This window comes from Astyanax mexicanus, chromosome 12 (assembly GCF_023375975.1).
Source record: "Astyanax mexicanus isolate ESR-SI-001 chromosome 12, AstMex3_surface, whole genome shotgun sequence".
NCBI classification, from domain to species: Eukaryota; Metazoa; Chordata; class Actinopteri; order Characiformes; family Acestrorhamphidae; genus Astyanax; species Astyanax mexicanus.
The window spans coordinates 7,178,693-7,237,938 of NC_064419.1; the positions used below are offsets into that span (position 1 = coordinate 7,178,693).

At 36.5% G+C, this 59,246-nt stretch overlaps 2 protein-coding genes and 2 long non-coding RNA genes across 5 annotated transcripts; 2 read left to right on the forward strand and 2 right to left on the reverse strand.

The window, feature by feature from the left end:
• The first annotated feature begins 4,751 nt into the window (after window positions 1–4,751).
• On the forward strand, window positions 4,752–30,354 carry alkal1 (ALK and LTK ligand 1). Of its 2 annotated transcripts, none has more exons than XM_022670250.2 (5): window positions 4,752–5,013; window positions 18,717–18,770; window positions 20,979–21,062; window positions 25,033–25,106; window positions 30,048–30,354. In XM_022670250.2, exons 1-4 carry the CDS (start codon window positions 4,752–4,754, stop codon window positions 25,095–25,097), a joined length of 465 nt encoding a protein of 154 aa, XP_022525971.1. In that variant the 3' UTR covers window positions 25,098–25,106; window positions 30,048–30,354. The 2 variants fall into 2 exon arrangements, with proteins under 2 accessions (XP_022525971.1, XP_022525972.1); XM_022670251.2 differs by having other exon boundaries at window positions 20,982–21,062.
• On the reverse strand, window positions 5,007–28,688 carry LOC111192619 (uncharacterized). The gene is made up of 3 exons (XR_002650034.2): window positions 28,497–28,688; window positions 24,709–24,853; window positions 5,007–5,282 (listed from the first exon to the last, which is right to left on the reverse strand). It is a non-coding gene; the product is annotated as an uncharacterized LOC111192619 (long non-coding RNA).
• Window positions 10,937–11,380, forward strand: LOC125806209 (uncharacterized). Its single transcript, XR_007441500.1, has 3 exons — window positions 10,937–10,976; window positions 11,018–11,263; window positions 11,305–11,380. It is a non-coding gene; the product is annotated as an uncharacterized LOC125806209 (long non-coding RNA).
• Window positions 30,355–42,258: 11,904 nt separating the features above from the next.
• On the reverse strand, window positions 42,259–57,752 carry mindy4 (MINDY lysine 48 deubiquitinase 4). Its single transcript, XM_007234795.4, has 18 exons — window positions 57,350–57,752; window positions 56,502–56,621; window positions 54,911–55,128; window positions 54,004–54,268; window positions 53,348–53,586; window positions 52,444–52,502; window positions 51,584–51,693; window positions 51,088–51,204; window positions 50,192–50,280; window positions 49,837–49,938; window positions 49,681–49,744; window positions 46,883–46,948; window positions 46,563–46,630; window positions 46,401–46,464; window positions 44,473–44,634; window positions 44,174–44,354; window positions 44,013–44,091; window positions 42,259–42,616 (listed from the first exon to the last, which is right to left on the reverse strand). The coding sequence occupies exons 1-18, from the start codon at window positions 57,407–57,409 to the stop codon at window positions 42,568–42,570; spliced, it is 2,112 nt and encodes a 703-aa protein (XP_007234857.3). The 5' UTR covers window positions 57,410–57,752; the 3' UTR covers window positions 42,259–42,567.
• Window positions 57,753–59,246: the final 1,494 nt, after the last annotated feature.

Consider the following 59,246-nt stretch of genomic DNA (forward strand, 5'->3'; position numbering starts at 1 on the left):
GGACTGTAGTGAAGGTATGGAATAAATGCAATAAATAAAAAGCTGTGCTACCCTGTACTATAGTTATAGTTTAGGGACTGTAGTGAAGGTATGGAATAAATGTAATAAATAAAAAGCTGTGCTACACTTTACTATAGTTAGAGTTTAGGGACTATAGTGATAGAATGTAATAAATGAAAAGCTTTGATACTCTGTACTATAATTATAGTTTAGGGACTGTAGCGAAGGTATACATTATAAATGTAATAAATGAAAAGCTGTACTATAGTTGAGGGACTATAGTGAAGGCAATGTGAGGGGAGTAAGTGTGCCTCGTGGCACAGTGCAGCAGATTAGGGGAGGTGGGAAGGCTGCTTAGGGCAGTCACAAGACCCGAGCATCCCTCAGCACAAGCCTCCTCAGCAGACTCGCGGGCGGTCGGGCGTTCAGCCGGGTTCTCGCGCTGCTGGATCTCAGAGCTTGGCGCTGCGCGGGCAGCATGGCGCAGTGGGCGCCTCCGCGCGCTTTTACGCACCAGACGGGACGCTTCCTCGCTGGATAAACCGGGCCGAGCAGTGCTGAGCTGAAGTTTTCCGGAGGTCCGAACTTCTGTGATGGTTCTGAGGAAAAAGGAGGGGCGAGTGTCAACAGGACCGAGCACGAGCTGAGAGAAAAAAAAAACTCGTAGGAGAAAGATGTGCACTCTGCTTGCCACCCACCTGAAATCGATTGTATTACAGTCAAGACTCTTGGCGGATTGACGTATAAAACAGGACGCATGATCTCAAGACAGACTGGAGACCCTCAGCCCCTCTCTCACTGCTGCAGGATTTTATTCTGATTATCCTCAAACCCTCCAAAAGCCTGAAACACCACCGGCTTCTCAGAGTACTGTGAGTACTGCCTTTAACTGCTCCGACTATTATTGAAACGTTTAATGAACGTTAAAACGTTAAAAAGGTTTAATGCATGCAGTCTAACACTGGACAGGTTTTATTTATTCAACACCCAAGGAAATACTTTAAAAATCACCAAATAATAATTTAATAATTTAAAACTTAAAAACATTGAGTAAATGTTGAATTCAAATTAATAATAAAATGTTCATGTATAGTTTTGTGTTGGGCTGCTGAAAGTATAAGTGAGTAGTTGCTTCTAACTCCTGAAAGAAATAGCCTAATGAAATGTTTACTGAACGTTAAATTTAAAACGTTAAATACATGCATTACCAGCAGACTAATTTAGTATCTAGAGCAAAATATGGCTTTAAAACTTAAAAAAAAAACGTTGATTCAATGTTGAATTAAAATGAATAATAAAACGTCAGGTGAGTGAGAAGCTGCTTCGAGGTGCTTAAGGTAATAATGAAACGTTTACTAAACCTTAAGAGGTTTAATTCATGCATTAAAAGCAGTCTAACACTAGACTAGAATAATGCTATAAAAAGATCACCAAATAACAATGTAATAATTTCTAGTGCTAAATGTGGCTTTAAAACTAAAAAAAAAAAAAAAAAAAAAACATAAATTCAATGTTAATTTAAAATAAAGAATGGTATGTAGTGAAAACGTTTATGTAGTGATGGGTCCAGCTTCTGAAAGTGTGAGTGAGAAGCTGCTTTTAACTGATGAAAGGAAGAATAAAATGTTTACTGAACGTTAATTATGTTAATTAATGCATTAACAGCGGTCTTACACTGAATAGGTTTATTTAACAACAAATGATAAGGCTATAAAAGTATCACGATATAATAATTAAGTCTCTAGTGCTGAATGTGACTTTAAAACATTGATTCAATGTTAAACTGAAATGAATAATAAAACGTTTATTTAATGCTGAGTGAGTAGCTGCTTTTAACTGCTGAAAGTCATAATGAAATGTTTACTGAACATTAAATTCATAACGTTAAATACATGCATTCCCAGCAGCCTAATTTAGTCTCTGTCTAAATATGACTTTAAAACATTGTGTCAATGTTGAAATAAATGAATAATAAAACGTTTATATAGTTCTGTGTTGGGCTTCTGAAAGTGTGAGTGAGAAGCTGCTTTTAACTGCTGAAAGTGGTAATAAAATAAATGTTTACTAAACGTTAAGAGGTTTAATTCATCCATTAACAGCAGTCTAACACTGGATAGGCTTATTTAGCATCAAAGGATAATAAGTTTCACCAAATATTAATTAAGTCTCTAGTGCTGAATGTGACATTAAAACATTGAGTCGATGTTGAATTAAAATTTATGATAAAACGTTTATATAGTGCTGGGTCCAGCCTAAACTGTAATTAATAAAAAAAGTAGTTTCATGTAGTAATATGAAACATTTAGTGAACATTGTGTGAAATTGATTATAAAACATTTGGTGTCTTTTTTTTCTTTGTAATGCGACAATAAAACATTTAGTAAACTATGTGTTAAAGTGATAATACAACATTTAGTGAACATGGAGTTAAAGTGATAATACAACATTTAGTGAACATTGTGTTAAAATGGTAATACAACATTTAGTGAACATTGTTTTAAAGTGATAATACAACATTTAGTGAACATTGTGTTAAAATGATAATACAACATTTAGTAAACATTGTGTTAAAATGATAATACAACATTTAGTGAACATTGTGTTAAAGTGATAATACAACATTTAGTAAACATTGTGTTAAAGTGATAATACAACATTTAGTGAACATGGAGTTAAAGTGATAATACAACATTTAGTGAACATGGAGTTAAAGTGATAATACAACATTTAGTAAACATTGTGTTAAAGTGATAATACAACATTTTGTAAAGATTGTGATAAACATGACTGTCTCACTTTATATCAACTCTAAATATGTTATGGAAATGTATGTGATGTTCTATGTCTAAGTAACATTTTCATCTTTATTTTTCATCGCCAAAGGAAGAATGAAGCATGAAACACTGAAACATTTATGTAACGTTTTCAGTTAGTCAACACAGTTTGCATGTAATTATGGTTGGCCACTTTGCTTGCCAGAGTTGAGCAGAAAGAAGTGTGTAGGCTTAGAATTCTTTGATGGATTTGGGTCATAGCATGTCTGCTACAGTTCCTGTGTCACACTTGCCAGAGTTCGTAAACGTGCTCTGTCAGATCACTACAGACTCAGGTACTAAGTGTAAAATATTTAGTGAACATTGTGCTTTAGTGACAGTGCAGCATTAAGTTAACATTATGTTAAAGTCACAATAAAACATTAATTGAAAGTAGAGTTAAAGTGACAAATCAACATTTAGTGAACATTGTGCTAAAATGACAATACAATATTTAGAGAATATAATGCTATAGCAACAATATAAAATTTGGTGAACATTGTGTTAATATGACAGTACAGTATTTGGGGAACACAATGCTAAAGTGACTACAATATTTAGTGAACATTGTGTCAAATTGATAATACAACATTTAGTGAACATTGTGTTAAAGTGATAATACAACATTTTGTATAAAATGTGATAAACATGACTGTCCCACTTTATCCACTCTAAATATGTAATGAAAATGTATGTGATGTTCTATGTTGAAAGTAACAATTTTCATATTTAATTTTCATTTTCGAAAAGATGAATGACAGTATAATACAGTACAATATTTATTGAACATTGTGTTAATATGCCAGTACAACATTTAGTGAACATAATGCTAGTGACAATACAACATTTAGGGAACGTATTGCTAGAAACACAATAGAACATTAACTGAAAGTAGAGTTAAAATGTCAGTTGATGATAATGTTTATCTAAAGTAACAATAAAGCATTTGTTGAACATTATGCTGAAGCAACAGTATAACATTTAGATAATGTTGTTCTAAAGTAACAATAAAGCATTTAGTGAACATTATGCTGAAGCAACAGTACAACATTCAGATAACATTGTGCTAAAGTAGCAATAAAGCATTTAGTGAACATTATGCTGAAGTGAAAGTACAACATTTAGATAATGTTGTTCTAAAGTAACAATAAAGCATTTAGTGAACATTTTGCTAAAGCGACAGTACAACATTTAGATAATGTTCTAAAGTAACAATAAAGCATTTATTGGACATTATGCTGAAGCGTCAGTACAACATTTAGATAATGTTGTTTTAAAGTAACAATAAAGCATTTAGTGAACATTATGCTGAAGCGACAGTATAACATTTAGATAATGTTGTTCTAAAGTAACAATATAGCATTTAGTGAACATTTTGCTGAAGCGACAGTACAACATTTAGATAATGTTCTAAAGTAACAATAAAGCATTTATTGGACGTTATGCTGAAGCGTCAGTACAACATTTAGATAATGTTGTTTTAAAGTAACAATAAAGCATTTAGTGAACATTATGCTGAAGCGACAGTACAACATTTAGATAATGTTGTTCTAAACTAACAATAAAGCATTTAGTGAACATTATGCTGAAGCGTCAGTATAACATTTAGATAATGTTGTCCTAAAGTAACAATAAAGCATTTATTGGACATTATGCTGAAGAGTCAGTATAACATTTAGATAATGTTGTTTTAAAGTAACAATAAAGCATTTAGTGAACATTATGCTGAAGCGACAGTATAACATTTAGATAATGTTGTTCTAAAGTAACAATAAAGCATTTAGTGAACATTATGCTGAAGCAAAAGTATAACATTTAGATTATGTTGTTCTAAAGCAACAATAAAGCATTAAGTGAACGTTGTGTTGATGTTTCTGGGTGTAAAGTGAATGTTGATGGGATGTTTGTGTTTGTTTGTTTATCAGGCTGAATAAAGCCATGCCGGCTGAGAAGAGATGGCACATATTGTTGAGTATGATGGTTTTGCTCGTCACCTCCAGCCAGTGTATGGACAGCAGTGAAGCCAAGCAGAAGGACAGGAGGACGCTGCTGGACCTCCTGGTGCAGGTGCTGGGGGACGAGCAGCGGGACAGACCGGTGGCCCGCCGGGTCTCGCTCTACTCCTCGGGACAACACGTGAAGCTTTCCTCTCGTGAAAGGGCCACACGCCTGCCCAAACTGGACAACAGCAGGCCAATAGGTAAGCTGCTTTGAGATCAGCTGATGATGCAAACATAATCCTGGGTTGTTCCTCCAGCAGGACCTCTTTTATTTCATCTCTGATTGAGGGTGCAGCTGCAGGGGTACAGAGGAACCGTGATGCCGGTGTTTAAATTGGACTGACAAGATAATAGTATAGATAATCCACTTTATTTCCAGCCTTTTTAGCCACTTGTAAGCCCATATGGAATATAGCATATCTGCACGGAGCCACTGCAATGCTCTGTCTGCTCGGATTTCTGCGGTGTCCTATTTACAAAAAATACACATTTACACCACAATTAGCCACTTATATATGGTGACAACAACAGTTGTGATTAGTTACTTATGTAAAATTAGATGTTTGTTAGGTTATATTAGTTCATTTTAAGCTGCACACACAAACTCCTGGTTTTAGACCACAATAATTTATTGTCCTGACGGACAGTTCTGGTGGAAGCAGGAGAGTTGAGGTGCACATTGAATTCTGCCGTGATTTGATCAGCCGTGGTTTTATGTTCTTTGGATACAATCCGGGTTAGCACCCGAACATCCCTTTCAGACAGCTTCCTCTTACAGCATCCACAGTTAATCCTGTTGGATGTGGTTGGTCCTTCTTGGTGGTGACATGCTGACATTACCCTGGATTCCGTGGCTCTTGATGCATCACAAAGACTTGCTGTCTTGGTCACAGATGCGCCAGGAAGACGTGCACCAACAATTTGCCCTCTTTTGAACTCTGGTATGTCACCCATAATGTTGTGTGCATTGCAATATTTTGAGCAGAACTGTGCTCTTACCCTGCTAATTGAACCTTCACACTCTGCTCTTACTGGTGCAATGTGCAATTAATGAAGATTGGCCACCAGGCTGCTCCAATTTAGCCATGAAGCCTCCCACACTAAAATGACAGGTGTTTCATTGTTTCATTGTCCAACCCCTGTACATTAAATTAAGTGAAGTGTTAACCATCTCTTTACATACTTTGAGTCAGTTTTTCAGTTTTCTAGCTCTTCATAAACTGGCTGTTTTCCAGCTGAAAGACAAAAGCTGTACAGGGCTAGGATAGCCTTAGCAGGAAAAATAATATCAAAACTAATTTAGCCTTGTGTGAAAAAGGATTTTCCCTTTAAATCTAATAACTTGGTTGTGTCCCTCTTGGCAGCAACAAATGCAATCAAGCTTTACTGATAACTATTAATGAGTTTTTACATCTCTACCTTAGTACCTTAGAAATGACTTTGTATCTTTTTCCATGCTAACAGGTGATCAATGACTTGTTTTCTGATATGTTTTTGAATTTGTTCAAATTGGAGCATAATGTGTTGCTGTTTGAGATTGTTTATTTGGAAACAAACTGGATTCCCAGGCAGTCTACTGTACAGACTGTAAAAGTTTGGTCTTATTTGGCATTTGAGGGCATTTTGTCCTGTTTCCAAGATTCAAAGTTTAATAACGGCAGGGTGGACTGCTTAAGCTTTACCGCTTTAAACTTAGTATGGAAGCAATATGATAAAAATTAGGCAAAAGTGATATTAGTAATTGTGCAACAGCACATGTCCTCATTTCCTTGACTATAAAACACTGTGAAGGTTGTGATGTTACTGATGCCAAAAAAAAGGTACAGGGTTGTCTTAGAAAGACAGAGTGTACAGAAAAGTTTAAACATCTTTATGTTTTAAAGAGAATAGCTTAATAAATAACTGAAATGTCTGAAGTATTAAAAACATTGTAAAAAATGGTGTTATTAAAAAAAAAAAAAACTGTATAAATTGTACAAAAAGTTGTTTAAAGTAAAAAAGTTTCCATTACTCTATATTTGTAGTAATAATAATAATTATTATGCAATAATGATGCACAAATGTCCATAAAAGGAACATACCAAATAAATAATAATACTTTTTATATCCCCAAAAATAGTTTAATTAAATAATTTGAATGCCAAGCTGTAGTGGAAGAAATGAATGGAAAATAAAACTGTTGCTACTGACGCATTTACTCACGGTAAACGATCCAAAACCAATATGTCCGACTATGTGTTTTCCCTGAGTGTCACTGGATCCTCTGATTTATGAGGTTGTTAGGAATTCTGAATGAGTATAAATGTTGAACTGACTCTGCATCAACAAAAAGTCCCAAACAAACCAGTGAGCTTTAAAAAGCTTAAGTGTGGAAAAATATATAATGGGATACCTGCTCATTCACTTTTTCATGAAAAACCAAGGGTACTTAAAAAAGAGTTTATCCTGCTTTTGTTGGATCTTTACAAAATGTATTTGAAATTTTGGAATATTGCTGTGAGGATTTGATTGCATTCAGCATTAAGATAACTGAGAGTGAGGTCAGGAAGTTGGAAGATTATCACTCCACCTCATCACCAACTTTTCAACTCATCTACCATATTTTTTGGACTATAGGCACACTTAAAAAAACTTTAATTTTACCCAAAAATCATAAGTGCACCTTATAATCCGGTGCGTCCTATGAATGAATTCTACCAGTCAGGTATTAAGGAGCAGTAAAGCCACTCTGCTTAAGTACAGCGTTAAGTACAGCATTAGCATTAGCCGCTAACCACAGTGCTAGCTCTTTTTGCCGATCAGAGGGGAGTATATGGGACTGCAGTCTGCATGTTTGTCATATTAAAACAAGCTACATGGGACAAATCACTAGCTGATAGTGCCTTGGGTTATTAGAACACTCAAGGTTCCTCAGTTTCTGGTGGCATTCAAGTCTCGCTAGCATTGCAGTTAGCGGCTAATGCTAATACTGCCGCCCCCAGCCTTTGTGCTGGAGAAACCTAACTGAAAACTCATCCTTAGACAAAATATTGGACATCTGAGCTTACTGTAAATAAATGGAAGCGCTTTGCTCACCCAAATAAGCATTTTTTAGGAGATACATCTGTGTAGATTAACATCCAGCACTCGTTTGACTTTGAAAGAATTTTCTTTTTTAAAGAATTACAGTTTTGTTTACTGAGGCACTTCCCTCAGCTTCCCCATTAGAAGGGAAGCATGTCAACACCTTGCTCACTTCGATGTAGGCATCCTTACTAGTGTCACTTATTGCAAAATAGACCAGAAAATAGACTAATATATAATAATAATAATAATAATAGTGCACCTTACAGTATAAAAGATATATTTATTCAAAATTATTGAGGAAGTATCATCATTCCAGAGCATGCCAGGCGTAAAGCATGGTGCCACAATTTTTATAATTATTTATCTGCTCCAGAGAATCCTAATCTATTGACAGTGCTTCTCTACAATGACTGGAAAAGCTGTGTGTGGGAATGTGTGCATTTGCACACACAGTGTTAGCAATGGGTGCTACTTAAAGGAGAACTCCGGTGTAAAATGGACGTTTGTTGTAGTAAAACATGATAAAAAGTTCTTACCTTTGATGAATAGCACACCTCCGCTGTCCCACAGCGTTCCAAGATCCAGAAATTTTAACACCCTTCAGACTGGGTGACATGGGGCATAATTTGCCCTGATACATTGCTTTTTCCACCGCTATCCAGCTCAAAGTAGCTTCACACCTCCTTGCTAGAATCCGGAGAGCCCTGACATTTAAAACGAGGCATTAATAACTTAAAAAGTGCACAAGAAGCTTATAAAAAAAACACTGTTTACATCCTATAATGCTAGCTTCAGCTCCGAGCGCCGCCATTACTGAACTCTTGTTCGAAACTGAAGCTAGCATAATTATAGGATGTAAACATTTCCTTTTTTAATGAAAGGAAAAAACGATTTATCAGGGCAAATTTTGCCCTGTTTCGCCCAGTCTGAAGGGTGTTTGGACAAACTGTTAAAATTTCTGAATCTCAGAACGCTGTGGGAGAACAGAGGTGTGCTATTCATCAAAGGTAAGTGCTTTTTATCATGTTTTACTACACCAAAATCCATTTTACACCAGAGTTCTCCTTTAAAGAAGCTGAATAATGCATTCTTTAGACATTTTATAAGAGGAACTGCCAATAAAATAGGACTCACTAAAGCAGATAAATAACCGTGAACCCAATTGGCATGGATTTACAAGTCCACCGCCCTCCACTAAATGCTCAGGTCATATTGTGTTCATGTGGTTTTGGGGCTTTGGCTTTGGCTTTAGAATCATAAATCAGAAGATCCAAAGATGTTCTGGGTGGATGTGAATAATGTATGCAGGACAAAATGTACAGTATTGGGGTTGAAACACTAATGCACCTCTGCTCAGACCCGCATGGTTAGGATGATACGGGCCTGCTGCCGAACAACAGATTGACTATATGACTTCAGAGCTCTATGAACACCAGATGACAGTGATTTACAAAATCAAGCTTTGCTTTTGGCCTTTTCACTTGCTGTGATTTCACAATAAACAGGAAAAATGAAAAATGAAAGATCAGTTACATCTCGAAACTGACAGCTTTTACCAACTCCCTCGAATAACAGCTCTAAAACTGACAGTCTGACAGTCAGGGCAACTGGACAGGACTATTTGTGTTGTTTTTGCTTCAGTGACAATGGATTGGAGATGAAAGTTTGACTAGAGGTTCAGATCAAGCATAACATTATAACCACCTCCCTGTTTCTACACCCATTACTGATTATAACAGCTCCATTGACCATGTTCTCCAATGGTCAGAACCCCACAGGAGAGAAAACCACCACAGAGCAGCTATTATTATAATTTGGGCGGTGGGTCATTATTCTCAGCACTGCATTGATCAGCACTGATTAGCATGGTGGTGTTGGTGGTGTATGAGGTGTTAGTGTGTGTTGTGCTGGTACAGTGAGTGGATCAGATACAGCAGTGCTGCTGGAGTTTTTAAACACTGTGTTTAATCACTCACTGTCCTCCACTTTCCATTAGACACTCCTACCTACTGTAGCTGCTCCACCTTGTAGATAAAATAAAGTCTTTCTGTTGCGCTCAGCGTGACTTTACTTTCCGCCTGTTTTTATTTTCTGCATGTTCTTGGGCTTCGTATCTCCTTAGAACAGTGTTTTTTTTCTGTCCGCGTCCAAATTCACTGGCTGGGGCAGCGGTAGTGTATTGGACCAGGGCCCTAACGACCAGGGTTCGATCCTGTGTGAGGAGATGCGTGTTTATTTTTTTTCCTTTCTTTTCGGTTTACCCACTTTGAGACGATTTTTTCTGCAATTGGGTTCAACAACCCGCTGGGCTGGGGAGCTACTATTTCGTAGCATGTGCTTAATAATTGCTCTTTATTGTTCTTATAAACTGGCTGACTCATCAATATTGATGAGTGATGTGAATGAGGTGAACTGGATCAGTGGTATTTGTTGATGATGTTCTTTATTGTTCAAGCTAGTAATATCTTGGACAGTGCTGTCAAAAGCTTAATTTAAAACATGCTGACTAGGACTTCAGAAGATTTGTTCTTGGGAGTATCCTAAGACCCCCCTCTCACTCTCTGAACCCCTTTGTCACTATAGCCTGTAAAGATGCATAAACTGCTATACAGTAATATGGCATAACCAGGAATAATTTCTTCATTTGTATTTGTAGATTTGGACATATTGCAAGTGTGAGAGTAGCATTAGCATTCATAATGCATGCATGAGCAGAGTCTATAGTAAACTTGTGGAGTACCAATGTGTGGGTTTTGTGAGGATTTTTCTTCAGTATATTTCTGCATAAATATGATCTAAACGTAGATTAAAACAAAACACAGGTAAACAAATGAGACTTATTATACTCATATTAATACTAATGAATATTATACTCAGTCATTCATGTATTGAGGAATGGGATGACAATTATGTGTGGGTGGGCGCCCTGTTTTAGATCATATTTATTCAGAAATAACTTTCAAGCACCACAATATATATCTGGTACAGTTTAAGTAGTGTGCTTAAAAAATGCAGAGAAACAATATTTTATATATTACATTATATTATATGATATTTTATATAGTTTTTAAAGGTGTGGGTTTTGTGAGTGTGAGGGGTGGAGATGTTTAAAAGGTGAGGGTTTTGTGAGTGTGAGAGGTGGAGATGTTTAAAAGGTGTGGGTTTTGTGAGTGTGAGGGGTGGAGATGTTTAAAAGGTGAGGGTTTTGTGAGTGTGAGGGGTGGAGATGTTTAAAAGGTGTGGGTTTTGTGAGTGTGAGGGGTGGAGATGTTTAAAAGGTGTGGGTTTTGTGAGTGTGAGGGGTGGAGATGTTTAAAAGGTGTGGGTTTTGTGAGTGTGAGGGGTGGAGATGTTTAAAAGGTGAGGGTTTTGTGAGTGTGAGGGGTGGAGATGTTTAAAAGGTGTGGGTTTTGTGAGTGTGAGAGGTGGAGATGTTTAAAAGGTGAGGGTTTTGTGAGTGTGAGGGGTGGAGATGTTTAAAAGGTGTGGGTTTTGTGAGTGAAAAGAACAAGTAATAAGCAGAGCTTTTCAGTTGGAGTTGAACAGATTACTTCTAAGTATAAATGGGCAGTAACCACAACCATTAATTAGAACACACTTGGAAACTGCTTAATGTGATATTTATGCTTCCGCATTAAGAGACACAGAAATGTGAAAAAGGTTTATTGTGGAGCTGATGTTTTGAAATATTTTAGAGTAAACCAGTAGGAGGTGCTCATCTCTGGAGGAAGTATTTTAGTGTTCAGACTTGTTTTCTTTAACTTTCGTTTTTTATTTTCACAAAATGAAAAACAGTATATTTATATAACCCTGACTCTTTTTAAACAAGCAGTGTCCGATGCCCATGCAAAGGGACTGTATACAATATCTATAAAAGGGAATATATAAAATATCATATAATATAATATAATATATAAAATATTGTGTTTCTTTGTATTTTTAAGCACACTACTTTAAATACCAGATATATACTGTGGTGCTTGAAAGTTATTTCTGAATAAATATGATCTAAAACAGGGTGCCCACCCACACATAATTGTCATCCCATTCCTCAATACATGAATGACTGAGTATAATATTCATTAGTATTAATATGAGTATAATAAGTCTCATTTGTTTACCTGTGTTTTTTTTAATCTACTTTTAGATCATATTTATGCAAAGAAAAATCCAGGAGGTTCACAAATGTTTAAGCACCACTGTATGGTGAATTAAAAAGCTACACTTTAGTGCCCTGCTGCTCATAAAGAGAGGCCCAGAAAAGTAGATTTTAACTAGAACATTCAGGCTTATGTCATTACGTCGAAAATCGGATTCAGCTTGTGATGTCATGGATCTTTGAAGTCTTTGCTATTGAGACCTGGCACACCTTTAAAATGGCACTAACCCCCTGATTTTGGCTGACTCCACCCTCAAAATAAAAAAAAAATGCTAAAACAAAAATTGGAATAGGTAGCTTGGGGGGGCATTGGGTGATGTATGGGTTTAGAGGCGGGGCAGGAGGGAGAGCTGATTGGCTGAGCTGCAGCAGCAACAGCAGTGTGCCTCTGATAGCGGTGAGATTCAGATGGTTGGATGTCAGCAGGGGGGTGGAATTATTGATTGAGTGATCTGCATATTGGAAAGTGTGTGCATAACAAAGTACACAAACACATCATCCTCGCCTATAGCACAGTTGAACCTCAGAGGACACTGTAGAGGAAATGTTAGGAAATGTAAAATGTAATGTAAAAAATATGGTTTAGGGTTTAGTGGCTCTTTAACTGGTTATATAATGGTGTACATGCCTGGGGGAATTCAGCTGTGTGGGTAATACTGTAATACTAATTGGTGTAATGGCCCGAAGAGATTTAGCACCTCGTTCTTTAAATGTGATTGGCCTGTGACTGACCACTCCTGAGGCCTGTAAATCCCTGCGTTTACAGGGACTGGTTGTATCAGTAATGTTTGTAGTTCTACAGAAAAGAGCAGTCAATGGCATTATTTACCAACATGCCATTTGTCATTGGAGTGGAACTAGTATTATGTCGTATGGCACATCCTGTGAAATAAGCATGTGAGGCCTTTTGCATCGAATGGTGCAAAAGGTGGTAACTTGGGTGGTAATGCCTACATTATAATGTGCACTTAAATTTCTTATTATAAGTGTGCCTTATAATCCGGTGCATCTTATATATGATTTTTACCAGTCAGGTTGTTAAAAGCAGTAAAGCCACTCAACGGAAGTACAGCTTTATACAGAGGTTCAATTTAGTTCTCCAGCACTGAGGCTGCAGCAGTATTAGCATTAGCTGCTAATCCTGCTAACTGCTAGCTCTTTTGCCGAGCTTTAGTGGAAATCTGGAAATCTAAGGTTACTGTAAATTAACAGAAGTGCTTTAATCATCCAAATATAGGAGAACAGTTTTAAGAGAAAAATCTGTGTAGATTGACGTCCAGCGCTCGTTTAACTTGAAAAGAAGGTATTTTTTTATGATTATAGTTTTGTTTACTTAGCTTAGCTTTATTTAACATAGTTACATAGTTAGCTTTACTTACATACTTAAATACTCTACAGTACTACTGTGGTTGCGTGTGTGTATATTTGCAAATATGTGTCAATGGCAAATAGTGTAGGTCTGCCACAATTGTTTTGACAATTTATTGTCCTACATATTATTGCAATACATAATATAACTGTCTATTTATGCCACTGAGAAAATGATAAAACAATTAGTTAATTGAATTAGTGCATTAACTGCCTTTTACTCCTTCTGTTATTGGAATTGGAATATATAAAATAAAAGTTAACATAAAATACTGTTTTTATCCAAGTTAATTCACGTTAAAGGAGAACTCCGGTGGACAATGGACTTGGGGTGTAATGAAACATGATGACGAGTACAAACATTTGTCGAATAGCCTATCTCCATTCACCCCTGCCTTCCCAAATACAGCCTCACAATGATAGTGATAGGGGCATATAGTTGCCTATGCAAAGAAATCTCTGTTTTTACATCATTAACAAACTTAAAGTAGATCCACAGTTGATTTGTAGAATTCAGAGGGCCCTGGTGTTTAAAACAAGGCACTGAGAGCTTTGAATTGTGTTCAGGTAGTTTATTAAAAGCAATGTTTATACACACAGAACCTTCAGGTATTTCTCAGAGCACTGCCATCTTGAAATTAAGTCATTATAGGTCGACTAATGAAAGGGGAACAAATTGCAAAATTGATTCTGTGGAAATGCAGTAATTCCAGATGTTGCTAAAAATATCTGGTGACTGTCTACACGTGAATGAAGAGCACCATACAACAAATGGACTTAATAGATAAAAACTTTTACTACTTAAATTTTAAGATGTTGGCGCTCAGAGTATTTTAGGGTACTGTGTGTTTAATAAACACTAATAAACACATTTTTTATTACATATCTGTGCACTTTCAAAGCTCTCAGTGCATTGTTTTAAATGTCAGGGCCCTCAGAATTCTACCAATGAAGTGTGGAGCTACTTTGAGTTTGTTAATGGTGTAAAAATAGTGATTTCTTTGCATGGGTAACACTATGCCCCTATAACTAGCATTGTAAGCCTGTTGGCAGCATTAGCTAAAAGCGCTGTATTTTCGAATGCTGGGGTTTGGGATGGAGATGACCTTTTCAACAAAGGTTTGTTCTCAATATCATGTTTTACTACACCACAAGTCAATTTCACACCAAAGTTCTCCTTTAACGTTAATTGGATAACAACTTTGTTATTACTCTTTTTCATGTTAAATTACACCAAAAATCCATTTCACACCGCAGTTCTTCTTCCTTGCTAAGTAAATATAAGAGATAATATTAAGGTCATCAAACATGATTGAGGTCATGTTCATATGTCATATGATAAGTCGATAACATCATTTTCATCACAGGCCTAAATAGGTGTAATTAAAGCCGCTGAATGGGTTTATTAGAAGGCGTGTCCACAGGCATTTTGACATGTAGTGTCTTCAGAAAGCTCTCAGCCTGATCTGATTGCAAAATGAAAACAAATGCTCTGATGGTATGTGTGTGTGATTCCTGAGGGTTACTGTTAGCCAAACACACTCAGCTTCGGTCAATTTTCAGCTGTAAAAATAAATTAAAAGAGGAAAAAAACATTTATCCTGTAGATGATTACACACAAAAATGCTGCACAGGAAGTGGATTTCTCCTGCCGACATCTGCGCTCGGTGAGTTGGATGCTGTTTAAAGAGAGTTTTTTGGTTTGTAGCCGTTTTATTGATTTGAGTTCAATTAATTAGAAACACAGTGGAAACATGCGGGGCGAGACAGCTCGTAATTGATAAGCGTAGTGTGGGCTTTTGGATAATCTGAGTCGTCTACACGTAACCTGAGCTGTCCCACCGCCAGCCCGGAACGTTCACACACACCTGTGTTACCTCTTACATAAGACTCAGGTGCAGGAACATGCTCATAGACCTGGTCATAATACCACTAATGCTGTACACACTCCGTCTCCTGCCTACTTCTCCAGTGGAGATGGGTGTAGTCACAGTGCAGTTCAGAAGTTTAATCTCTTTTTATCATAATATCACTATCAGTATTTTTAGTGCCATGAAAAAAAAAACATATGTCTTTTGTTTAATTTGGTCTCAGTATAAATACACCTGTTCTGTAAAGACCTCAGTGGTTTGTTAGAGAACACTAGTGAACAAACCGCATCATGAAGACCAAGGAACCAATACATATGTCTTTTGTGTTTGCTTTTTTTTCATACTTACATTTTTCAGATTATTAAATAAACTTTAATATCAGATAAAAATCATGAGAAATTAAAGTCGTTGACATCTATCAGTGTAAAAAGCTTACAAAGACTTTGAGACTAGAGTGGAAAACAGCGAAGAGTTACAAACTGACACTAAGGGCCCTATCGTACCCCAGGATGCTCATTCCTTCATATCTTAATTGAGAATTGAACTAACTTAATACATACTGTACTAGTTTTATTACAGCCTTGTGTACATTTGTTACAATTGTATAGTCTTAAACCACTGAACCACTTAGACTACTGGGTCAGAACATCAGGCAGGTTGTGTGGGGTCCTCCAGGTTTGGAGTAGTGAGTATATAACAAAATGGTGATAGGGTCAACATAGGCCAAGGGTCACTTATGAGCCAGGATGCTCATAGAGGCTCCGCCCACCTTGCAACTTACAGGAATTAAAGGATCTGCTGTAATGTTAGTCTTGTAAACAGACGGAAAACCTTCAGAGGTCATGTAGAGTTCATGCCTTGAAATGTATGAAGCAATACTTGGCTTGTGGTTTTAATGTGATGGCTGACTGGTAAAAATACTTTGGTTATGGTGGTTTGAATTTTGGTAAAGAAAAAGTGGTACCACTTTAAAATAAGACTACCTTTATAAATGGTTTGTAAATGGTTTACAATTAGTTTATTAATATGTTGTAAATGCCTTAAAAATAATTAATAATCAGTTATAGCACAAACGTAGAGAGGGCAACAATGACCTGTTGTTTGCCAAATAGTGAACCCACAGCCATCTATAATGTTAAACTTCAGATCTTGTCAGATACTCAACTTGCATTGTCTTCTCTATCTAACTCAACTTGCTTCTCCATCTCTATATTCTCCATTAGTTAACATCAGTTTAACCATTTAACTCCTAAGTTTATAAACAACAGGTCATTGTTGCCTTTTCTACGTAGGTTATAGCTGATTATTAATGATTTTAAGGCATTTACAACCTAATTGGTAACCAGTTATAAGCTGATTATAAACCATTTATAAACCCTGTATAAAGGTAGTCTTATTTTAAAGTGGTACCGAAAAAGTAATGGGTTCTCAATAGAGATGTACCAATTAGTGTTTTTTGGGCCGATTTTGATCACTGAACGTCTTTCAGCTTGATTGGCTGATTGCCGATGCTTAAAATAACCTATATTTATTGTTAGAATATATATATATATATATATATATATATATATATATATATATATATATATATATATATATATATATCAAAACAGTATCAAAATTGCATCCTAATTGCATCCTAATTTAGTCCTTACATTCCCCCTAACAAAAATCAGGGCATCCTACACCTAGATGTGCACTCATAAAACAGAGGGGAAGGGCTAAGTGGTAGGGCCAAGGGGTGAAAAGGGATTGGGCCAAAGTGGCTTTCTCAAAGCAGAGGAAGCACAAAAATGGGCATACAGGAAGAAGATTGGACACCACTGTTTTTGAACTAAGGTTTTGCTTATTAGTTTAAATACCGGCAGCAAAATAAAGTCTGCAATCATTGGCGACATCTTCACAGATACTCATAAACCACTGGTGTCCGATATCAGCCCAGCAAAATATCAGTTGAGCTCCCTCATGTAAACTCTCCGCATTAATGAAATTAACCCGTCTTCTCGATTTCATTCATAACACAGCGTGAGTTATCCCCCGTCTGGAAGAAAAGGCTAAAATTAGCAGCAGCATGGATTTGTGCATCTGACATTGATAGGCATTACAACACTGAGAGCGGTAATCTGCTTACTGCAGTCGGCTCCAGCGCCGCGGTGGGGATATTCTCGGTGAACGGGGGGGAACGGTGTGCTCGGGTTGGGTCAGCAGGGCTGGAGATTGCTCATCATTAGCGAGGACCCCAGGCCTTGTGCAGATTTAATGGGGGCTGGGTTAACCAGCTGGGATTGTGCTCCTAATGTGTACCTGTTCCTGCTATAACGGGTTGCGTCAAAATGCTTAGTCACTCGGCGTGGCGGCGTACGCGTCTGAAATGTGTCACACCGACAGGAGTGTGTCATTAACTGTGCTGAGTCTGATTATAATCTGACAAGGGGTAATATGGAGAGAATGAATGTGCCGCAGTACAGACTGTTGGACTGACACCAGGCACACGGGCACATGTGGCCAATTACAATGCTTGGTAACACTATATATTAACATACAAAAAGAGTATTTTTCTTTGCTCAGTTAAGCTTGAATTAGACGTTTTAAATTTGTTTATACACTACTTATTCAGCTTTATTCCATTTGACCCTAATTTGTACATACATAATATAATACATACATAATCTGGGGTCTGTGGTGTGGAAATCACTAATACGTAACTGCTGTATTATTTGAAGAGGTGACTTTAGGATCAACAGCACACACAATAATATAAACACACAGATTGATCGTCTTGTATTTCATTTTAAACTCTGGACAGCGCGTGCCAATTATGTGTTAATTAAGGACAGACAGAATAAAGCTAATTCTCTAATTTAGACTTTATTGAGCAAAGAACAAGACATTAATAAACTGCAAGTTTGTTCCTGAAAAAAAAGTTTTACCCATCACCAACAGTTAAAAAAAAGATGGTGACTGGCTTCACATGTGTCTGAGGAGGCGTGCGCTAGTCTTCACCCTCCCTGTGTTGTGGCATCACTAGTGATGTGGGATATACAGCTGATTAGCAGCTGAACGGGTGGAACAGTTGGCCTAGTTAAATTGGTATAAAATGTTATATATATATATGAAACATTGAAACATTAAGCACCTATGTTTGTACAGGTTATCCGCAGGTCATTAAATGTGTTTGAATACATCTTGGTTTTTTTTACACAATATTTTAATTTATAATTATGAAAAATATATATAAATATAACTATGATATATTTCTGTTTGTTATTAATATATGTTTAATATATGTTCACTTTCTAAGACATTAAAGGGTTAAACTAAACCAGATTGACTGAAATGTCCTTTTCTGCTTCACCACCAGTTTAATGAGTATTTTCTTACAGGAAATAGGGTACAGTTATTTTTATCAAAACCATTTCTCTATTGTGTTTCTTTTCAGAGATTGTCCCGAGAGACGTAAGCGTAAAAGACAAGTTCATAAAGCATTTTACAGGTAAGAACCATTCATCCGTTCTAATCTATTCATGTGTAAAAGCTGTGTGGTGATTCTGGTGATTCGATCTGCAGGTCCGGCGTGTAGAACAGGCTGATGCAGTGTTTTAGCACTGAGCCCTGCCCTTCAGCCGCACGGGCCAATTTCATATCTGTAAACAAGAGCTTACACTCGGCCAGTTACATCACCTCTGCTGACCTCAGTACAGCACTTAGCCAATCAGCAGACAGAACATAATATTATAAACTATGTACTGCATTACAACAGTTCAAAACACTTCAGTGGACCAAAAACAGAAATTACCCAGAATTTAAAGCTAGATCTTTCATGGTAACTAATTTATTTGGGAAATATATTATCTGAGAAAATATTGCAATAAATGATTTTAAGATAATAGCATAATAATGCAATTACACCCCTTTAAATGCCAATGAACTACTTTAAATTATTAACAGTTAACCGGGTGACTCAACCACCTCTATTTCGATATTTCTAAGAGAACTGGCAATATACAATGTCATATGATATGAGAAAAAAAACCCCTAAACAAAGCATGTTGTATATTTATACAGTATATGCAATATTTTCAAGTGCATCTCAAAAACATTACTATCATTAAATTCGGTGTCTCAGAAATTGTGAATATTATTTAAGACCAATTGATACTTTTGGCAGTGTGGGCAGTGTGCCAAGTCCTGCTGGAAAATGAAATCCGTATCTACACAAAAGTTGTCAGTAGTAGAGGGAAGCATGAAGTGCTGTAAGATTTTGTGGGAAAAAACTGCACTGAATTTGGACTTGATAGAACACAGTGGATCAACACCAGCAGATGACATGTCTCTCAAGACCATAACTGATCATCAGTAAAAAAAAGCATTTTATTTGTAATCAAGGGAGCAGAGTCTGGAGGAAGAGTGGAAAGTCACACAGTCCAAACTGCTTTAGGTCTATAGTGTGAAGTTTCCACCAATCAGTGATGGTTTGGAGAGCTACTGATTTTTGGGTTTTCATTGGCTGTAAGCCATAATCATAAACAATAAATGAAATAAAGACTTAAAATAGATCAATCTGTGTGTAATACATCTATATAATATATACATTCCACAATCTGAACTGAATTACTGAAGTAAAGTAAATTTACAATGATATCCAAATTTTTGGAGATGCACCTGTAACTGCAACGATTTTATTGCATCCTTTTTTAAGGATTTGCTGCAATCAGACAGTTAAAAATTGCAGGATGCTGGGATGCTGAGTGAGTGTGTGCTGGGGGCAGGATTGGGATGGGGGTAGAGCAGGGAAAGGGTTCAGCATCGTGTAGTTCTACTATATAATGTATAGTTCTACTGTATAATCAGACTGTAGTTCTTTATCTTTTTCTCTGCATACTTAATTACTATCCTCCTTTCACGCTGTTGATCAGGACACCACAAAGCAGCTGTTATTATTTGGGTGGTGGGTCATTATTTTCAGCACTGCAGTGATTGGCACTAATTAGCATGGTGGTGGTGTATGAGGTGTTATTGTGTGCTGTGTTTGTACGAGTGGATCAGATGCAGCAGTGCTGCTGGAGTTTTTAAACACTCTGTTTACTTACCATTCACTACACAATTCTACCTAGGTTCTCCACCTTGTAGATGTAAAGTCATAGACATTATTGTAAAACATAATATTGTGATATTTCTATGCATCTCTATTGTCTTACTCCTATTTACAGAAACAGAATGTTTTAAATTTTTTAGAGGTGTTAAAACCTTTGCACGTTCTGCACCAGGAAAAGCAAGTGAAAAGCTGATTACTCCTCTCAGGCCTCCAGCCGAACACCCCTGACTAGAATTGGTGTAAAAATCCATTATCCCGAGCTCATACAAAGAGTTAGACATGCTTTATTGGAATCGTTAAGGCTCTGCCCTCTATGTGATGTCATGTCAAGCATTAACATGCACTAATTCTTCCTTTTGGGTCTCTGCACACCAAAGGGAGGTGACTCAGTTTTAGACAGCGAGGAGACAGGAAGAGCTCTGACATCATCAATCTCTTATATCCTGTCACTGAATTGTAAAATGCTGCAGTGAAGCGTAGAGAGAAATGAGAGGAGAGTGAGTCTGTCTCACCCGTGGCGTGTTTTTAGTCTCCTCTTTAATGCTTTTAATGTTCATAAATCTGTAAAAAATCTTAATCCTGATTAGAAACTTTCTTTCTCTCAAGCAGGACCAGTCAAGTTCTCGTCCGAGTGCAGGACGCATTTTCATAGAATTTACCACAACACAAGGGATTGCACGAGGCCAGCATGTACGTATGCTTCTTTTAATATTTTCTTTATTAGTAGCTTTTGTTTTTTGTTGTAAAATGCATCACCAAAAAAAAAAAAAAATTCCCTATTACTTCCAATGTGGTCAATCAGCTGAGTTATCTGAATTAATTTACTATACGGGCACTTTAGCACCTCCAGTGCTAATCTAAATGAGAAAACACTGGACTCGAAACTGTCTCTACTGTCCAGGAAAGGATTTCTACTTGATTTTGCAGCGTGGTTGTGTAAATTTCATTACACAAAACAGCAGTAGTAAGGTCACGATTCATTAGAAACATGTGTAAAGATAGTCAATCTTGTCTGTTTGCATCCATTTGAAGTACAGGGGAAATAATTTATGGTTTTACCTAGACAACACTTTTAATATATCACATTATACATGTCCTATATTATGTTTTGTTATAATTTTTGACATTTGCCTCAGTAAATGGTTCAATTAGTCATCATTCATCTAAGTCCTCAAACCTCAATTTAATTACCACTTAGAAAAAAACAGACATTCTTTGTGACTGTGCCTTTAAGCCTGAAGTATGTAATGATTTTTGTTTGGCTTTCTGATTGGCTGCTTTGTATTGTGCCTCATATCAAAAGCAGTTCTGGTTAAATGGATGGGCCTAAACTGCTATAGGATGAATAGGTTAATGTATGTATGAAGGTATGTGAAGTCAAAAGCAGATATAAAAATAATTTCCAGACTTTGTCTTTTCTTAAGTCTTTAAACCGATCAAGATCAAGGTCATTCTCTGGTCCTTCATCAGTGCTCACAGGACGCTGTTGACGAATTGTTCTCAGATCAGCAATGACACTGAGATGTTTAAAACCTCCAACAGCACTGCTGTGTCTGATCCACATCACACTCCACCACCATGCCAATCTGTATCACTTTAATGATGAGAATAATGACCCACCACCAAAATAATAATAGCTGTGGTGGTCTATCTTTTGGGGTCATGACAATTGAAGAACAGGGTGGAAGGAAAATAATAATGTTAATACATGCAGAGAAACAGAAGAACTACAGTCTGTAATTATACAGTAGAACTACAGGATGTCCTATATGATTAGTAGAGGTTGTAAAAAAAATCATAATGTCATACTGTTATGCTTGTATGGTGTACAGTTTAAAATATTTCTTTTCAGAAAGTATTTTTTTTTATTGATGATGCTTTTTGGCCTCAGTGCAGAGGAATGTGAAGGGATGTTTGATTAGATCCCTCTTTTCAAAACACTCTAACCTTCTGCTTTGTTTGTGGAGGCTATCAGAAATGCGGAGCATCATCTTTATTCCGGTTTCTATGTAAACGACATACTGTTATGCTGCAACTCCCCGGGTGCTTGAGATTTCACAATAGACACATAAAATTAGCTGAAGTAATTGAAGTTTGGCAAGGTAGAGTGAGGTAAAGCCAGGAAAAGCAAGGTAAAGTGAGGTAGAGTAAGGTTAAATTTGGAACGAATTGCAATTGGAACCAGAAGTTCAGAGAGCAGAAGCTGGGGACCTCACACTCTGTATCTGCAACTGGTACAAATCCTTTTTTGAGCCAATTGATTTAAAATGTCAGCATAATGAATGAGGGTCCAGTTTATCTGTATTTGGGATCTTTGTTTCTGTTAGATTTCTGAAACACTTACAGTGACTTCATCTGGACAGTGTCCATCTAGGCCTCCTGGGTGATTCTCAGACATTCAGGGAGAACTGTTCCTAAAGTCTTATAAGGCCGAGTCTTCAGTAAAACAGCTGGGATCTTTGGAGCATCCACACATATCTCATTAGCGTCTGATACTGAATGTTCTTTTACAAAAATGTCTATAATGATGGATGGACCAAACAGTGAAATGAGAAGAAAGTCCAACAAAATCTTTGTGTGTTTGAACATATTTAAACATCTGGACATTTGACATTTTAAACAATACTGTGATATAGAGGTAATATGAGTCTTTCCTACTCCTTAATGCAGAATTCTTTCATCTCTCTGATGCTTAAGAGGTTTTAATAATGTCAATTAAAAACACTGATCAGTGTTTCGGGGGCTTGTACTGATTGAACTGTCAGCTGAACTGTAAAGAAAACAAAAAGAAAACTGCAAAAAAAAAGTTCATATTCATAAAGTTTTAAGAGTTCAGAAATCAATATTTGGTGGAATAACCCTGGTTTTTAATCACAGTTGTCATGCATCTTGGCATGTTCACCTCCACCAATCTTACACACTGCTTTTGGATAATTTTATGCCACATCTGGTGCAAAAAGTCAAGCAGTTCAACTTGGTTTGATGACTTGTGATCACCCATCCTCATCTTGATTATATTCCAGAGATTTTCAATTTGGTAAAATCAAAGGATCTCATAATTATTAAGAGGTCTCTTTTTTTCCAGAGCTTTGTTTGACATATTTGCTTTACCTTTATTTACTTTAACATTTGGTTGTTTCTTATATCTTAATGTTTCATGTGAGTGGGCAGTTTTCAAAGCATTCTAATGCTAGTTGGTAAATAAACTTTAAAATTAAAATTTAAACTATAAATATTTTGGCTTTAGCTTCAGATTTTGAACAGATGATCTTACATTTTCCTCAAGCACCTCTGATACAGTAAATAATTCATACTGTATTTTTTTAATGGAGAGCTGAATTAGACAGGCGTCTTCAGAATCCTCTTTAACCATGTCTTAAAGATATGCAGTAGATGTGCTGCACTTAATTCATAGTAATATATGTGGACATTATACTTCTATTACTTATTACTATTTAAAAAAGTGTTTTTGTATGTGTTCAGTTATATAAGCTCAGTCTCTCAGTATTGTTCAAATAAATAGATCAAATGTTCATATGTTTAAATATATTCAGAAACACAAATGTTTTCGTGTGGTGTCCTGATTTCTTTAAATGAATTTATTTCCAGAGCATGAAAATGTATATTGTCTCTGTCACAAGACATTAAACCTGCAAGCATCTTTCTTCTTCATTTGCATGATCTAAAAGGACATACAGCTGTGTTAAAACAGTCACAGTGCCGTCTAACTGTGTGAATGAAAAAGAATGACAGTATAGAGATGAGTGGGAGAAAGAGAGACAGATATATATATATATATATAGAGAGAGAGAGAGAGACAAGTAGAGAGAGAGACAGATGGATGGACAGAGAGGGGAAGAGAGAGAGATGAGGGGATGAATCATGATGTTTGAAACAGGAAGCTTCGGCCGCTTGGACACCTTTATAAGTGGAACCATTCAGAGCATGACTCCACTTTAGTCCATTTCAGTCCATCTGCTGTATTACTGGTGCAGAGAAACAAGTCAATTTACAGTGACCATCTCACCTTCACTCACACGCTCCATTCACCCTTAGAGTGACCACTCTGATACAGGAATTTTAAAGAGCTGTTATCATAGAAAACCTGAATATTTCTTATTTTCAGCAACATTCTTCTTTTATTTAATTACTTTTACTTACTTTTACTTTACTTAAATTATGTTCCATAATTTTCTGCCCAATATGGAAGTTCAATTACCTAGTCATGTTTATATAAACTCCCCCATCACTAGCAATGCTCCCAACAAGTGCTTGCTTCCACTGATACATGTGAATTCAGCCTGCAGCCAATGTAGCATATCACTGTGTAGCTCACCAGCGCACGTAGAGGAAAGAGCCGGATCCCCAGCTTTGATACATCAGCCAAAAGACATCTGTGCTGCCAGCGTCACAATAGGGGTGGGGCCAATTTTTGCCATTGTGTAGCATCCCCTCTTCTTTGAACAGCAGTCTGTAAAGGTCTGAAAAGTGAGGAAGACAAACATTGCTTTATATTTGTAAATGTATATGAACTGTTATTTGGCTCTGCTTTATTTTAATCAATCAGCTTATTTGACCTGAATCAACCTGTAATTCTAGGATCAGAGGTTTTATTATCAGTCTGATAATGAATTAATATTTGTTTTTTTTTCCTTCTCAGATTATAAAAGATGTGCAAGATTGCTGACAAGGCTGGCAATGAGCCCGTTGTGTGCACAGCCATAGAAAATGCATGTAAGTAACATTTTTAATAAATTCTCTGCTGGAAAGTTTGGAAAATGCCCAGAAAACTTGAGTAAACACTGAAAATACACATAGTTAAACATATAAAATGTGGATTTTTTGGTGCATTTATAGTACAACTCCAAATCAGAAAAAAAGTTGGAATGTTATGAAAATGAGAGAAGACGAGAGGGGCTGAGAGGAGCAACTTTCATTTTGGATTTTGTTAATGGAAGTTGAATGTATAAGCTTTCCACTAGTAGAACGTGTGATAATTTGTTAGCAGGGTAGGCTAAGCTAATTCTCTAAAATGAATTCTAGATGACCAAGCTAATCATTCCATTCAGAATGGTGCATAGGTTGTTTTAGTGCTAATATAGCTATCCAGCCAGTCCCTGCTTTGGATGGCTATAGATTGGATTAGTAAAATCTAGACTAAACATGAAATTTAGACTAAACATGAAATACCTCAGATTCATGCTGTCTTAAAAACAATAAAATTCAAAGTACCGTAATTAAAATTGTTTAATTTTCAGAAAAATCGTCAGTGTGCCTTGTTAATCAGGTGCGCCTTATGTATGAATTCTACCAGTCAGGTATTAAGGAGCAGTTAAGCCACTCTGCTGAAGTACAGCATTATACAGGAGTTTTAGTGAAGTTTCTCCAGCACTAAGCACCATTAGCATTAGCCGATAACTGCAGTGGTAGCTCGTTTAGCGCGTTAAAGCTAGCTATGTGGGAGGAACCGCTAACTGATAGCTTACACTCAGGGTTTCTCAGTGTAGCAATGTCGGGTGGCATTTGTGACTAGCACTGCTGCTAACCGCACAGTTGAAAATATTGGAAATCTAAGTTTACTGTAAATAAACAAAAGTACTTAAATCACCCAAAAAAACTGTTTTTAGGAGAGAAATCTGTATAGATAAACAACATATCAACACCCTAGTTCCTTACTAGTGTAGCTTGTGCCTTATAATCCAGTACGCCTTATGTGTGAAAAAAATAGACCAGAAAAAAATATGTTCATTGATAGTGTGCCTTATAATACGGTGCGCCTTGAATTGAACATTGAATTTTAATTTTCCATACTGTAACAACTTTAATTTGCTTGTTTGTCTCTAAAGAACAGATTGAGTTGTGATAAGTTGATAGTGTAGCAGTTCTGTGTTTCTCTGGCTGAAGGCTGAGAGTAAGTGCTGTGTTTGCTGAAATGTGGATTTTAATCACATCCACCTGCCTAGTTTCCTGCGTGGCCGAGGTGCAGACAGGCAGATTTAACTGCTTTCCAGAGAGGGAAGGGATCGCTATTGAAACTGGGCTCCACCACAGCACTGCTGTCCCTCAGATAGCAGATTACTAACATATGAAAAGCGTTTGAGCATAATGGATGCTTAATTTTGATTTTCATGTTGTGAGAGATGTTTGGCGTAAAGACATGCGTGTGCAAAAGTCCCTCCAGCATAGTGGAGCCAAGACGTGCTCATGTGGTTTCTGACTCCATGTGAGTCCCTGTCATCTATAAACACAGATTAAATGGATCAAAACTAGGCTAAAGGTGGCTACTGCTACTGTATAGCTAATGCTAATTTACACAAAACAGTGAGCTCTCTGAACAACTCCACGTATTGTGTGATTATTTAGGCAGGCAGTGGGAACTGCCAATATTACACTTCTGGCCTCATTTTAGGCCCTGCTAAATATTTTACTTTTGCCTTTATTTTTTTATGTCTTCTATTGCTTATGTACCTCATTATTTGTAAGTCATTTAGGATAAAAAAAGCATCTTCTAAATACAATGTTATGTAAGGTAAAGCAGAGTGTAAGCTTGTATCCATCTAGTCATAACTTACAAATTAAAGCTAGGTTAGCTAGTCATAACTTATAAATTAAAGCTAGGTTAGCTAGTCATAACTTACAAATTAAAGCTAGGTTAGCTAGTCATAACTTATAAATTAAAGCTAGGTTAGCTAGTCATAACTTACAAATTAAAGCTAGGTTAGCTAGGCATAACTTATAAATTAAAGCTAGATTGGTTAGTTATTTATAACTTTTAAATTAAAGCTGGGTTGGCTAGTTATTTATATAACTTATAAATTAAAGCTAGGTTATTTAGTCATAACTTATAAATTAATGCTAGGGTTGGCTAGTTATTTATATAACTTATAAATTAAAGCTAGGTTAGCTAATTATAACTTATAAATTAAAGCTTGGTTGGTTAGTTATTTATAACTATATCATTTGTCATTATCAACCCACCAACCCATTATCCCAGCCGGCATCGGGCGGAAGGCAGGATACACCCTGGACAGTCCATCGCAGTATTTATAACTATAAATAACTAATTATAAATATAATTTATAAATTAAAGCTAGATTATTTAGTCATAACTTATAAATTAACGCTAGGGTTGGCTAGTTATAACTAATAATGCCCATTCATTTCTGCAATTTTCTCAAGGTAAAGCTCCTTTGTTTCTTTGTTTAGCTACCCAGCATACAACGCACCATTAAGTAGTTGCCCAAACTCTATATAAAGTAGCTAGCTATGCTAACCCAGCATTTCAACAGACTACCGGATTTTACGGACTATAAAACAAACTGGAATTTAAGGCGCATGTAAAGCGATAATAGTAAGAAACAAAGGTGTTGCCATGTTTCCTTTCTAATTCAGCAGGTCTCACCACTGGGGGAACCTAAGTAAACAAAACTGTAATAAAAACACATTTTCTTGCTGAATGTTAATATAGACAGATTTCTCTGCTGTAAACTGTTTATTTGGGTGAGTAATGTGCTTCCGTTTACTTACATTAAACTTAAATTTCCAGTATTTTAGCAACAGCACTAGCTACAGTTAGCAGCAGTGCTAGCCGCAGTTAGCAGCCCTTAGCTCTAGTAAATGCTGCCTGATAGCGCTAGACTGAGGAACCCTGAGTGTTCCTGTAAGCCAGGTCGCTATAAGCTAGCCTTTTGTCTCACATAGCTTGTTTTAACACAATAAACAAAGACTACAGTCCAATATTCTCACCTTTGAGCTAGCACTGTGGTTAGCAGCCAATGCTAATACTGCTTCATCTTCTGTGCTGAAAAAACTTCACTGAAACTCTTGTATAACGCAGTACTTTAGCAGAGTTGCTTTACTGTTCCCAACAACATGACTGGTAAAATTAATTCATTTTCATTTAATCTCATTTACAGCTATTTACAGCATAGCTAACCAGCTTTCACACACAACACACAAACAGATAGGAGTGCTGTGTGGAGCTAGCTTGCTAACTAACCTAGCTAAATTAAATCCACTTCCTAACTGAGAAGGGGAGCTGCGTCTGTGGTTAAAATAGCTAAAATTAAAGCATTTACCCAAACGTCCAAACGATTTTGCTTTTAACATTCAGTGGAGGGTAACCTGGTTCTGAAGTTCCGGTAAAGCAGGCAGGTCAGATGCTTTGAGTCTCACTGAGAAGATGTTAGCTTTAGAGCTAACCTCTAACCTCCTCTTCGGTGTACGTTGGTGGATAAAGGTTAAATGGAGCTTCTCAAGAACCCCCATCTTCCTGTATTGTGTTTAAAACACTGCTGTAGGTTTATTATCTCTGTGGTGGAAACTATATCAGTGGTCCGCTGCCACAGAGGAAAATCCAATACAAAGTAAACAAACATGGCAACCATCCTACCTTTTAATTGAGTTATGTTTTGTTATAATTCTCATGATTTTTCTATAGCACAGTTTCTGCTCTTTTAATTGAGTTACTTTATATTACAGTTCTCATACTTTTACTATAGTACAGTTTCTGCTCTTTTAATTGAGTTAGATTATATGACAGTACTAAAGATTTCACTTTTATTTTAGTACCATTTCTGTTCTTTTAGTTGAGTTAGATTATATTAAAGTACTCATAATTTTACTTTAATACTGTTTCTGCTTCTTTATATGAGTTAGAATGTGATACAATATCCTTCTTCTTTATATGAGTTGTTCTGTTAAATTGTGATACAGCTCCAATATTTTTTTACAATAGTACAGTTTCGGATTCAGAATGTGATACAGTACCTATATATATAGTTCACTATATTATATTTACGTAGTTTCTGTTATTTTAATTGATGTTTTGAGTTGCGATTGTGTTACAGTTTGCGTATATTCAATACAGTACAGTTTCTTTGCTCTTATATTTACGTTTTATTGTTTATGGAGTACCCATAGTTTTACCGTAGGACAGGTAATTTGCTTTTTTATTTTAGATTGCTTATACCATATTTAAACTTAGTAAATTGTAATACATTTAGCTGTTTTATGTTATTGAGTTATTGATGGCAGACTTGGATATATTTGTGATACAGTTCCCATATGTTCACTATTGTACAGTTTTATCTCCTTTAATTGAGCTGTTGAGTTAGATTGTGATTCAGTTCCCAAACATTAGCTATAGTAGAGTTATCTGCTTATTTAATTGAGTAATTGATGGAAGCTGTCCAGGTTATAACAGGAAATGTTTTAAGTTTGTATTGTGACATCAGCAGCGTCAGGGATCATGGGTTCCTCTCTTTAGAATCAGTAGAATATAATTTGATTGGCAAATGAAGGAGTGATGAAGAATAGATCATCACCTGACGCCATTCTTCCCGCTATTCTTTTCGGTTTTCTCTGGAACCCATAAGAAAGTGTTCAATTGCCCGTTGACAAGTTAAATCAGTAATTACAGGCAAATTAGCAATGAAGCGTCTCAAAGCTCATTATGTTCACGAATGACAGCTAGCGAGGTTTCAGAAACTAATTTTAAACTTTTAATGCACTGAGTTTTTCAGGGCCTATAAGTCTGTATCGTCCTACGTCATCGCCGGACAAAAACAGGCCTTACAAACTGTTGTGATGACGAATCTCTGAATGCACTGCACGAACAAAAGTAATGGACTGCTCAGATAATCCCTGTCTTTCTTCTCTATTTGTCTCTTTCAGGTCCTGAACTAACAGAAGGAGCTCCAAAAACTTTGGAGTGAATATTTTTTTCCAAAGGAAGTGCCTTCCAGATCACAGCAGTTACCACTCGTTCTGTTTCCATTCACTGTAGCTATGTAATTGTATTATTAAAAATATATATTTATCATAATTTGTGTTGATATTAAAATGCTTTCAAAATAGAGTTCTGTTCAACAGCTTTGCTTTTTATATTCTGCATTCTGAGGAGAATATGATATATTTTATGTTGCAAAAGTCTATTTATTTTAATGACGTGTAAATATTTGAAACTGATTACAAAATAATATATTCCAATATACATATACATGTGTGTGTGTGAGTATGTGTGTGTGTTTTACCAAATCATGATCATTTTCGATCAGCTTTTTGTTTCATTCTTCATTTTTCACTTATAAGGCTGTAGCCATGAATTGAACACTGGTGGGTGCACTTTATAATTATTATTATTATTATTATTATTATTATTACTACAAATCTTGGTTTAGCATACTAAGATACTGATGCTTAGGCCTGAGGATCACTGATTTCCCATTAGCAGCTGGAGTCCGAGAGAGCATTATATACAATGGTCTCTCTGGGTGGCACTCCTCTCTAGGTGGTGTCTCCCCTCATCACTCATCACAGGCATCTGTTGGCTGGTGTATCAGAGCTGGGGATCTGGCACTTTCTTCCAAGTGTGCTGTGATGCTCTCTACTGATCCAGCATTGATTGGCTGCTGTTGGAAAAGAGGCGGAGTCTGGCTTTACATATATCAGAGGAGGCATGCATTTTTCCTAGTGAGTGGGTTGGTTACTTGTGACATGTCCCTCCCAGTGTACAGTATATTGTGCCTACAGCTTTGCTTCACTTTGTCTTAATGTTTGATTTCATCTCACAAGCTTTTCATTGCTTTGTGAATGTAAAACCCCCGTGCCCATCTGTGTCCGAGCTGTAAATCATGTTCGTGCATGTCTTCATCATGATTGATGTGACTTCAAATAATTGGAGGACACTTAATAAGGATGGAAATCCTTAATCCAAGGCGTCTGTGAGCTGATGTATCTGAACTAACTCGCTGCACTTTTCTCCGTGCACGCTGTGCTGCTACTCTGCCATGCTACATCAGCAGCAGTTTGAAAAGAGGTGGTGGCTGACTTCACATGTGTCGGAGGAGGCATGTGCTAGTCTTCACCCTCCTTGTGTTGTGGAATCACCACAAAGGGGTGGGGCTATACAGCTGACTAGCACCTGAATAGGTGGGACAATCGTCCTATAGCTGGGAGAAACACTCCCACTTCCAAACTCCTACCACACATTGAAAATATTCAAACTGAATAGGATGGATTACCTCAGTGCCCCATTAGGAACCTCTACAACCCAATGCTGAGACATCTGACATGTTGTTGCATTACACATGCGTTCCACACTAGTTCTGTTTGTGTAGCTCAAAAAATATGACCAAGAGTTATAGCCCATATCAGTCTTTGATCTTAGATTTTTTTTTTAAATAGCACTGCAATCCAACACTTCCAACACCTCCAACAACTTTCTGGGGCAACTATAATGTTCTTGACGATGACTGCAACTCAGATCTGCTGCAGTCTCTTTTTGCTTTACATCACTGAGAAAATTAATACATGATCCATAAGTTTTTCTTATAGTCCAATTAATGAATTAACACCTACTTTACACCCACTTTATAAGCTAAGGAGTTTTAAGAAGCCCATGTGACCACTGTAGATGTTGAGTTTACACTGGATTGACTTTCAGAGTGAGGATTAGGGAGCTTTTTCTTTTTTGTCATAAAAAAAAAAGCAGAAAAAACGAAAATGGAAAAATTATGCATTCCAGCATGCCGATTTCCTCTGTCTGGACTGGGGCCGACTTCAAAATACTTGGCAGCCTGTTCTGAGCAGTAAATCGGATCCGTATCTCGTCATAAAAAAATCACAGAACAACATAAAAGGTCAAAATGTTTTCTGGACCCTGTGTGTAGAGCAGCTGATGGGCCTGTACCTCACTTACATTCGCGGCAAAGAGCCTTTTTTAAAGGCCTTTCATCAGAACTCACCGGGCCTCACCGCACCTCGCCGCTGCCTCACCGCTGCCTCGGCGCATTACATCACCCATTGATCAAACTGCAGAGACCGCAGCCAAATGCTCTGGGTGAGCTCTGATCGCATGCGGAATCGAATTGTGATTTATTTGGGTAAGGATTAAACTATTAATGCGCATTTGAGATTTCTGAGCAAACTAATTTGATGATTTAAGTATTCGCCCGAGCGCTTAGGGAGAGCCTGCGAAAGAATTCGAGTGCAGATGCTTATCTTAGATTTTTCCCTCTGTACAAACCGGGAACATGGTTGGGATGTTTCTTTGAGATAAGGCTTGTTTTTATGATTTACTAAGCCAATATGAGCTTGAGAGAGTATAAAAAATAAAGAATAACACTTATTATTAGGGACATGACCTGTGTTATATCTCAAGATATAATAAACAGAAATAAACACAAATCTTCAGGATGCTTATTGTGGCCTATTATAATCTACTAATCTGTAAAATCTGTAAAACTAAATAACTGTTTTTTTTTGTTTTGTTTTTTTTTACCATGAGAGTGAAATATGTAAGCACAGCAGTTACAACAGTGATTAATCTGTCCGTACAGCGTCTGGTTGAGGTCAGGGGTCGCGTAGGGGGCCGCAGAGGGCTCGTGGATCCTCAGGGAGACTTTAATTGTTGTTTAATATGTGCTGTAAACACTCTTCGCTCCCTCCGTCCGTAAGAATAGCACTGGCCTCAAAGCACTGGATCTAAAACAAGCAGAACGCCGTGCCAGAAAACACAGCGCCACGCCGTTCTCACGCCAGAACGTCTCTGAAGACTCTTCAGAATGACTGGGATCATCTGAAGAACACTGTTCCTCTGCCAGACAGGATCCCCTCCATCAGCCACACGTTACTCCCGCTGCTCAGCCGCATTGGGTTTGTGAATGAAGCTCTGCTGTATATGGATTTCAGCAGCTTTAGAATTACAGGCCTTATTCTGCTGCTGCTGTTGCTTCTGTTTTCTGTCTAACAAAAGATTTAAAGGGATTTTAAGAAGATCTGGCTACATTTACAAATGCAACAATTTCCTGAATTCAATTAATACAAGTTTATACATAATTACTTCATGAATTACTCTATCTAGTATCTATGCAGTATATTTCACAGTCTTAAATAAACATTAATGGAGTGAATTAACATTGTAAACACTCTCAGTGCTTATTTACTTTTTATTTAGTATTTATTCAGTATTAATTATATTAATTAAGTATTAATTATTATCCACTATGAATGATTCAGTATCTCCTATAAATTATTTAGTAACTACAATGAATTACTGAGCAACCATTATACTTTATTCAATATAAAACATGCAATATTTGTTATCTGCTATAAATTATTCTGTCCCTTGTATTATTATTATTTATTATCTTATACACAAACTTCAGTTTGCACTATGATTTTATTATCTGCTATATGTTAATGTCCACTATGAATGATTTAGTATCTACTATAAGTTATTATTTTTCAACATACACTATTAATAATTCATTAACAAATTAACAAATTTGAGTAATTAATTAAATAGTAAGTACCTATTATAAAACATTCAGTGTGCTCTACTGTAATATGTAATATCTGAATAATATTAGATATTAGTATTATGTAATATTAGAATTATTCAGTATCTACTATGAATTATTTTGTATTTACTACTCATTATTTATGGTCTACTACACATTATTTAGTATCAACTATGAATAATTCAGTATCTACAATAAATGATTTAGTATTTACTACTAATTATTTATTATCTACTACACTGTGAATTATTTTGTACTAAAGTATTTATTATTCAGTCTCTATTATTAATTATCTAGCATGGGTTATTTTATTAATAATTATTCAGCAAATAGTTTTAAATATTTAAATACCTCCTATAAAATCTCTGCCTTATTATATAATACCTGCTTTATATTATTATTATTTTGCTATTTACTATACATTCTATACATTATTATATACAGTACAAAATATGACTTATTGATTATCCATTATGCATATTATTATTTAGTATCAACAATGTAAACTATTCAGTATCTATTATTAATTATTCTGTAATTAGTAAAACATATTCAGTAAATAATCAGAATTTAATTATTCTGAATTAATTATGATTTATTCAGTAAATAGAATAAGAGAGAGAAGAGAATGTGTCAGTTTTGGATGAGAGTTTTGAAGGTTTTTGAAGAGTTGACCCACACCCTCATAAACTCTTTACACCCCAGAAATATTTCCCATCCACATTCATCATTTTTATCTTGTCTGACATGTTTTGTGCTGTTTTTTTTTACAGTATATGGTTTAGGCCCGACCGCGAGCCCAAACCGCTCCCTGGGTGACTTTAAACGCCGCCCTGCGTGGCAAACGACCCGGCATCCATCAGTCTGCATCTGAGAGCAGTAATACATCACTATAGTGTGGGATAATTAAGCAGACCGAACGGCAGGTGTCTGGCCCCCTCAATAAACAGCGTAAACACATTACAGGCCTATAAATAAGGCAGGGTCCCCCGAGGGCCCCTCGGAGCCCCCTTTCCTCCTGCTGGCCATCAACACTCGATCTCAGCCTGAGCGGGGTATCACTTAGCCAGCAGACGAACAGCGGAGATTACAGGAACAGACAGAAGACGCTCAGGGGAGGATGTGTGGGAGGTGCTAACACAATTACACTCAAAACGCACAATCCTCCAGTTACAGGCAGCCAGCCACCCGCTAAACCCCTGCGCAGGCAGGTCGACCCCCGGCCGGCGCGGGATTCCTCACGGCTGACCCGCGGAGACCGCTGGAATAGATTTATCGGAGAGATGTTGTCCGGCACTGTCTCAGAGTGTGATTTTCATTATTACCTACCTTTTCAATGAGTCGGGCGAGCTGTTTTACCTGTTTATCTGCTTTCTTCACTTTTAAAAACATGTTATTGAGCCAGAATGTTCTCAGAACTCTGTTAAAAACAGAATGTAAGGCATCATATCTTTGAGAGGAACTTTATAAAACTTGTTACATAAAACTCAAGTACTTACATCTCCCTTTTCCACTGACTTTACATAGACACCAGGTACAGATCCCTCAGTCAGACAAAGTCTGCTGGCTAATTCTTGCTGTGCACTGTCTGAGGTTCTGACACAGCAGATCTAAATAACGTTTCTACAACTGATCTACTAGGTGCTACCCTGCTAGCATATACTGTGGTGCTGTTAATTTAGAGGACCCAGTGATGTTTAGGAGACAAATGTACACAGGATAAAGGATAAATATAGGGTTCTGAATTTATTAATTTAACATAGAATGTAATAGAGGCATTTAAAAAAAAAACATTAAATCAGTCCATTCATAAATTCCGCTTAGACACGGAACACCAAATATGGGCATATCTGGACGGGATTAGTTTGTCAGGGGGATGTCTGTGAAAAATATTTCACACTTCTACTCAGTGATAAAACGCTTGCATCCGGACTGAAATTGAAAAAACAGGAGGACCAGTGAGTTTTTGGCTTTTTCAGTCACATGACATTTTGTTCAGTAGCTCCTCCATTTCCACTCAATTTTGTATTTAAGTGGATCTCCGTGGAAATGTACGCCCAAAGTGTAACAACTACGGTGCATGGCAGTGGACAAATAGCTATTTTATTAAACACAAGGTGATGAAACTGTGCGTCCGGACGGGATTAAAATTACTGGAGGACCACTGAGTTCAGCGAAAAACAGGAGATAATTCAGCCTGTCATATTTTCAGAGGGCATCTAAGAAACCCGCATACAGTACATGGTTGTTCTGGACAGAAAGAAAATCACAGAGGACCCCCATTAAAATAGAAAATTACCCCAGAACCCCCTGAAAAACTAATTCCATCTGAATAGGGCTTTGATATTTGCAGCAAAATGGGACAAAATAAGCCGTGAAACACTGCAATGCATGGTTTGTGTGCATGTTTGTGAAAACTACTTTATTACTAATTAATTAAGCATTCCACTGCTATAGTTGCACTCACTGCCAACGCCGATGTGCAAATGCACACACAAACACACACACAGCTTGTTTAGTCCTTGTAGAGCAGTACTGCCAATACAATAGGACTCTCTGGAGCAGATCAACATAAACCTAGAGACCTAGTTTCCAGATACTCCAACAAAAGCAGAATAAACTGATTTTTTTAAATACCTGCTGCCATTTACAGCAAACTTTTGTCCACATACAGTACTATAAACAATCACCACAATCAAACAATGCTGTGGTGATGATGATGATGGTGGCCCTCCCCCCCCCCCCCGACAGAGTGGAGCTGAAAGAAAGCAGAAGCAGCCGAGAGAACAAACTGGCTCTGACGCTCTGCTGAGTTTTAGGAAAAGGATGAAAGCCTTTGACTTAAAATATGTTTGAACATGACATACGCCATAATTTAGCCCCGGAGACAGAAGTCTGCAAAAGTAAACATTTTAATCCCATTTGATGATCCCGCGGGCCTGGGGTGAACAAACCGCCGTTATTTATAGCTAATTCCACATTTATGGAGGTGTCGTTTTAAACCCACATGTGTCTGTTTCTGAAAGACCCTGGATCTGGTTCTTGCGGCCCCGTGGTTTATGTATCATAGTCTGGGGGGTTTGGGGCGAGCTGAGGGAGCCAATTTATGACTAACACTCAACATCTCCACGACTCCATTCAGGAAAAAAAAAAAAGCCTTTAGAGAAATTTCAAACGAGAATTGCCTCAGCTGATGATTTCACCTGCTAGACTTTCAACTTACACCAATTAATCACTCATTAATCACCTGAACAATATCCAAGAGTCTAGCTATCCTAGAATTAACCTGTTTAATTATTATTTTTTTTTAATATTGTTTTTAATTCTGTGAATATTGCTTGGATTTAAATATTTCAAATATTTCATTTCAACTTGTTTGTCTAATTTTTAAATCATTCCATTAAAAGGCAGAAGTTTAAATTAACTATTAAACATAACTGATTACAGTCAAATAGCTAAGATATGTTTGGTATCTAATGCAACATAGGGTTGTTAAAGCTCTCCCAACATTCTCTGTCAGCCTTAATAAGATGAATTCACTAAAATAATTTGAGGTATTTTTTTTTGCCTCAAATTTTTAAGTAATGTTTACTGAAATCTTGAGTTGAATAGATTTTAAAGATTTAGTTATAATGCCTGAATTGCAGTTAATTTATTTGCACCTTTTTTTTTTGTTATATCAATTGCTTTGCGCAATAATTCGACATACAATTTTACCATCAGCCCAGCTGTTGAATCAATGTTGGATTTGGTGTTTTTTTTTTCTTTTGTTATTTTTTACTGTAGTAAATTTGAGTATAAAGAATATTACCTACCACTACAAACCTGGCTAAACATTTAATCTCAAAAACACCACAGTAAAACAATGTTGATTCAACATAAAATTACCTGAGGACCACAGAGTTCAGCAAAAAAACTAAGTAGTAAGTAAGTAATTTAGCCTGTAATTTTCTCAGAGGACGTCTGACAGAGAACCCCCCATAAAATAACAAAATTGACCCCAGGAACCCCTGAGAAATGTCCAGATAAGGCTTATGTCATACTACACAGACCATTGTCACTTACAACACTGAAATTTGGATCTAATGCAGGCAATTTGTCAGTGTCAATACTAACACTGAGAATGACCGGACCCACCACTCAATTAATACCTGATCTGTGGTCTCTCCTATGGGACCATTGAAGAACAGGGTGAAAGGAATAAAAACAGAAGTAACACTGAAAACACTATAATTACTACAAAGTACTGTGTGTGATCAGTAGAGATGAGAAAATGCACAGTGAGTGTAGAAACAAAAAACACATTAATATAATGATTAAATATGACTGAAAAGGGATATATATATATATATATATATATATATATATATATATATATATATATATATATATATATATACACACACATATATACATATACATATATATACGTATATATATACGTATATATATATATATATATATATGTATATGTATATATATATATAAGATTGAATTAGTGAGTGAATTAGTGAGTATTCAGTAACTGCCACAGAACATGTTCCTTATGTAAAGTGGTTGTAAAGTGTCATCCCATATGTGAGCCAGTAGGGGGCACTGCAAACATTTTGGCAATACTGCCTCTATAACACAATTCTGGTCATCAAAGCTTGGATTTTAATGTACTGCACAAGCATAAATGATTCTATAATCAAAAGAAATTAAATGTTTTCGAGGAAGAAAAACAGATTTTTAAGACAAAAACATAATTTGTAACACTTTCTATGGATGTCATGTTCTAAATGCTTCAGATAGTATTCATACCTGTCAAGTTTTGGATTTAAAAATAATTGAAATATATATTAATTTATATGTTTCTTTGTGTCTTACGGTGTTGACATTTTCTTTTTTTTTAATGTTAAACCTGGGAGATTGTATTTTCACAGCATCAAAAGGCCAACACCTGGGACAACTATAATATATAAATATATTTTGAAAAAATCTAAATGTCATTTTTAGAAATTAAACACCCATTGTGTCCCTTGTCTCAAGAATCCCTGAGACAAGGGACACAATGGGTTTTTAATTTCTAAAAATAATTAGAAATTAACATTTAGATTTTTTCAAAATATATTTATTTTGAAAAAATGTGTTGGCAAACATTGGCACACTATTGACACTATTGGCACACTGACCCTCCTCCGCGCTCCTCAAAACCAGCAAGCTGATTGGCTGTTTCTCCTGAAAGGCGGGACTTTCTTTTTTGAACCGGCACCACGATTGGTTAAGAAACACACAGCGGTCAGTCGCCTCAATAATTAAGTTTTTTAATTTTTAGTATAATACGGGAAATTTACGGGAAAATACTAATACGGGAGGACGGCGGGAAAGAGGAGTAAAATACGGTAGTTTCCCGCCCAAAACGGGAGAAAGGACAGGTATGAGAATTTTGAATGAGAAGTTGTGTCCAAACATTTGATTGGTACAGTATATTAATAATATTCATTTATAATGTATCATAAGGTGTCATTGAACTCTCCCCATATAGTGATGTCCATCATTGGAATATAGTAATAATAGATATAAATATAACCATGTTTATATGCATTATAATGCCTCATGATTGCATTATAATTTGTTATATGAGTGTGTTTATAGATTCTAATAGACATGACATCACAATCATTAACAAAATGTTTATATAATATATATGTTTATATATATGCTTTTTTATTTTTTAAGTTCAAGTATAAAGTTTGTGTATAAAACAATAAAATGTATGATTTAAGTGATTCCAAACTGAAATCAAACTGAGATGTAGTCTCGGGACAGACACAAAACGAAATTTCACGTCTTTTTTGTCGGGTTGCCAGGTCCTCTCTCTCTCTAATCCTCACATGCTGCTGGGGATTCTCCTCTCCTCCTCCACTCTGTTCCGCTCCAGCAGCTCAGCCTCGCAGCAGAAGCATGAATTAAACCTTCATCACTTCCTTCACCACATCCATTCATCTACGCTGATGACATCATCACTCTAACGCCATCGATTTAGAGGCGTGAAAGAAGAACGCGTTCAATCCAATACAAATCACTACAGATCCAAATATCTAAGGACTTTTATTTTGCTTTGTGTAACAAACTATATCAAGAATAGCATTGTGTCCTTTGTAGTTCTATAATTACAGACAGTAGACCAGCTGTTTAGTACGGAGCAATTAAGGTGACCTCATGCCACGACTTATTATGGCATGGGAATGAGATCCTAAGGCGTGGCCACGACTTATTAAGGCAGGGGAATTAGGTCTTAAAGCATAGCCACGACTTATTAAGCCACAGATATGAGATCCTAAGGTGTGGCCACGACTTATTAAGGTATGGGAATGAGATCCTAAGGCATGGCTTTGATTTATTAAGGCATGGGAATGAGATCCTAATGGGTGGAAAGTAACATAATTAAGGCATGGAAACAAGATCCTAATGCATGGGGAAAAGATCATTAAGGCATAGAAACGAGATCCTAATGCATGGGAATAAGATCCTAAAGCACGGGGACAAGATAATTAATTATGTAGCGGGGTGCCCGGGACAGGACGTGAAATTCGGGATGTCCCGGGATATACAGACGTTTGGTCACCCTACAGTATAATAAAATTTTACCTTGGTACCCAAATGGTTCCCCAAATGTTTTCTTGCTCACTCAACAGTTTTTTTTATGACATGTCTCTCCAAACCATCACTGATTGGTGGAAACTTCACACTAGACCTCAAGCAGTTTGGACTGTGTGTCTCTCCACTCTTCCTCCAGACTCTGCTCCCTTGATTTACAAATGATATGTAAAATTTACTGATGATCAGTGATGGTTTGGAGAGACATGTCATCTGCTGGTGTTGATCCACTGTGTTTTATTATCAAGTCTAAAGTCAGTGCAGTTTTGTTTTCCCACAAAATCTTACAGCACTTCATGCTTCCCTCTGCTGACAACTTTTATGGAGATGCATTTCATTTTCCAGCAGGACTTGGCACATTGCCCACACTGCCAAAAGTACCAATTGGTCTTATATAATATTCAAATTTTCAGAGACACTAATTTTGGGGTTTTCATTGGCTGTAAAGCTTTATTTTGTTAACCCTTTTTAATACCCTTTTTTTCATAAGAAACAATAAATGAGCAGGTGTCCCATTATTTTTGTCTGTGATGATGCAAAGTCACTGGTACACTCTGGCAGTGTCAGGTGACAGTACCTCACGCTGTGGTTTTGTATATAACGTCTATGATGTCATTAAGCCAGACAGCGGGTCAGTACGGACAGGGGCCTGCATGTGTGATGTCATTGCGAGTGGGTGGAAATCATCATTATTGAAGCTCTAATAATAAAACAGCAGATGGCCTTTTATAAATCGATTGGGAGTCACTGTCCGGAGATCCTCTCTAGATAACACTGAGAACCCCTCCTCAACTCGCAAAACTATAAAATCTATAAAAAACTATTACAGACCCATGATTGCCTAAGACTTCACTGATAAGGTACAGTTGCCTTGCAAAAGTTTTCATACCCCTTGAACTTTTTTTTTTATATTTTCTCACCTTATAACCCCAAACTTAAATGTATTTTATTGAGATTTTAAGTGATGGACCAACACAAAGTGCAACAAAATTTATAGATAGTTTTCAGACTTTTAATCAAATAGAACTCTGAAAAGCGTGACGTGCAAAAGCATTTAAGCTCAGAAACCATTGGAGTGCTAGACAAAGTAATCCTTTGTCTATGTTGTGTCCTATTAGCCATTTTTGAATTACAGTTCTTTTTTTATAATTTTATTTCAAATTTTCCCCCATTATTCTCCCAATTTAGCTAGGTCAATTGTTCCACCCCTTCAGCTGCTACTCCAGCTGTATATCCCACATCACTAGTGATGCCACATCACAAGGAAGGTAAAGACTAGCACATGCCTCCTCTGATACATGTGAAGTCAAACACCGCCTCTTTTTGAACTGCTGCTGAAGAAGCTTTACTGAGTAGCATCACAACACGCTCAAAGGAAAGCGCAGCTCACAGACTCCTTGTGCTGATCGACATCACCTTCTGGAGTGATGAAAGGAAGGAGCGCCATCTACCCACCCAGAGAGTGCAAGGCCAATTGTGCTCTCTCAGGGCTCCGGCAGCTGATGGCAAGCTGCATAAACAGGATTCGAACCAGCGATCTCCTGAATGACAGTTCAGTTCAGTAATACAGTTCTGTGTGAGTTTGTTAGAGATCACTTGTGTTCAGCTTAGGCTTGCTCTCCTGCTCTTTTGAGTTGTATATCGTTAACTGGAGTTAACTGGAAAGTTTTTGACACTTTCTAGCTTCTGTTTAGTCTGGGATTGTTTAGATAACTCCTGTTGTACTAGGATTCATCAGTGAAGATACAAGAACATCACAGCTTCCTATCAGCTGACCTGATGACCTAAATCAGTGTGGTCCAACAGTAACAGGAAATAACTTATCTCCTGCTGGAGAGTCGGTACACTTTTAATGGAATTCCACTCTACCAGGAATTCCCAGAGGAATGTAATACAGTAAAATGTGAAGACTAAAGCACAAAAGCCACTCCAAAAAAAAATGAACAGCTAATAATCTGTTTAATAAATAAACGGTGAAACATTAATACTGCAAACTTGTGTACAACCAAAATAACACAAAAATAAGGCAAATAAAAAAAGTAAAGGCAGTAAAAAGCAGCACACCATGTAGGAGTATTTATCCGTTTTCGAAAACACACTACATAATGAAGTATTTCTGAAACGGAAGTGGTCGGTTTATCTGGATTATATCAGTAAGTACATGATCAGCCCAGCAGCAGCAGCAGCAGCAGCAGCAGCAGCGTCGTCGTCATTGTAGATTAATGACTGTTATTCAGTTCGATGCACAATCATAGAATCGGCTCACTTTCGTTCCAGCTCACGACTGCATCTGTCCATCTGGAAAACACACAAACACATAATATTAGAAAAGAAGAGATTGTCACTGGGGATCATTTGAGATTTTGGGTAATATTTGGACAGCATGGTGACTAGCACTGAGGTCTTGGGTTCAAGTCCCTTTCTGAGACGGGTTTCCATGTTCTTCTCCCTGTGCCTGCTTGGGTTTTCTTCCACAGTCCAAAAACACAGAGATCGGGTTAATAGGATCTAAATTGCTCTTAATTGCCCTGGTGTGTGTATGTGTGTAAATATATGTGCATATCCAGATGTGGACAGGTGTGGATGGTGGTTTCTGGTTAAGAGTACGCCCTGGTGTGTGTTGGTTGAATGCTGTGCTATTAAGTGTAATGTCATTTATAATACTGAAGGTGCCTAGAGTTTGACATCTAAAAACTAATATGACTCATATATTCTTTACAAGCCTGCTAAAGGAAGGCTGTTTCCTCACAGCTGTTTGGATGTAAACTGTCCACATTTTAATAGGTGCCAGGTCCAGTAAAAGAGTTGCTTAAAAACATCCTAAAAATGTCAAAATCCTGTGTACACAATATTTGTCTAAATAAATAAAATATTTTTTTCACTTTTTATATCATAAAAAAACGAATGTATTCTATAAGCAGAACTATTTGTGACTACTCTTATTTTTTGTGTAACAGCAAAACAATAATCATAATATATATTTAGAATTTATTTACTTTTTTGTTATTATTACGAATTACTACTTTTAGGTTGAGGATTATAATAATATAAAACCTTAAGTTGACTTATTACTGAAATGTTGCCATTAAATGTACAACACTTTTTTTTTATCTTTATTCTACTTTCTTATTTGCTTGTAGGTTGCCAGACATTCATCAGATGATGCTTAAGATAATTAGTGTTCATTTTCTATTTTAAATAGTATCAATCCTGTTTTGGTCTGAAACATTTTGATATTCACAATACATTTTAAAAATTGCAAAAAAAAAAAAAAAAAAAAAAACATTATGGAAACCACATATCATATTTCTAAAATCTGAGTAAAAGTTTAAACTTATTATTCAATCAGAACAGCAGGCTCTAAAGACAGAGTACTACACTGCTTTATAGTGGCCGGGGTTTAACACAGCAGTAAATGAACCACTGTCTGACAACAATCTTTACGTAATACAATATAATAATGCAATATTAATACTAATAACTGTTTTCTTTAATGTTTTCTTAAACTATATCTCCAGGCAAGACGCTTCATACTTCAGCATATTCTAAATTCTATTCCAAATTTTAATATTCATTACAAAATATACTAAATAAACACATATTCTACTAAATCTTAACACTGTAAAGCTGGCATTAGAAAAAAAAAAACACATTTCAACAATAAAATCATGTACTGACTAATTGACAGACTGACCTGGTACTGATGCAGAGCTCTAAAGGAGGTATGAGGTCCGGGTCATCAGTGTTAGCGGTCCTTACATCAGAACCTGGATCTGAATAAACAGAAAGCATTACAGTGTCATCTACCAATCACTGGATGTTTTATTATTATTCAGACAGCTGCTTTAAACTCACAGACTGTTAATCTGATTGGCTCTTGCTGATTGGCCAGACCGTCATAGTAATACAAGTCAAACTCTCTGGGGCTCCATTGGCTGGAGGTCAGATCCTTGCACAGCGAGAACAGCACACTGAAGTGGCTCTCACTGCAGACCACCCACAGCGGAAACCTGGGGGTCTTCAGGTACGAGCCCACCTGGAGTAGGGGGAAAGCAGGGAGTCACTATTAGTACACAGCTATAGCTAAAGTAGCATATGTAATACACACATTCATTTAAAACACTGCACAGCTCCTCAGTGCAGAACTCTCTTACCTTACATAGATTAAAATGCTCAAATAACGACAGCAGGCCGACGTCGCTTCGCTCTCTGATCCCCTTCAGAAGCGTAAAGTTACCGTTTCCTGAGTCCAGCTTCATTTCATCGTTGAAGACGTTCGAGACTGCCTGTCCACAAAGCAGCAGGTTTACCAGTTCCTTCAAAACAGAAAAAAATAATGTTAAAATCAATAAAAAGTGCATTTTTTAAGATTTAATCACTGATACACATACATCTACTTAATGCTGGGGGAGATTTTAAATGCTAACCTTTAGTTTAAAATACTTTTTCTACATTGTATAGAGTTTTGATAACACATTTAGACATTTTAATTATTAATTTGGCTATTTTCACCAAAATATCAAGCTATTTAAACATGTCTGAGAATTCCCTGTCCACTCTGCCATTAAGTAGACTTTGGCATCAGAGACATCCCAACCTTCACACTGTTTAATTTCCAAATACTGAATAAACTTGCTGCTGCATGTTGAGCAATGAATAAGAATAATTTTACTTTAATATTGATCATGTTCTCTTCATACTTAACTGAGGTAGAGTTTTAGCCCTCCACCCTATGGTAAAATATTAACCACATTTTCATCATGTGCTAAGTATGTGTTGTGCTGGTATAAGTGGATCCAAAATATCAGACAGCAGTGCTACTGGAGTTTTTAAACACCTCAGTGTGTCTCACAGCTGGACTTTGATCATTGAAGACCAGGGTGAAAGAAGGATAAACAGAGAAACAGAAGGACTACAGTCTGTAGTTACAGAACTACAATGTGATTGTATATGGATCAATAGATAATAAGTGTGGAAACAAGGGGCTATGTGGAAGAATTGGTAGAGAGAGAGAGAAAGAGAGAGAGAGAGAGAGAGAGAGTGAGAGAAAAGGAGAGGGAGGGGAGAAAAGAGGAGAGAGAGTTTCTGTATAAACTCTCCAGCAGCTGCTCCAGCCTGTGGCACCTCCGGGACCTCCGGGCATCGAGGCTAAGCCAATAAACTGCTCAATATCCAGGCCCTCTTCACATCCCTGCACAGCATCATCACTCTGCCTGTATACCAACCAACCCAACCTCAGAATTTTAAACTAATGCCACAGAAATCCGGACATTTGAGGATGTGGTATTTCCAGTGTCTTTAAAAGAGATGAGCAGCATTACTTCAACATTTGTCCAAAGAATTGAGCATGTTAAAAATTTCCAATAAAGATTAACATGCACATGTTTTTTAAGCTCTGTTTATACATGTGTTGAAAACCTACCAGACCAGTCAAACCATAATATACTTCTTAATTACTGATGATATAATCTAATTATAGTTGTAATCTCAATAAGAACTGGACGTAAAATGTTGTGATGTGCCCTAACGCCATTGGATAGCTCAATTAATTAATTACTGTAATACTTTTTCCAGGGTAATGCTGACATTACCCTGGATACCATGGCTCTTGATACATCACAAAGACTTGCTGTCTTGGTCACAGATGCACCAGCAAGACGTGCACAAACAATTTGTCCTCTTTTGAACTCTGGTATGTCACCCATAATGTTTTGAGCACAACTGTGCTCTTACCCTGATAATTGAACCTTCACACTCTGCTCTTACTGGTGCAATGTGCAATTAATGAAGATTGGCCACCAGGCTGCTCCAATTTAGCCATGAAACCTCCCACACTAAAATGACAGGTGTCTCAGTTTCATTGTCTAACCCCTGTATACCCTATAGTGAATGTAAGTTATTCAGATACTGTGAATAATGTGTACTGATATACTGAAAAATCACTATTATTGAAAAGTCTATCCTAATGATACATGTTCTTCATATTGCCCAGTCTTGCATGTGCACGCACACACAGGAGTGGTGGGCAGGCCTATGCTGTGGAGGCTGAAGAGTTCAGCTGTTCGGGAGTTTAAACGCTAACCTGTGTGCAGTAGCCATGAGCACCGATAAGCGTGGATGTGGGCACGTCCATATCTCCTCTTACCCTGCAGAACAAAAGGAGAGACAATTACTCAACCATCTCCAGTTTAAAAAGGAGTCTATTCTCAGAGTAAGAGTCTGTGTAAAGTTAATAGAGCGTTACATCTGAATGGTTCTGGAGAGGACGGCGGAGACGATGAGCAGGACGCAGCCGAAGGGACCTGACTCAAACTGAACAGAGCACAAAAACAAACAATGACCTGCTTTAAGAATCAGCTCAGGAAACAGGAAACAGACAGAACAAGAGAGTATAATTACTCTAAGTCTCTCTCAATTAACTGGACACATGATGCAAAGGTTACTCACTAAAATATCTAAAAGATTAAAGATTGAATCACAGGTCACAGATAAGCCAAACTATCTTTGGCTCTACTATTGTCTTCAGATGATCAGAATCATGATAAAGTTCTGCTGCAAACTTACCTGCTGAATGTTCTGCTGGAGCAGCAGCTGGAGATCATCCAAACCCTCAACACTGATGCAGGTGATCTGAGACAAGCAGAGGACAAAAGAGCAACAAATTAGGAGAAGAAAGCTAAAATCTAAAAAACAAAACTATGTTTATTAGGGTCAAAATGCCAATAGGCTGCACAATCTGGACAAACCATGGCAGCCATGGCTCTAACGCTCTGACCATGGGTTTGTCGGATAGGATACGCTTGGCCTGGTTGAATTTTAAGGCTTAATTTGCGCTTCCTAATTTTAGAGTAATAGTAAAAAATGATGCTCTAGATTATGGAGTCTACTATCCAATCTTCAGTACTCCAATCTTTTTCCAGAGCATTTGGGCTACACTGATCATGAATCATAAATATGAAACATACAGTATTTACAACTTAGTTTCCAATAATGTGGAGTGGAGCAGATTCTCTGGTGTAAAAATGTTACTTTGACCTTATACAGTACCAGTCAAAGGTTTGGACACACCTAAAATTCTGTTTTTTGTTATTATTTAATTATTTCTATTATGTTCTGCCTTGTAGGTTAATACTAAAGTCGTCCAAACTATGAAGAAAACATGCAATTATTTAATAAACAGAAAGGTGTAAAACAAACAAGAATATGTTGTATATTTTAAAATCTTTAAAGTAGCACCATTTGCTTAGATAAAGACAGTTTTGCACATCTTGGCTGCATTTTCTCAGGTCAGCTTTATGAGGTAGAGTCATCTGGAACTAAGGCTTTCAGTTAACAGCTGTGCTTAATTACTTGAATTTATTGCCTCTTAATATGTTTGATAGCATCAAACGTAAAGTTGTGAAGCTGTAGAGTTATATATATATAGAGTTATATATATATATATATATATATATATATATATATATATATATATATATATATATATATATATATATATATATATATATATATATTGTATAGAGGTATACAGTGAATAGTGAATATTAGAATAATGTTCTAATCCATATTATGGTAAAAACTACTCAACTAAATAAAGAAAAAATATTTTCAACTTCCTCTCAAGTGCATTCACAAAGACCATCAAAAACATTATGATGAAACTGGCTCTCATCAGGACCGCCCCAGGAAAGAAATGCCAAGAGTTACCTCTGCTGCACAGAATACATCATAGTTACCAGCCTCAGAAACTGTAACAGATAAGAGCAGCTACAACATGTTACAACATGATTCTTTATATGTTCCTTCATAGTCTTGATGAAGTTAATAAATAAAAACACTGAATGAAAAGATGTGTCCAAACTTTTGACTGATACTGTATATATGTATTTACTGTCAATTTACTGTGCTAACATCACACCTCACTCTGGCATTACAGTACATGTGAGCCATGGTTTTGTCCATATTCTTTTTTTTTTTCTTGGATTTGTCTGAGCAGAATTTCAGAATTAGCACATTAATGCTTTAAATCTCATCTGCCATGTTAGTATGTTAAACTAGTATGTGTGAAAATTCTAATGTCCAAATGTCCAATAGCACAGCAGAAGTGCAGTGTACTTTATCCCCAAACCACCCTGCTGCCGTTACACTGCGACTGGGACTTGCTTGCAGCACCAATAAAAATAAACCCACTGATGAACATCTGATGTGGTTGAAGACTGGCTTGCATTAATTTTGACAAAAAATGATTTATGTTTGTTGGATTATGTAATTATATCTTGATGCACCCGAACATCTGTGATTGGTCAGGATGTTCACAGCACACAAACAACAGGGATTTATTAGTGGCTTATTTGCATGTTGCAATTCTGGTAATGCAATGTTAATTAACTTTGACAATATTACTCAGCCCTAGCTGCATATTACTAGGGCTTGTGTACTAGCAATAACTTACAGGGGCTATGATTCAATTTATTATGATATAATATGATTATGGGTGTGACATATCATATTGTTCACACAAATATTGCATAAAAATATAGATATCATTTTTACATAAAAATATAGATATAAATATAAATATATCATGATATTCTTGAAAGCAGTCTCTTATATATAGTATATATATATATATATATATATATATATATATATATATATATATTTTTTATGTTTGTTTGCAGTTCAAATACAACAACTACATATATACTGCACTTTAGTTTTGTGGTAGATTTGTTTGCTACATTGCTTATTTTGTTATTATTATTATTATTACTACTATTATTATTACTATTATTATTATTATTATTATTATTATTATTATTATTATTATTATTTGATAGGCTTCTTTACAAAGGGTTTTGTAACCAGTCTATAAGGAAGTTTATTAATGGTTAATAATTAGGTTGTAAATATTTTAGATACAATTACAACATTAAAAATATGTTTTATATGTAGTTGTAGAATATAGATTTTTGATTTTAGGTGTGCCTCATAGTGCAAAAAATATGGTTATTTTGTCATCATTGCTTATTATTATTATTATTTTTTTTTTTGCCAAGAATTTTATCGCAAATGTACCATGAAATATTGTGATATTATTTTATGGACATATTGTCCAGCCCTAACTGTTCTGTTTTGTTACTGTAAGCAAAATTTTATATAAATGTCTAGTCTGTAGTGTAAAGAGCTCCCTCTGTTGCTGCTAGTGGGTAAAGTAAAGTTCAATATGAGTTATCTGTTATTTAATTTGTCATCGCAGCTCTTTTGATGTGTTTAGCATGAAAATCAATCTGTGATAACAATCCAAATATGATTGATCATCCCAAGTCTTAAAGTTGGTGTTAAGAATAGATATTTTTTACCGTCTCCAGAACCCCATCAGGCCTGTAGTGGCCCACTGGCGTGAACAGCCTCCTGCCAGAGTTTCTGTAGAGAGATCAGAGGCAGGTAAGTTTTTTTTTTTTTTTTTTTTTACCGATCAGTAATTTAGTCTCGCAGTAAATAATTCACGGGCTTACACAGCAACAGTGGCTCTCTTCCTGCCTCCAGCCCTCCACAGGATTTCAGCCACGGCTTCGGCCAGGCACGTCGTCCTCTCAGCATCCGAAACCCGCAGCCTCCTGCAGAAATTTAATAACGCAAGATTTAAACCCATATCCTCCAGTGACGCTTATCAATTGGTGAAATATAATTTCATAAACTGGAAGTATAGCTTCGTCATGAACATCGTCCCGTTTATAAACGGCAATCCGATCAAATCCGAACAACAGTGAAATAACTCAATACTGCAGATGCAGAAAATTTCATCTGCATGACGTAAGAAGACCCAAATGACATGAAGATGAAAGATGATTGATGCTTGACAGCACTTACTCCGACGGCGAGTCACTGCTGGTTCTTTCAAATAGAAGTTTCTGGAGAACAGTGGCCTGGACAGCAGCGAGCACTCCACACGGTCCTCCCTGTTCAAACAGTATATATTCATTTACACACAAGAACACAAAATACTACTCAACTAAGTAAAGAAATAAAAGTGACTTAAATAAATTAAGGTCAGTCAATCTGAACATTTTTAAGAACTTTGAAAGTATCCTCAAGTGCAGTGGCAAAGACCATCAAAAATGTTATGATGAAACTGGCACTCATCAGGAAAACAACACGATGCTGTATATACAGCTCTGGAAAAAAATAAGAGACCAAATAAAAATGATGAGTTTCTTTGATTTTACCAAATTGAAAACCTCTGGAATTTAATCAAGAAGAAGATGGGCGAACACAAGCCATCAAACCACCAAGCTGAACTGCCTGAATTGTTGTACCAGGAGTAAAGGCATAAAGTTATCCAAAAGCAGTGTGTAAGGCTGGTGGAGAAGAACATGCCAAGATGCATATGAAAAATGTGATTAAAAACAATATTTAGTTATTTCACAAAATATTGATTTCTGCACTCTTAAAACCTCATGAATATGAACTTGTTTTCTTTGCATTATTTGAGGTCTGAAAGCTCTGCATCTTTTTTTTTATTTCAGCCATTTCTCATTTTTTGCAAATAAATGCTCTAAATGAAAATATTTATACATGAAATTTGGGAGAAGTGTCGTCTGTAGTTTATAGAATAAAACAACAATGTTTATTTTATTCAAACATAAACCTATAAATACGTCTCTTAATGTTTTCCAGAGTTGTATATATTTACTGTGGATTTTCAAAAAAACAAGTATATGTAAAGTAGGAAGATGCAATGGATTTCTATGAATAAAACTAAATACCTTCTTCTGCACGATCCCATATCTCAGACCATGTGTGTTTGAAAAGGTGAAACTCTGGCGTTTCCACTCCTCACTAAAGCACATAACAGGAGAGCCGAATATGATCTCCTTCAAGGCCTAGAAAAAATACATAATATACATAATATAATCTAAATATAAAGTAATATCATATAGCACAAGTTTAGATTATGAGGGATTTATAAGTCATTTGGCACAGTGTTGAAAACCAGCGGTTCCTACTATCTTTCATTTAGCATTAGCAAAAACATTACTCTAATGAATGCAGGATACATTCGTTTTAAAACCTTGTTTTCAGACTAAACAATGAATGAGCAGATGTCCATTTTATTTGGTGTGATACAGTCTCTGAAATCTTAATCTAATAAAAACCTTCTCAAGATAGTTTTGGATAAAAACTGAATGAGCAGGTGTCCCAATACTTTTGTCCACATAGTGTAACATATTTTCTTTGACTTTCCTAAGATGCAATGCTTACTGTGGCTGTTTGCTGGTCCATAGGATGTTTGTTTAAATTGAGCTGAGGTAAAGAGTTATGAACTGGTGCTGCTGAAAATCCCCCCAGATCCTCCTCATCATCAATGTCATCTGCACAGCAAAACAAGAGAAGATTATCTGATACATTCTATAAAATAATTAACAATCACTGCACAAAAACTACACTCTACTACAAAAAAAACTACAAAAATATAGCATAAAATTGTTTCCCCGCTGCCCTATAAAAAGGCTCTTTGGGGCTATTTTTGATAGTGCACCTCCTGGTGAGAGATCAGTGACTGCTAAACAAGCCTCAACGACATTTTGCCCAGTTGACAGACTTTGAAAGACTTTAAAGCAAGGAGGTCGTTTGTTTCTGCCTCCAAAAATCCAGTATGGAGGCCTTATGGTGAACACTTCATTCAATACTGCCTTTGCTGTGAAGTAATACAATGGCCCAACTGCTGATATGGAGATCTGTAAGCTTCCATACCCAACCACACATCTCATCTTGTACAGTTTTCCAAAATAAACGTATCCTTTCAATCTAATATTGTAATCAATTACATATATCTTCATTACATTCACATATATAAAAAGATTCATTACATTCCAAATATCAACTTTGGGTGCCTTATTTTATCGGCAATGCATGTACATCCATAATGTGATTAGTTCTTAACAAGCCTTCAATCTGAAAAAGTTCCACAAAAAAGATGTTGATTTTTTTTTTGATACCTCAGATTTGGACCACTAAAAAGCACAATATCAAAGACAAATATTACAGCTGTTATTTTGCAGTTGAGTTGGCTGTGGCCCATGGTATGAACTGCAGTCTGTAGAACATTATAGATGCACTACCCAGAGCCATTCCTTCCATGTGGAGACCATCAACTCTTGGACCGTGTGCTGATTTGTTTCTGTAAGAAGAAACAGCAAAACCTCAGATCAGAACACGCACAAGTACATACATGCCATGACTTAATGTTCCAGACAATAAATATCCCAGCATTTATTTATATGGACTGATCAGCAAAATCGCAAAGAAAAGGTGTACAATATGAACAAAATAATATGCTTTGGGACAATGCCATTACATATCCTGATTACGACATAAAACACAATATATTAAGATCCTTAATTATTTAAAATTCTTCAAAAAGTTTTTTAGCAACTGAATTGGCTGCACTCAAGAAGTAGTGCAGTGTGAGCATTCGTTCACTCCGGACCTCCACCTCACTCAGCTAGCTCTGCCTCACTCTAACTTGATCGATCTCACTCTACCTCAGTCTATCTAACTTAACCTCACCCTGCATTGATCTAACTCACTCTACCTAGCAATACCACCCTCTGCTTCACTCTACTCTACTCTACTACTCTGCCTCAACCTCACTCTAATTTACTTTGCCTTGATCTAACTCACTCCATCTTGCACTACCTCAGTTTATCTAAATTTACCTTGCTCTATCCTCACTATACCTCACACAACCATCCACTGACTCAATCTCCAATGCTATGTCTTGCTCAATCTCGCTTTGCCTCACTCTACCTCACTCTATCCTCACTCTACCTCAAGCCTAGTTATGTCATGTGTGCACTATCTGCAGTGTGAAGAGCTCCCCCTGTTGCTGCATGCTGGTAATGCAATTTGACTGAACACTCACATTATGATTACAATAAAAATACAATGAATTATACGGAACTATCACAAAGGGTTCTTTGTGCACCCCGTCTATGATTTAAAAACAGAGACAGTTCAGCTTACTTGTGTGATTTCACTCTCTGCACCCCATCAGACCCATCGCTCTCTGTTTCCTGTCTGGGTGAACTGACTGACCCGCAGCTGTCTGTCTCAAAAGAGCTGATTCCAACAGACTCTGTGTGTCCAGCATCCAAGCTCCAGCTCCGGCCTGTCCACTTCATCCTGTCGGAGTCACTGTCAGCCTGGGATAAGAAGCTCAAAGATCCAGCTGCTTTTCGAGCAGGACGTCTCCGACTGTTTTCCTATGAAGAAAATTCAAATTCACCATTCATTTTCAACAGAGGGACAAAAACAATAAAAGCCAACAACAACTACATCTGAATTTTAAATGACAACAAAACATAACAAATTAAGTTATATTACTGTTTAAAAAAAAACTGTTTTAAATGGTGTGATTGAGATTGTACATCTTTACATATAGAAGCTGCCAGAGGGAATCTCAGTAGTTAGGTTAGTGCTTCTGTCAGAAACTCACAAATAACTCTTTTAAGTGGCAGTGATTTACATAATTTATGCATTTGTGCACTTAAATATAAGGAGGTTATGTTTTTAATAAAAATATGCATGTAAAGTGTCCACACAGGTCTTACACTAAGGAAAATATCAGATTTGAGTCACTTTAGGCTAACAATGTGAACATATCCATAAAACTTGCAAACCTGAGCTGATGTAGTGATGGGACCTGCCATGAGGCCTCTCCTCATTTTGCTGGTCCTGCTGCCCTGACCGTCCACATCATCGCTCTTCCTCTCAGAACTGGACCCCACCTTACCCGAGGTGAAGAGACCATCATGACTGGAGAACGATATGTTTCTCTCACCTTCTGAAACTAGAGAACTGCTCCTGGAGCTCTTTGGTGAAGGAGTCTGGTCTGCTGAAGATGGCGCTATAAGCTGTGACACAGCAGAGCTGCCCTCGGACAAACTGCAAAACATTTAGGGAAACATTTATAAAACAATCAGAATTTTTTATTTAAGAATGTGGGTTTCTTAAAGTATCATTATATAATAGCTAAGTCATATAATCTAACCCTAATACTGTTATTTATTGCCTGTTTCTTTTCATAAGTACTTGATATACCAAATCCAACATCTTCAATTTATAGTGCCTATCGTCACTTTCTGACAAAAATCTTGTATCTCCACTTTTACCATTGTTCACTTTTTGTCATAATGTGAATCTCGCCATCAATCTTAATATTGTATGAGAATTTCATGATGAATAGACCAATAGAAATACTCAGAAATGACTTTTGAGGTCCATCAGGCTAAGAGCTGCCATGATCAGGAGATCACTGGTTAGAATCCCGGTCATGCAGCTTGCCATCAGCATACCGACTCATTTACATGAATGGGCTCTGCTCACTACATAAACACAGCAAACTCAGCAAAAATAATGTTCATACACACGTATATTAAATCAATAACAGATCTTTTGTGATCACAAACATCTGAACAGTAATATTTGACCACTAATGTTTATTTTGGTACAAGCAGTGAGAGTCACCAGCATGCTCTGTAAGTGGTGTGAAGGTTTCAGCTATTCCATATTAAACAGAGCAGATACCTCGCTCTGTGTCTGTGCTGATCCATAACATCTTTATCTTTCCTCTCAGAAGAAGAATCTTCCTCAGTGAAGGATGAACCAGATTTTGGCAAATTTTCCTCAGCTGGGATCTCTTGAGTTCTGTTGTCCATCAGAGAACTTCTTTTAACCTCTGCACCTTTCTTCATCCGCTCCTTCACCATCATCTCCAGCATCGATTTCAGTGGGTGCTCCTCAGACTGAACAAAGCAGAAGAACATAATCAGATCTTCATCACATTCATAATTCTAGATTGTAATACTTTATGGAAGGAAGATACATTACGATTCAGACTATAATTGGCAATATTTATTGAGCTATACATACAGAAAGAGAGTGTAATGCATGTTTAAAGCAACATGTAATGACTTTATAGAGGTTCTTAATAGTGTCCTGTGATAATCTGTCCCATATAGATTGAATATTCTCAGGTAGTTCCTGCAGATTTTTGTGGTAGGGGTATAGGAGTGTTGATAGTTAATCTAATTTCACCCCCTACATTTTCAATCAGGTATAGGTCTGGTGATGCGGCCGGTCATCACATAATATCTGTGTCTTCAAGACAAGCTCTTGAGATGTCAGTAGCATGTGGACAAATGTTTGGTTAATATAAAATATTTTATTGCATGTAAAACTAAAAATGTTATCTAAATGATCCAATGTCCATGTGGAAAAGTTTAAGTGGGAGAGAGATGTCTAGACCATTAAAAGCCAGAATTACAGAACATAGAAGCTCATATTTAACAAATAAAAAATACAAAAATAGGGTTATACAGAGCAAAAAAGAAAAAAGAGGGCTTGGGATTTTATATCTTCAAAGTTTATTTCCTGAGGGTACGAATGAGAATTTTACAATAAAAATGTTTCTTTAGAGAATTTGGGGAAATGGTTGTCAGTATTGTCAGTTTGGCTGTATTTTTCCTCTGTGAAAAAAGTATTTTCTTAATATAAGTAATGCCTAATTGTGTTTGTCAATTTCTAATGGACTTTTAAGATGTTTTAGGTGTAAGAGGTTCCCCTGTGGAATTGAGCTGTCTCTCATTTAGTCTCTTCAGTCCTTGGGGTGTTCTCATTGGTTGTTTTATAATCATGAGTATTTTAAAAACTGGGATGTTTTTGTCTTTTAACCCTGATGGGGGTCTGAGTGCCGAAACGTGTTGGTTATTTTTTGTATCTTTAATAAATCTGAAAGTCTCCAGTCAACAAGTGCTGCTGTTTTTTTCTATTTTTGATCAATGAATCCATGTAGCCTGCAAGATAAAAGATGAGTGGTTCTACCTTTTCTGAATGCTCCCCTGTGTGCTATGAACACTCCACACCTACCTCAGAATCAGCAGGAACTGTGTGAGAACATTCAAGCTGTATAGGATTGATTATTACAGGACATCATTAGGAACCTCTACAACTCCATGCTAAGACATCTGGTATGTCTTAGGCTAAATATATACTAATTTATTGTTAGTGGTAACTTAAATCAGTCTTCCGAATAGTATTGCAATCCTACACTTCCATCTGGGTGCAGATTTTGTTTTGATGATGAGTGGGTATTACCACTGGCAGGTTCAGCTCTTACCTTATTTTTTTTGTAAAGACTTTCCAGATGAAGAACTCGGCGAAGGTCAGTTCTGTTGTTGATGCTCAAATTTGTCCTCGGAAGCTCCACATCCATGCAAGCTATCGTTTTCTTCAGGCCCTACAATAATAAGTGTAAGTGTAAGTATTTAGCCTTGTAACTCTAAAACAAAACTATAACCATCTCGATTTGGCTACGTTTTTAAGGGTAAAGGTTAAATTCCACTATTCATCTAGAAATTCAGGCAAATACACACATATTGAAATTTGAAGTTTGAAAATACTACAATGTTAAAAGCAGCTCTGAATATAAGGGTTATTGAACTAGGTTCAATATGAAGTAGATGTATGTGTTCATTAAAAAAAAAAGCAAACAAACATTAGGACACATACAGCTCTGGAAAAAATAAGAATTTCTTTGATCTTACCAAATTGAAAACCAAGAGTAATCAAGAGGAAGATGGATGATCACAAGACATCAAACTAAGCTGAATTGCTTGAATTTTTGCACCAGGAGTGGCATAAAGTTATCCAAAAGCAGTGTGAAAGACTGGTGGAGGAGAACATGCCAAGTTGCATGAAAATAGTGAGTAAAAACTATTTGAGGTCTGAAAGCTCTGCAACTTTTTTGTCATTTCATATATTTCTCATTTTCTGCAAATAAATGTTCTAAATGAGAATATTTTTATTTGGAATTTGGGAGAAATATTGTCTGTAGTTTATAAAATAAAACAACAATGTTTATTTTACTCAAACATATACCTATAGATAGCAAAATCAGAAGACTGATTATGAAGTGGTCTCTTTTTTTTCCAGAGCTGTATATTATTGTACACTGCTGTCACCCACCTTTCGACTGAGATATTCCCGGACTAGAGACGCTGCAACCTCCTCCACATCTTTCCCCATAGTCGCGGATTTGATTTGATTAAACAAGGCAACCAAGTGAACAACACAGTTTAGTGGACTTGGTTATCTTAGCTCACTAGTTAACTAGCTAAACCCATTAGCTAGCGTTAGCTAGCGTAGTTTGATAAGGTAGCTGGTTTGAGAACAGGCTTACCAGCTAACTAGGTTAACATACTTCAGTGTTTATATCATTGTTATAAAGAATTCAATAATAGACTTAGGTTTATTAATCTTTTTTTCGCATTTTTGACTGAATTAGCTTGCTAGCGTTAGCTTTATTTATGAACGAGTCTGCGAACTTAGCTCCTCCTCAGGGTCTGCAGACTCTTCTCGTTTCTACAGTTACCGGCTTGGAGCGTGGCGGGTCACATCCCAAATGGCTTCCTACTCCCTATAAAGTGCATTGAATTAATTTAAAAACATGGATTTTCCACCCAAGTACAATAGAATATACGCATAATAAATAGCAGTTTAAATTTATCCACTGCCATGCCGTTAAAAATACATTGTTTTGGTGCATAAATTAAACTTATGTGGTGCACTTCATAGGGGTAATGAGCGATTTGAGACGCGCCAGTTTTTCCCCCTGCGTTTACGCCAGGATTGGCTATTCGTTCTATCAAGCAGCTCGCTGATTGGACAATGTATTTATGTCTATGCGTCACAACAGAGAGATTGTAAGCAAGCAGATGTATATACAGTGTATAAATATATACTAGTGCATCTAAAAAATAGAATATCATTACAAAATACTTTATTTCAGTAATTAAGTTTAAAATGTAAAACTCATATATTATATAGATGTATTATGCACGGAGTGATTTATTTTAAGCATTTCTTTCTTTTATTGTTTATGTTTATGGCTTACAGCCAATGAAAATCAGTTTCTCCGAAAATTTGAATATTATAGAAGACCGATTGGTACTTTTGGCAGTGTGGGCAGTGTGCCAAGTCCTGTTGGAAAATGAAATCCGCATCTCCATAAAAGTTTTCAGCAGAGGGAAGCATGAATTGCTATAAGATTATCTGGGAAAACACTGCACTGACTCTAGACTTGAGAATATAACACAGTGGACCAACACCAGCAGATGACATCACTGTCTACACCATATAATATATAATATTCTGATTTTCTGAGACACTGATTTTTGGGTTTTCATTGTCTCTAAGTCATACTCATCAACAATAAAATATATAATTAATAACAGTTAAAATAGATCACTCCATGTGTAATACATCTATGTACGAGTTTCACATTTTGAACTGGATTACTGAAATAAAGGAACTTTTCAATATTCTATGATATTCTCATTTTTGAGATGCTCTAGTATATTCATTTATTAAGGCAAATACAAAAAAATTGCTTCTACTTTTCTTAAAATCTGTTTGTCACAAAATATTTTTAAAATGTTGTATTCTTCTAAGATTTACATAATAATAATACATTCTATTTAAAATAAAATTCTACTGTAACATTCATTCTCAAGTAATTCGCTGATTGGACAGTTTAAAAAGGGATGGTCTAAATGACCAATTTAACCATAGAAACTACACAGCCTGATTTATAACAGATAGTATAGCAGAGATTATAAATTTCACATAAAATAAGAACATACCATTGATTTTTATGATTATTAGTCTTGTACTGGTTACAAAAAAAAAAAACAGACTACAGTATGTTTAGATGCAACAGCAGCGCTACCTTGTGGCTGAAATGGGTTTGTGGTGATCCTACCATGAGATTGTTTTCTCCTGCAGCAGCAGAATTTACTTTTTATGGAAAAGGTTACATTAATTTGTTGGTACATCATGTTAATTTGACTGAGGTAAGTAACTA

What these genes read in the sequence shown, in the direction of transcription:
- mindy4 (XM_007234795.4), bottom strand. Translation starts at nt 57,409, where the DNA reads ATGGGGAAAGATGTGGAGGAGGTTGCAGCGTCTCTAGTCCGGGAATAT. An exon ending in CTCATGGCTACTGCACACAG is followed by an intron (nt 44,635 to 46,400) that starts GTTAGCGTTTAA and finishes TCTGTTTTGAAG; the next exon opens with GAACTGGTAAACCTGCTGCT. An exon ending in GAGCTCTGCATCAGTACCAG is followed by an intron (nt 42,617 to 44,012) that starts GTCAGTCTGTCA and finishes TGTGTTTTCCAG; the next exon opens with ATGGACAGATGCAGTCGTGA.
- alkal1 (XM_022670250.2), top strand. Translation starts at nt 4,752, where the DNA reads ATGCCGGCTGAGAAGAGATGGCACATATTGTTGAGTATGATGGTTTTG. An exon ending in GTTCATAAAGCATTTTACAG is followed by an intron (nt 18,771 to 20,978) that starts GTAAGAACCATT and finishes CTTTCTCTCAAG; the next exon opens with CAGGACCAGTCAAGTTCTCG. An exon ending in GGATTGCACGAGGCCAGCAT is followed by an intron (nt 21,063 to 25,032) that starts GTACGTATGCTT and finishes TTTCCTTCTCAG; the next exon opens with ATTATAAAAGATGTGCAAGA.